This window comes from Sceloporus occidentalis, unplaced genomic scaffold, assembly GCF_023333645.1.
Source record: "Sceloporus occidentalis isolate IW3139 unplaced genomic scaffold, rSceOcc1.0.p SCAF_345, whole genome shotgun sequence".
In the NCBI taxonomy this organism is placed as follows: domain Eukaryota; kingdom Metazoa; phylum Chordata; class Lepidosauria; order Squamata; family Phrynosomatidae; genus Sceloporus; species Sceloporus occidentalis.
This window is the reverse complement of record NW_028317325.1, coordinates 314,730-386,818: the sequence shown is the minus strand read 5'-3', so window position 1 is coordinate 386,818 and position 72,089 is coordinate 314,730. Positions and strand designations below refer to the sequence as shown.

Sequence of the window (72,089 nt, the reverse complement as noted above, 5' to 3'; positions counted from 1 at the left end):
ACCCTTCTTCATTATGTCCAAAACAAACTCCAATGTCTTCTCAATGCTAGCATCCACAATATTCGTAAAACACGATCACAATTTCCATGCCTTTTTATAGATATCCCAATAATAGATAAAGATCTAGCAATTAAAACACTTATCTGGGTGAAGTCAATTCTCAAATACTCTTTGGAAAGTTCAACCCTTTCTTCTACGCTTGAGGTACCAGCTTCCCGAAGAGCTGAAAATCAAAGCATGACAAGGCGTTAGCTAGAACGTTCTTCTTCCCCGGGATATGCTTAGCTTCTAACCAAATATGATTGAACAAATGTAAAGTAAATCTCTTAATACATTAACCACGGGCACAGATTTAGCCTTCAATGTGTTAATAACCCAAACCAATCCCATATTATCGCAGTTTAATAATATTCTTTTATTGCACCATAAGTGTCCCCAAAATTCCAACGCTGCCACCACCACCACCTGCAACCATTTTTGGGGTCATTTAATTGCCACCCATTTACTCTGCCAAAATATATATATATATATATATATATATATTATATATCCACTGAAATGCAGAAACATAAAAAGAAGCTACTTCTAAAGTTGCGATGAAAACATTCACTGGGTCACAGGAGTAACTTCATGTATCCTTTACATATTAGGTTGAGATTAAAGTTAGGTAGGATACACTTTTAATGTAAATATCTTTTCAATGCATAATGCCACCTCCATACAGAAAATACATTGTGACTCCCAAACACCCAAGATGAAATGTACACTCACTAGTAACGTATCCAGAGCATCAATTAATGTCAAAGAAAAACTGAAAGACAAAAACAGAACGGTAGAGAGAAAGCTATTTTCACTGACCCCCTGAGCCCCTGTCCAGTATGTAACTCTCTCTATTACAGCCCTCAAAGCCTCCAATACCCATCTTCATATTCCCCACAATCAACTGAATTTATTCTGGGTGACTTTAACATTCCTTTATCATTCCTATTTAATCTTTCTCTATCGTCTGGTACTCTCCTACTCGATCCCTACGTTCTTCCTATGGGCTAAGGCTCTCCTCCTCACTCATCACCTCTTCCTTTTCCCCGTCTACAAGATTTCACTCGAGCTGCCCCCATATCTCTGGAATCTTCTCCCCCCGAACCTTCAGCTTTCACCCCCCCTCCCGACATTCAAGAAACATCTAAAAACCCACTTCTTCAGAGAAGCCGCACCATCTTAGCTTCTAGAACTTCCTTGTCATTGACACAACCACCATACTACCTCTCACCCCATCACTGATACCCCCACACCACCTCTCACCCTTCCTCTGTGCCTTATGTTTGTCACCCCATTCCCTCAAGATTGTAAGCTTGCAGGGTCCTCTCCACCAAATGTATCGGTTTGTCTCGTCAGACCCCTTGAATTTATGTATTGTATTAAGCGCTGCGTAAACTGTTGGCGCTATATAAATAAAAGATAATAATAATAATAAGATTATTAAGGCAGAGAACCAATTAACACTTTTCTGTTATAATATAGGGGTTTTAATTTTTTATTTTTATAATGAAATTAATAAAACACATAATATTCATAATTCTACCAAACTCAAACTATCTCTGCCAGCCTCATCCAAAAAAAGCATGCTGTATTTTTTATAATACAATACAAGGCAGTTAAAGGGGGCATATTAATCACTGAATGTCTAACTAGACTTGAGTACATGGACCAAAAATGATTTGGACACAATTTCAATTTTTCCTTTCCTGCACCTTTCGGTTTGGATTAGATTCAGGTTTTTTTTTTATTTTTATTATAATAATTATTATTATTATTATTATTATTATTAGTGCTCCATTCACTATCACACTCTCAATGTCCCCATACCTTTTTCGCCAGCCAGCATAGCCGAGCAGAAATCAGGAAGAAGATGACCAAGAAAGAAGATGGGGACACGGAAGAGATTAATGGGAAAATGTGTGCTGACGACCTATAGGATATGCCACGGCGTTTCGGCAGTGAAACAACTTATTTTCTCTTATTATACCCTATAGGGATTCATCTGTCATTCTCTAGCACACAGCTATATTTTCACTTAATCTGACTCTTAGAACCTGTGACTGTACTAAGTATGTGTGTACCAAAATCTACGTTTTATTCCTATGAACACTGACCCAGTGCTGTCATTCCATAGGGGGGGGAAAAAAAGATATAATTTCACTTAGTTTGACTCCAGAAAAAAACACAAAACATCTTATTACATTGGACATTTAACCATTTAACATTTAATCATTCATCTGTCACTCCCTAAAACACAGCAATTGTTTAAAATGCTATAAAGGTGTCACGTACAAGTAGTTTGGAGACACCGTGGTCAGGTAGGACTCTAGGACAGAACAGTTCAGACAAGCCGAGGTAGGGATTCCGGAGAACAGGATAGCCGATAAACGTAGCCGAGGTCAGGATTGAGGAGGTCAGGATAAACGATAACAAGCCGAGGTCAGGATACAGGATACAACGTAGTCAGGCGAGCCGAGGTCAAACACAGGAATCAGGAAGGTAAACGCTATCTGGGTGCTAGCACAAGGCATAGACGACCATCAGAAGGCAAGGTGTAACTGGTCTGAGGGGTTTAAATGGAGAACCGCGGAGGAAGTCTGAATCTCCCATCAGCCCCCTCATGACATCACTTCCGGTGTCCTGGAATCGCGGCCATCTTGATGGTGGCGTAATCTACCTTCATAAAGTCCCGCAGTAGGTGAGTTCGCCACTAGAGGGCGCGGGAGCACTGAAGCTGGACGCCGTGTACCAGGAGGTCTGCCTCTCCTGCGCGGCACTTAGGAGGACGGCAGCGGAAGTGATCGTGCGGTGGAGGGGGGTCTCCCTCTCCTTCGTGGTGGCTGCTGCGGAGGTGACCGTGCGTTGGAGGGGGGTCTCCCTCTCCTGCGCGGCACTTCGGAGGACGACAGCGGAAGTGATCGTGCGGTGGAGGGGGGTCTCCCTCTCCTTCCTGGCAGCTGCTGCGGCGGTGGCAGCTGCTGCGGCGGTGGGCGTGCGGTGGAGGGGGTCTCCCTCTCCTTCGTGGCAGCTGCTGCGGAGGTGGCCGTGCGGTGGAGGGTGGTCTCCCTCTCCTTTGCGGCAGCTGCTGCTGCAACGTGGGACCCGGGGACAGGTGGGTAACAAAAGGGTGATAATGGCTCACATGCAGGGTTCTCAACTACTAATGTGTTAACTGCTCCAATTTAATTGTACAGCGCATCTTAATTTCTTTCTCTGAACAGATAAAGGGTAATAATAATTCCATCTAATCTAACTACCGCATTTGCTCGATTATAAGACGACCCTGATTATAAGACGACCCCCCAAATCTGAATATTAATTTAGGAAAAAAAGAAAAAGCCTGAATATAAGACGAAACTAAAGGAAAAAAGTTTTACCAGAAAATGTTAATTCATGTAAACTATTTTTTTTAATAAAAGCTATGATTGAGAAAAATATATATTTTTTTTTATTTCCTTGTATTTTCCAACCTGTCCCCCAGTTACGCACATCTGCCCCCAGGCTTGCCACTCCAATATGGCACTGTGGCCCATGATATGCCTTTTAACCCTCTATATGCCACTGTGCCCCATGGTATGCCTTTTGACCCCCTATGTGCCCCCTGGCATTTAGGGGGTTAAAATGCATATTATGGGGCAGAGTGGCATATAGGGAGGTATAAGGCATTCCAGGAGGCAGAGTGGCATTAAGGGAGTTAAAAGGCATTGTATAGAGCACTCTGCCTCCAGAAATGCCTTATACCCCTATATGCCACTCTGGCATTTAGGGGGTTAAAAGGCATATTATGGGGCAGAGTGGCATATAAATATTGTTTCCAATATATAATACTTTATCCATGCTCACTCACCCTTACACATAGACATTCAAGCTCAAAATATATTTTCTGTAAGATATAACAAAATATTTTTCTGTATGATTACGTGTGATGTAAAGTGGAATAGCCTCTGGGGTATTACATAACTTTGAAGTCACTTAAATGCAAAAAAAAAAAGCATGTCAGTGGTGACATTAAGTCACATAAAAATGATGTATTTCCAATCTTTAATCAATGTGCATTGCTATAGAATGCTTGATTCTTGTTTTGGAATCCACACAAGATATGAAATCTGAGATCGGTCTAAGCTTTTCCTTCAAGCATGCGAGCACGGTTTAATTGTTTTATTATTCAACATAAAATTTCCAGGTACTTAAAATCTAAATTTGTAAAATATAGCAAGGAAAAGGTATTTTTGCCAAATAGTAAAAGGAATTTTATTGGTGTAACAGTGCTATCCGCGTCAGGTTGGGTCTCTACTCTCCCTTGTTGAATTTGTCCTCATCAGTGTTCAAAAGCAGAGGAAATCTCCTCCCTGCGCAGATTCCAGATCTGATTTAGAGCACGGTGGTTGCCCATCAGACGGGACTGGGGTCTACTCGTGATCTTTTTCGTAGATACCAGTGAATGAAAACCACCAGCGGTCCCATAACCATTACAATGGCCGCACTCATTATCACTGCCACTAATGTTGTTTGAGGGATCCGGATGAATGAGGCGTTCTGTAAGTCTACACTTGGGGAGTCAGATCTTACGCATGAGTTGTCTTTTCCATTATATTCGTATAAAGGGGAACAGGAAGTGCAATTATTGGCAGACGACCCTTTACACGTAAAGCAGGATGGGTGGCAAGCGGCACAAGAACGAACAAGGTGAAAGCTGCTGGGCTCTGACACCTCCGCTCTCTGCGTAGACTTAAAGTATTTGGCAGGGCAGTAAGATAGACAGAGCTTTCCAAAGGTATAATATGGTGCCAAACATTCTATGCACGACCCATTTCTATCCCGCCTCAGACACTTTCTCATGACAGACTTCTTGATTTTCCTGGACATCATGTGTTCATCTGTCCCGTACAAAATCAACGTGACGTGATGTAGAAATCCGTGGTTGCTGTAGCTTCCTCTGTTCCTAAATTCTAAGGTCCAAAGGCCCAATGGATTTTCATCCCAAGATTGTGTGGTCATGAAGGACCAATCTCTGTACCCATCAGTGCTGGTATCATGTGGTCTCTTGCCCATCAGCACAGAACGGGTGCCCATAGGACTGGTAAGATAGATTTCCAGGTCACCTCTGCGACTGTAGCTGAGGGACATTTTTGCTTGGACATGCTCAAGGGATGTTATGTGATTGGGGGACCCAGAACAGGCAGTGACATTGTAAGTCAAAATCAGATCTGAATGCACTTTTTTGGGGGTGCTCACAATTGTTATGAGGCACTTTCTTTGAGGCTGCGTTGTCTCCCATGTTTCGGCCAGCTCCACTACTCGTCCAGCATGCAAGAGTCCGTAGCCGAAAAAGTGGCTCACTTTTCGTCCCACTCCATTTATGACCCAATCGTCAGCCATTAGGTGGGCAGGACTGGACGCTCTTACCACGATATGTTGTATATCCCTCCATGTAAGAGCTGGGTTTGCCTCCAATGCCAAAGCAAGGATCCCGGCAGCAAGTGGAGTGGCGGCTGAAGTCCCGGTGTGTTTATCTGTACACGTGTGGCGTATATCAGTGGTGATAAAAGTCTCTTCCTTACCACCACCGCTGCTGTAAGTGCTTGTAAGTTTGCATGCACACGCCTCACTGTACCAAGGGACTGTTCCATGATTTGTGACACCCCCAACAGCAACAGTGTAGATACTGTTGGCGAAGCCGTCACTGTTGCAGTTGTCATTCCTGCCACCGTTTCCAGATCTCCAAACAAAGATAGATCCAAGGCCATGGCGGCCATTTAGTATTCCTTTGTAAAAAGCATCAGAAGCCAACACTCTTGGTCCATCCAGTACCTTTCCATCATCAGAGGGACCCCAGCTGGCGCTATAAATGTCAATATGCTGTGGGTTAAAACTCAACGACTGAGCTTCAACAATGTCTGTGACTATCCCATCCAGCATTCGCACACCTCCTATTCTAGCGTTGTATGCTACTCCAGCGCCGCAGATATCATTATTGGCAACCGCAGCCACCTCGCCTGCACAGCGGGTCCCGTGGTTGTTCTCATTAGATGAGTTATATCGGGGCTGAGGGTCAGGATCGTCGTCATTAAAATCATAACTCGCTTCCGGATCATAGTTTAATGCGAGATCGGGGTGGTCCTTTTCAAGCCCATCATCCACAACGGTCACCACCACGCCTCGTCCGGTATATCCACGGTTCCAAGCAGTCTGGACGCCTAAGTCAAGATTTTTACCCAGGTACCACTGCAAGCTGAAGAGGGGGTCTGTGGGAACCATACTAGGCTGGCTTTTCTCCCTTCTCCTCAGCGTCTGCTGCTCAAACCAGCTAACCTTGGGTTCTTTTTTCAGTTGAATATTTCTACCCCAGTGAGGGCTGAAGGATTTCCTTTGAATGCCACGATGAGATAGATGGTAGAAATCACTGCCAAGCACCACCTGCCCAAGGTTGATGAAACCGAATTTCTGTGCAATACGTTCTGCCTCTACAGAGCCATCAGGTATGTGCACAGCCCAGCTATTTGTGTAAATCTCCAAAGTAAAGATCACATGGATCAGAACAGTAACAACGAAAACCAGAGCTATGCTCCTCATCTTGTACTGTCAGCTTACAAAAGCATCTGTTGGCCTAACGGCCAGTGCTTTTATAACCTACACTATGTCACAGTAGAAGGGCGTGGCACATCTGTTACATCACAATAGCAGGGCGGGGCTCGGAACTCTCAGCGACAAGCCGGCTAGACAACGCTTACAGTTATGATGTCAATATATAATTCTGAAACAGTAGTGTGTGATTATATATATATATATATATACACGGTATATACACACACACATATATATATCACACACAGACTACCATTCTAAAATGTGGGGTCACTTGGAAAATAAATGTCTAGCTGTAACAATTGAAAAGGGGTTTTCTAATGATTGATTAGCCTTTTAAATTTAAACTTGGATTAAACACAACGTGCCGTTGGAACGCAGCTACAATCATTCAGTCATTTATAACATTAATGATGCCTGTGCTGTATTTCTGATGCATTTCATGTCATTTTAATAGACAACATTCGTTTTCTTACAAAAAGAGAGACAGATCTATGTGACCTCGTACTTTTGAATGGTAGAGTATATATATATATAATTATAATTATATATATATATATATATATATATATATTGCCAAGAGAACGCCAAGTATAAACAAAACCCTTGGGGGCTCTAATCAAGATAATCTAACAGAGTAATAAAGTGACATTTAAAGAAGCGACGTGATTAAGGGTTCAAAATGGTGTAAAAAAGGCACGAGAAGACAAGCAGTCGCAGGGTCGGCCCCTGTACTTACGCCACTGACCAAGATGGCTCCGGATATAAAAACATCAAATCCATGGCATGTAGCTGTATGTCCTGACTGAGTGGTGGCGGTTAACACAGTAAGGGAATATAGATATGAATGGGATCGGCATATTGTTATCCCGACTCCTGAGTGAAGATGCGAGTCTGCAGTCAAACTCTATTCCTATGTTTCTTTTTTTTTTTTGATTCCCATTGCTATGTTTCATGTACAAAGTGAAATATGTTTTAATGATCCCTTTTTTTCCCAGTGTGATACCCACAGTGTTAGCAAATGCATACACACGTATATAACCCTGGGGGGACCTGTGGGATCAATAAGGATGCCCTCCATGATGAGAGAGGCACAACCAGGGTTCATGGAATTTTATTAAGGAGAAAAACTACACAAAATCCTGATCCGTTTCATACATTTATTATACATCTATGCACAGACATGTAGTACATACATATATTCCATTTAATCTGTAATAATTGAAAACTGTTCAGATCTTTAGTCATAATATAAACAAAAGCCACATAATAGCTTGATTTATACTTTCTATGCCGACTATCCGTTTTAATGGGTTAACTACTTCCATGTCTGCTTATGGTGAACATTTCGCCCTCACAAACACGGCAGCTCCTTGAGATGAGGTACAGATGGCAGACCGCGGGAGGGCACTGGGTGTACAGAACGGCACTAGAAGCATGAAATAAATACGTAAAAAAAAAAACTCTGTATTTGTTGTTCGGTTTTGTATATAATCCGGTCCCTCGTTTGATTGCTGCTAAAACACTGACATGTTTAGTGCGGCTGGTAACAGGCGGTGACCCGCCAACACGTCCTCTTCATGCGGAAGCTTTATATATATACGAGACCAGAGCTCTCCTCATTCCACGGTAAGTTGGACGCTGTCACTTTGACCGTGCTGATCGTGTTTCCGTGCTGAAAAACATCAAGAATATTATCTTTTATTTATAATATAATATATATTTAGAATATATTCCTATAGTCCATACATTCAGAGTCTGACAAAACTAGAACTGACAGATTAAAAACGATCATTTACGTTAAATTAATAGAGACCGGTCCGTAAGCTTACAGTCTAGAGGATATTTCGATTCAATGGCCACCATCCTAGATTAAAACGCAAAAATTAACACATCTACCACTTTTACTCCGGTTGCCCACCGACTTGATGAAAGGTTACATATTATGTTTAAATAATTCTGTACATTTTAAAATAATGACTTTGAAATGTAACGCTCTCACACCCTTTGTAGCAGAAACATAAAACACGACGGCAGATCATTCCATCCGTCTACTCCGCACGTTCTTCAGACCTTAACCGGTCCTCGATCCTTAGATCCAGGAGCCACATGCCCGTCCCATGCATGTTTAAATCCTTACTATACTAGCCTCTACCATTTCCGATTGGGGCGCTGATCCATTTATCTACCAACCCTTCAGTAAAGCTAAGCTTCTGACCCTTATAACTTCCATATGCGGAAAGGTGCAGGGGCAATTTATACTAAAATCTCTTGTTGGACTTTAAAATTGCTTTAATTCTAGCTGTATCGCACAAAGGTTATTTTCTGCTAGTTTATATAGAATAATATCCAGATACACCGACGGTAACGTGCATTAGATATTACTTCGAATGTGGTGTTACGATACACAAAAAGAAATCCATTCTTAGTTTAACTCCCCCCATTAACTTTATGATCAGTCTCACCGATATAATACATCTCCAGTTGTTGGCGTAGGCGAATCTTCTTCACGTCATCATAGAAGTTTGTCTCGGATGACGTCTCCGCTGCAGGAGGAACCGTGAATATCCTCATTATCTTTCTTTTATTTCTGCACAAAAACAGTCACAGGTCAAAGTATTCTAGAGTGACAGTAATTCTACCCCATAACCCCCCCCCCATCGGGAAAGTGGCTCTAATTGGCCACCTATTTATAAAATAAGGGATTAATACATATTATTAGATATCACATTTTCTTTATTTTTTTTAACGCTCGAATGTCGGCAGAAACATAGTGAAAGATCTTCCACCAAGACAAACGTAACTCACTTTCTTGCATACATGAAGAGTCCAAAGCTGACAAGAATCACAATCAAATAGACGTTTGTGGCCTCGTTCCATGCCTCGTGGACGGAATAATCAATGGTTTCATCATCTGCCATCACACCGTATCCTCCCGCCATCTTCTGCAAAACGAAGAGAGCAAAAAGCATTGATAAAGGTAAAATAGGCTATTGGTAGAGATCAGGTTCTCGCAGACCCTTGTGTTGCGGGACCCGGCGGGCTGCGCACCGTACATCGACAAACTGGGATTTAAACCTCCTTACTTCGTAAAGAATCCGATCTCTGGAGGTTCCCAGCGGCGCACAGAACCGGCCTTTAATCTCCTTCCTGGTTAAACTGAACTTTCTGTTACCCCCTAGGGCTGGGTGAATTGACTAGCTGCACCCCTTCACTGCCAGCACCCCAAATAAACACGGTTATCCCGAACTGGATCCCTGCCGCGGGCACCGACCTACATCGTTAGCGGACTCGCTCGCCCACCTCTCCCGAAAATTAGGCTCCTCTCCTGCACCCATCACACAGGATCTCCCGTGCCCCTATAATGCCCGCACGGGAGACCCTCTCCGCCGGGGGTAACCTCACTTACCACCGAACTGAGCTCATTCCTTGAAGGTAAAGGATCGCGGGTGCTTTGTGACTTCAGCTCGATGCACTTCCGGGTTACGAAAGGGGGAAGAAAAAAAAAAACCTGCTCATCAGCCACGCCCATCGCTTTGATTGGCCGAGGAATACGGGGCTTTGTTTTGCTTCTCGGAGTAGAAAACACGCGTCAGAACAGTAACGCGGAGTGTTGGATTACCGGGGATCAGATGAACATCGTCCCGGCAATCCTAAAGGTGCGACACTGGGTGCACGGCCCGGGATACCTGCCGGCTGTCGCATGATGCCGTTTTCTAGCCGCTCACCGTAGATGCTGGCTGTGTGTATGTAGTGCGGCAATATTTAAATCACACTGTGTTCAAATCCTGCAATCTGCGTTTCTAAATACCATTATTATTACCCCAATTACTCTACAGTAACCCCTGCCACCTCTTTAAACAGATCAGTTGTAATGACGTCATGTTAAATGCAGAAAACTGTTCATCTCATGCTGCATTTTAGATCAAAAGTGTTAATGACATAATGTTGAACATCACCCTGAAATATAAATATATATATTACACTGTATATTATATAATAAATGCATACATCTAACTTTTGGAACTGCTCACATTTCTGCATAAATCCTCCATGGATCTGCAAGGAGACGCAGCTATCATACGCATTAAAAGCGTCTGCTTAAGAGAAATCTTTAATGGATCTTTAACTGCTCCTGTGCTATGATTTTGTTCCCGTCGTGTTTGTTATGGATCCTTTGATATTACATTTTCTTAGTTCTGAAAACATACACTTCCCCCATGCTTTGTAAGACTGCACCGCACATTAACCTCTCATCTAATATAGGGAGAGCGCGTCTGTGTTGGATCTTAATCCCCAACATCTCATTCCAAGAAGTCATCATCTTACTTCCTGGCCCTGATAACTCACCCCAGACTGGATACTTTTAACATCAGGCCCCCTACAACCACAGGTAACATAAAATAAGGCAAATAGACAATAAAAGCGAAGACAATACACACTCCTTCAGAACAAATCTGTTAATCAGTTTGTACCATTCAATATTTAATAAACAGCTGCATGGGGAAAAAAAAAAACATGAATAAAGTTATTTATAAAGAACAAAAGGACTGCTGAAAATGTGTTTTTAGTCTATTAGATTTACGCAGGATTCATTACTTGCAGCCGGTTACAAAAACAATACAGATACTTCCCGTCCTTCCCTATCACCCTTTTTACTTTTGTGTTTAACACTCATGCGGAAAAGTAAAGAAAAAAAAATATATACATGAACAGAGAACAATAAAAGACGACAAAGGCAGAAATGAGAATGTGTCCAAGATGCTTAGCATCTCTCTACGTTTGGAGCTACCGCCGACAGCTTTACAAATGAAAGCCTAAGAACGGGACTTTTCATCCATCAAGCAAATAAACCAATTTGTTCTTAGAAAATGAATACAAACGCTGATACAGACCGCTATCCAAAAAAGTGTTAAGGGAACCCGCAGACCGTCAGCATCACAGGCAGCGATTACAAATATAAATATATATTTAACTTTAGGCATTAAACCATGATGCATGTTTGACATACAAGAGTGTGGTTTTAAAGAACAGGGAGAAACTTAAAAGAAAAGTCAATGATCTGGTATAGGAACCCAACTCATGTCCTGGAATGGTAATGAATAAAGCTCTTCAGATACTTTCTCTGAAGGTTACGGGAAGATGGACGAGGTTAGTACCTGTCATACAAACGATTAAACAGAGACGTAAAGAGCTATTTCTGTTTACAGATATGGGGCAAAAATAGCCCGTCTCGCACACAAACTGTTTGGAAAGCCATTACTAATCAATCGCATTCAACAACAATACATTGTTTAGTTTTTCTCATTCTGTAGGCACAGCGTGGCCAGAATTCATTAGAAATTATTCATATGAAAAGCGTCTAGATCATTCTTAGATTGAAATCATGCCCTAGTAAGATACAGTGTATGTGTACCATTACCGCAATTACAACAAGCAAACTATTTGAACCGGAATATCTACTAACACCGCAGCAACAGAATACAATGAGAAGTAGAACATCACTGCGCTTAGCAAAAGGTCATGACTACATCTTGTTTAAATACTGTTCTATACGTATGCAAAAAAACAACAAGCCGCAAACATAACGAAGAACAGAGTTTGCAGCTATTCCCACAGTGGGCGCGTGGCTTGGAAGGATGCTTTTTTTTTTGGGGTGGCAGTATTTCAAGTCAGTTTGGAAAAGAAATATTTTTTTATGAAAGAAAAAAATTCCTGCCCAATCTTTAACTCCGTAGGCTAACACGTTCCTTGAAGCGCAGAAACCCCTCTGGTATAAAAAGGGTTAAAAAGCTGCAATCAAAATTAGCAACTAACATTATGAGGACAACCCAAAAGAACAAAAGCAAAACAGAAAGTACAAGCCTCAGTTCTACATTCATGTAAAATGCCATCCATTATTAAACATTATAATGATCCGCAGCCGTAGTGGGAGCAGGTGATGCTGTCCATCAGCCCAGCAGGTTTCGCTGCAGCTCATGCAATCTGCGTGCCATTCCCCCAACGCTCCGTAAGTGCCTGGAACCTCTGCTACAGCCTCGTAGAAACGCTTCCGCAACGCGCCGGGCGTTCTCATGTCGAGCAGCAAACCGCTATCTGCTCCACTTTGCCGAGGTCCGTGAGAAGCTGCTTGATCCGGTGCTTTAGCTGAGGAAGCCGTGCGAGTGGTTCTGGAGGTTCTAATTCTCCTGTGTAGTCTAAGAAGCTCTCTAAAACTGCAGTTAAAAAAAAAAAAACAGAAAAATATAACCGTTAGAAACGTATAAAGAAAAGAAAACAAACTTTTTTTTTGCAAGCTATAGGGCATTAAGTACAAGTAGTGTTTTGCTACTTCAAAACCATTTTTTTTTTCCAAATCTGGTCATTCTGCCCCCATGTCCTATGTCAGGGGAGTCCAACTTGCGGCCCTCCAGCTGCTGCAGGACTACATCTCCCATTCAGCTGAGGAGTATGGGAGATTTTTGCAAAGATATAGTGCTAATTTGAGCACTTGCTCGTAAAAATATTTTATCTATATATAGTTTTCAACTTATTTTTCCTTTATTTACATTTTGTTGGAACTGGATGGTTAGGGGAAACATCAGGGGGATGGTGACATCACTGCATAATTGCTTTTAAACGTTACCAAATTTCTATTTATGTTTTTAAAACATAATTACGATTAGAAAGCTGGGCTCCATTGTCATTGCCAGGCACATCATCGGTCGTTAAGGGATTAAACATTTAATAAAGTACAATATAAATATGAAACTTATTAAATATGGAAACAGTTTAACAGAAAACCGAAGGGACATTAAATGATTTCAGTTGGTCCTAAAATATTCAGTATTAATAAGGAAATCAGCCACTTTAACCTTGCATTGACATTAATATCGTAAAATAAAATAGCATTTTAGCCTCATGTATTTACCATCGAGCTCCTTCTCAATGAAATCCATCCTGTGAGTGACTTCGTCTTGCAGAGACTCCAGATGGGCCAGGAGGTTAAGCTGCCACTGTAGCTGTGAAGTGACTGCTGCGTTACCGTTGTCCAGCGGCTGCGGAGATTGTGGAGGCAGATTCCTTTTCGCAAGGCTCTCTCTGACCTTTAGAATTATATGTGTTATTAATGCTTACAATGGAAGTAGAAGCATCTAAGAACTCATGGATCGGCAGCAACAAATACACTATACGGACGAAAGTATTGGAAGATCTGACTATTTCAACAGGGACTTCAATGACATTGCATTCTAAGTACATTAACGTTAAAATGTAGTCGGCCCCCTCTTCTCATCCAACATCAGTGTCTGACCTCACAAATGCTCTACTAGATGAAAGAGAAAAAATTCCCATAGAAACTCCCCAAAATGTTGTGGAAAACCTTCCAAGAATAGTGGAAGCTGTTATGCCGGCAAAGGGGGGACCAAATACATATTAATGTCTATGTTTTTAGAATGCAATGTTATAAACGTCCCGGTTGGTGTAACAATCAGGCTTCCCACTACTTCTGTCCATACAGCGCAGAGTTAGAAAAGCCTTGCCATTTAAATTATATTTCCTTAACAAGTGGTAGAGACGAATACAGCGAGTAGATTTAAACATACATGGGAATGGGATATAGCTCCTGAATCTAAGACAAAGATTTACATCGAGTTAATGGGGCAGACTAGATGGGCCGCATAATTATCTGCCGTCAAATCCTATGTTTCTATATTTGAGCTTTTCAGTTCTAAAATATTATTAATGCAACAGCAGTCAACGACATCAACTATCGCAATACAGCAGCATTTAGTGGAATGGAACCCCACGACATTTATAATTGAGAGGCGTTTCTAAACAGCATTTGCAGTTTGTATCTACTGGCTTAGGCGGCTATAGGGTCAGGTCACTAAAGTTCACCCAGAAAAACGCACAATACACGACTGTTCCTTTGTGAAAAAAGTGCATAGTTTTATCGGTCTAGTGATTTAGAAATTGACTAACTCACCTTACAGTAATTATGCTTGGATTCGCTCTCAGCCTTTATCAGCTCTCTGTCCAACTCCCACCCAAGTCTGTCAGCTATTGAGTCTTCCCGGCTCTGCCGTATTCGGTCCACCCCAGCGTCCAATGCCGAATTCCTCGTTTCCACAACTAGTCTCTGCTCTACCGCAGGGTAATAGGTCCGAGGTTTTTGGTAACAGTGTTCGCTGGTGATATACGATTCCTCCACAGAAGGAATGGGTGATGGCTTATCCGCTGCCCCATTGTAAGTCCTGTAATTGGTGGAATCTTCCTTGCAAGAGTTTTCCTCAGGGCTGCGTTTGATGTAGCATTTGTCATTGAGTAGATGCGGTTTCCACGGCTGCCCCCAGTACTTGAGATCTGGATGTTCTTTACTTCTGTATAATATACACAACATTTACCACTGAGAACACAACTCTGAATACACACAGCCACCCACGGCAAAGCACGAGCTTTCTGTAAGCCGTAACAACCATAACTCTGATCACTCACTGCAATATGCTCATCTTCAGCTGCAGTCCGTGCAGAACCTCTATCACTCGCTGCACATCTCCGAGAAGCTGATGAGTGGCCACTATTTTCTTGGCGTTCTGATGAGAGTAGTTTTCTTCTAGAAAGGACAAGCCGTGCATGTGGCCCTCGTTCAACCAGTCCTTGTCGTACCAATACTTTAAACTCAGCCTCTGACCTGAATAAGGCAATAAAAGAAAAACCGCTTGTCAAAAAGTGTATTGTCGGCTGCAAGAAATTTTTATATAGAAGCCATTACAGTAAAATTTCAGCTAAAATACGAACCCGTGTATATGACATCATTCTGAATTGTTGTCTATAAAAGGGACGGATAGACTTTCCAGTACCCACAGTTTAAACAAGTTAAAGAACGGTCATGTGACCCATACTTTAGCCAATGGTAAGAGTGTAGCAATGAAAGAATGGAGGGCGATTCGATTTACTCCATAATGTAGGTTTTCATGATGCTTTTAGACGAAGCGCAGTCTGATCAGTGTCAGGATCTCGTGGAAAATGTTGACAGCGTGGATGCAGTGGATTAAAATAGTTGCAATAAAACCGTCAACGTAGTGCTCGTATGTCATGATTCAGACCGCCAAGGAGAGCGAATGATTACCATGAGGCTTTGTATTTCAGATAAATATTATGGGCTAAATGCTATGCGAATGTATCCAAGGTTAGCTAAACATTACTCAAAAGCAGCAGCAGTGTTGTACCTGGTGGATCTTGGCAAATATAACAGGTATATTTCTCTGGAACATTATCTTCTAGCAAACCCATGCAGACACCGTGCTGCCAGCAGAGACAGTCTTCGCACTGCACAAAAGAACAGCCCTACCATTAATCTTCCTAAATAAATGACAGTCGATTGATCATGCAGTAGTAGCCACTTCTGGTACCCATGTTCTTGGGTTACAATTAAATATCAAGGGCTTTTTTTGCCCATGGTACCATAACGAGGGTTAACATTAGTACAGAACCACTTTCAGTAGAACACAAGGCACCAAGTCTTAATTTCAGTACCTCATTTTTAAACCAAATCTCCGCAAAATATATATTTTTTTTTTAGCTATGCAGAGCAGAAATGGCTCACGAATTAATAAAAAAGCAAAGCATCCCTCTGAATAAAAAAAAAAAAAAAACAATATATATATATATATATATATATATATATATATATATATATATATATATATATATATATATATATATATATATATATATATATATATATATGTGTGTTCTGCCCACCAATCATACATAGACTGGAGTTACGGTTAAGTGTTCTCTGGTCTGTTCTCTAGCCATTTTTAAGCAGTAGCACTATATTCGTTTTCAGTTTCGAGGTATAAAATAGCGACCCATAGCATGCTTTTTAAATGCTGGCGAAGAAGAGCCATCAGTGTGTAGGACTGCGCTTTTATTTGCCAACAGCTCTGACGTAATATATATATATATTTTTTTATTATTATTATTTTTTTTACAGAACATGCCTTTCAAGTTTCATGACAAACCCTCAAAAGGTTAGCAAGACACCTACCTGGATCATGAAGTCGTTCTCCTCCTGCACTTCACACATACAGCGCACAATTTCACAATCACCTTCCTCTTCATCCATGTCTTCATCGGCGTTTGTAACGTCGATCTCTTCATTATCTTCGTCACTCCAAATCAAGCTTTCGGTACAAGAATCACTTAATGTATCTTCATCTGTAAAGTGTAACAATGGGGTAAAATGGATTAACACCAAAGCCATTAGTTAGTGCTGAACGCCAATGACGGGGAATCCCAGCCTCACAAAATAAGCGGAAATGTTATAATATACAAGAAAACAGAAGACCTAGGACCGAGTAAGAAACAGAAAAGGCAGCAGTAGGTAGACACCAATATTAGACACAGAGTAGGGGCAGATTTATAGCAGCTGGAAAACATTTTATAGTTCTTTGGACCGTCCACAATTACCATCATAAAATTTACGTTACTTGTTTATTTAAACTCAATAGAGCAGGACTGAAATTTTTTCCATTTTAAAACTAATTTATAGTATCAGTAAAGAGATTCCATCAGCAATAATCACGGGCGATACATATTGAGTCAAGTGTAGAACGGTTATGATTACCACTTAATCTGGCTGTGTCCTTACGACATCCATGATCACAGCTCCTCGGTGGTGGGTTCTTTAAAGGACAATGGCTTCTGAAGTCATTATTCAGCTTTGTAAGAGATGTTTTCTTGGGAGACAGCTCTTTAGATATATCAATGTTTTCTTCACTTCCAGAGAGTTCTGAGACACGAAAAGAAAAAAATCTGAATCAGCAAGTGTGTATAATACAGTCTGTAAACCATCTTTCTGGTGAACTTTGGGATGGACTCAAATAACATTTCCATAGCATAACCGATTACATACACATGGAACCACCAATAAATAAAAGCGCTTGTGATGATTTCCTTCAATGTTTTGTATTTGTTGACCCTGTACTGTCAGTTATTCAGGAGAAACATACTGAATAATCATAAATAACCATTAACATAAAACCATTAACATAAAACTTAATAGAGCAGCGTCCTTCAAACTTGGGGTCAGGACTCTTCTAGGTGTGTTTTAGGGGCACTGTTACTGAGCCACTCTGTTGGGCTTGCCACTTAGGCCAACTGTTACCCACCCTCCCCAGTAAGCAGGTAGAACTGCATGAATGTATTTGATATGACTTCAAACTAGAGAATCTCTTGAGTAACACAAAGGTGACATTAGAAGTGTTAAATGTTTTAAATATTTCCAATTATCAGCATTTAGTTTAAATGACCAGAACGGAAGAGAATGGAAGAGTAACCACTAAAATCATCAAAATAGGACCACGCCAACATTTAAATGGCTAATGGATTTTACTTTAACGCGGAGGTTGGAGGTTCATCAACTCAAAATTCTCACCAGACTTTGTTCTCTTTTTCTTTTTTTTCTTCTTCTTGGATTTTAGATTCAAGAAATCGTTACATTTTTCTTTGGTCTTCTCCTTGTCTTTAACTGTGTAAAACAACATGCAGATAATTATGTTTCCATTCTCCCAAACGGCTCTTTGACAGTAACATTGGACACTGTTAACCTTTTATATGTAACATAACCATGGAGAAAAATGCATTGTGCAGCAGACATAAGGCTATATATATCCTAGCGATCCATTGTTCAAACCTAGTTACGAAGGAGTAGAAGTCTGGTAAAGAAGCCAAAATATAATCAAAGTAAACTATGGAGCAGTTTGTTGTTATTTCAAAGTCGGCTTCATGGAACATTAAATAGTGAGGTCAGGCTTCCTGCAAAAGGTCCTTAAGGTCCAGAAGACATGAATGTGGGAGATTGAAGAGGCTTACCGCCATCTGAAAGTCTCTCTAGCTTGCGGTGAGTTTTCTGGATCAGATTCTCCTTGCTCTTCTCTCTCAGAGACAGGCGGTGGGAGTTGGTATTGTTTAAAGACGACGTTGAATGGCGTCTCTTTTCACTCTTCTCAGCCTTTCCATCGTGAGGTGGACTTCTTAGTGACAACTGAAGTGAGTGATCTGAATAGGGAATACGTAAATCAGTTACATCGAACCCATGCGCTGTATGCCTATTGCAATATAACGAAACCACAATACTTGGAAGCATTTTGTGATCAGGGGAGAATCATTTAAGCAAATACAAGGAGTTTCCAAAATACTCATCATACCAAAAGAGACATTTCCAGTGATGCACAATGTGAAACTCCGTAGCAAACAATGCAAAATCTGCAATTCCATGTCTTAACGCGCTAAAAATCTAATAAGCTTTCAGTATTCCTCAGGACCACTGTCCTGTCCGATTTATCACTATGGGTCAGATGAGGATTTTCTCAAAAGGAGCTAAAAAGCGATTAAATGAGTAATTTGATGTTCAGATGCCGCAATTCTGGGACTTGCACACAGACCGAGTTTTTACCTACCAAAAGCCAGAGACGGAATAATTGTGCATGGTAAGTTCTGTTCGGCAAAACAACACAATAATGAGAAGTAATAAACAAACGGACAAGAGACCAGTTTTTAAGTAAATGCCATGTAAACCATGAAACGGCAATTTTGGGTTCGCAAAGCAGGCATTCCAACCAGTGCCGTAAGAACCACGTTGGCAGGGGTCACAACTGCGACTGGGCCCGCCACTTTAGGGGGCACTGGCAGCGCATGTTGCTTGTGATGTCAGGGGCCCCCGGGGCATTGTTTCCTGTGGTTTCTCCTGATTCTAACTGTCAAGCAGGACACAGACCGTTCACAAAATTGTTAAACAGTCTTAAGGACACTAAGGAATTGCTGCAAGACACCACTTTCAATTAGTTAACCGGCCATGATGCAACTCTACGTTTTTGGGTTTTTTTTCTGTGCTGTGCATTTAAAAAGGTACCACTTTTGACTAAAAACTCAATTCCTCACAAGACGCGTCAAACTTTCAGAACAGTCGAAAAAGTAGAAAAACCAGAATTCCCAGAATTGTTTGTAGCAAATACCTTATTTTAGCTTCATAAAACCAAGCATAACACCAGATCGCACAACACCGCACTGTATTATAACAGACGTCACACATACGTAAAGCCACATACAATGTCGGAGGTGAAACCTGCCCAAGAGCAAGTGGATTTCATGTGGAAGGAAAATGAACATATATGTTGGTCTTCACAAAAGAACCACGCGTAATTCTCTGGCTCTCAGAGACCCTTTTACCGTAATAAAGATATTACACCCCTCGGACGCGTTGATTTCATTGAATATCCACCAAACAAAAGTGGTAGACAACACCAGGAGTTTATGATGCTAACATTTTTCTCAAATAGTTTAGGAACAAACTAGGTAAGAATCATGCTTTGTGTGACGTAGTCCCAATGTCCCCAGATCACACAGAATGTCAATAATTATTCTAACCAAACCAAGATGGATGCCACTCTTGAGATGTGCTTTCAAAGAGGTGACCGGTTCACTCTAAGGTCCAAAGCCACCACCCGTGCAACATTAATACACCACACCGCGCTACAACTAAAAAGCCGTACCTACTAGGGGAGTGACTGGTGATTTATATATACTCTACATCATTACAACAGACGTAAAATCTAATCCGATAAGGAGCCACAGGACAGAAGGCAAAGGTTCTTACGTAGGGAACCAGATGTGGTCCGTCTCCTCTTTGTGATTTCTTGGTTGGCTTTTTCGTGAGCTAAAGAGCCTCTTGTTTGCATATGTCTGGTCACAGGGCACTGATCCTGCTCTGCCTTCTCAACGCCATGAAAATACTTCATGTGGTAATGTAGCAATTTCGCTTTGCGAAACGATTTGGAGCAATCCAAAAACTTGCACTTAAACCTGTTGGGGTCCAGTTCCAGGGTCACAGCTTTGGGAGCTGGATTATCGGTTTTCTTCAAAGTATTTGTTACTGTAAGAACAGAACACAAAATAAAGAAAATGAAAATAAAACGTCCTTATGGAACAAAACAAAAAGGAAACAAAGTGATTGCAAAACAAAAACAAAAAGCGCTGCATAGTAACTCCATCCACTAGCAAAGGCACCGTTAGCAATATCCAGGCTGCTCTGCCAGTTTGTTACCAAAAGAAACATAACGACTAACCTCAAAGGGGCAAAAAAAAAAAAAAAGAACTTTTTAATAGTTAATGCTATGTGTCTCCCTTCCAACTATTTGGCAGGGGTGGAATAACAGGTAGGGCCCATGAGAAAAAAAGGTGTACAGGTACCCTTTCTCTTACCAATGCAAGCTATGTTAAAAAACAAAGAGCCATCTACAGAAATGTTGGATCGGAGGCAATGGAGCACTGGGTGGTGGGGGTCCAACATGTGGAACACGGCCTTGGTGGGCTGTTACCAGGGGACACAGTACAGGCCTATTTGCTGTATGACAGCCCTGGGAAGAGACCTCAACCACACAACAGGAGGTGTATGTGTGCATGCGCATCACAACGGGACTTCTTGCACAAACTGTGAAGATCCCCATTAGGATAGATTTACTTTTAAGTCATGACAGAGGACACGGATCAGGAAAACTAATATGGGGAATAAAATGGACAATAGAGGAGGACACTGTCAGGAGCGAGAAAGGAAACAAAATGGTCTAGGGATACAAGAGCAAAAGATTCATAGGAAGGGTCTAAAAAGAGAAAGGCATGAAAAGAACAGGTGTATGAATGAGAAAAGGTAAAGCGGTGTGGGAGAAGTGCAGATATCAGAAGTGGGACTTCAAAATATCCTAATGGAAACAGCTACCCTCTCCTTAACAGTTAATCCACCTGATTTCAAGACACTCAGAATAAGTTTCACCGAAATCTGTTCAAAGATTCAGCAATGAGTATAACACTCAGCAAGCTGATCTGTAAACACAATTAGGGACATTTTTGCCCAGACCAGTAGTCTTCTGACAGGGTAGGAAGCAGTTAAAAATTGATTATATAAAGGGACGTGAAGAAAACCTAAAGTCACGTGTTATGTGTTAAAGTGAATAAATAATAAAGGTGAGAAAACAAGTATGTTATTTCCCAAACAAGACCGCAGCTACCCACATAAAAAACACTCTTCCTCAAAGTGTAGAAATACAGGCAAACAAAAAGAAGTATGGGGCGCAGAAACATATAAGGGAGAAAACAACTGAAGTAAAATATAATAGTATCTTTAATAATAAATGTAAATATAAATAAAAAAGTGCAATGTATAGGCAAAGGGTCAATATAACCAGCAAAATACACTTACATTTGGTCCATGCACCCAAAGTGCATACATCTTTTACATACACACATTATGCACTTTGGGTGCATGGACCAAATGTAAGTGTATTTTGCTGGTTATATTGACCCTTTGCCTATACATTGCACTTTATTTTTTATTTATATTTACATTTAATATTAAAGATACTATTATATTTTACTTTAGTTGTTTTCACCCTTATATGTTTCTGCGCCCCACTCTTTTTGTTTGCAAAAATTGATTATACACAGACACAATATTATAATATTTGTCCAAATGTAGTTGAATAATTTTACATATGAAACAAGTGGTCCTCATTGTAGTCAAATATATATAAAAATAAAAAAAAAATAAAAAAAGACACCATATGTGAAATTTCTTACAATGAGAATGATTTCAATAATTTATGCAAAAACACATACAGCGTTACAAGAATACTGCAAGGAAGACATAAGAAATATAATATTCAAAATGTAAATCACAAGGAAGGCATATACATTTTCAGCATTCCTTAATGTTTGCAGTTTCACATCCAATGAGCGGAACAAACGCACTATAAATATACTAAGCAACAAAGAAAGCAATCCAAGCCTACAAAGTTAGTTTGGCACAGAGCAGACTTCATGATAAGTAAACAATGGTTAAGAGACATCCTGGAACACGGATACGGTAACGGTAACTAGACAGACATAAGCACATTACACAAGGAACATGGAAAAACAGCATGCGCGGCGGCACTGAAACTAAATTCAGATGACAAACCAAGTCAACGTGATGACATCTACATAGTAACGATAACAGCGGCAACGTCTGGGGGGGATTTATATGGTTAGATAGTAAAAGGCTCTGTAGTGGAGTAATATGTTGTCTGTTATTCTGTGTATAGGAGCCAAGTACCATGTCCCTAGTGCTAAAATTGCAGATAAAACTTTGCTGTTTGGGTATACACTTTATATACACACACACACACACACACATTTCTTACATACACACACATCAAGGTAAGATGATTTCCAACAGGGTAATTAGCCAGGCTGACAAACTTGTAGATTTAAAGGGACACTGCAACATTCACATGCATTTAAAAGCTTCACAAAGCAGACAGCTGGTTGTTAAAGAATGTTCATAGAATATGAACGAGGTAAGGTAGACAAAGATTGCCCCCCCCCCTTAAACGTAATCACGTACTCTAGAGATACAACAAATTCTGAGGCGTGATTTCAACCATGTCGATGATCCAGTGAACCTGCTTGGACTCGATTGCACTTAGAGAACGGTGCAGTCGCCGTACCGACGCCATACCCAGCTTTCAACGCAGCCCTAGAGCTTTTACGACTTGCAAACTAAATAGCCTGCTGAAAGAATCCTTTAGAGGAAGCTGCAGAAAACCGTTCCCGCATATTCCTGTTTTCACATCACTTTTGGCTGCTTTAATCAGCCAATCAGTGACAGGAAAGTCCCATTAATTTCCATAGGAACCATAAACCACACTATGCTTTTGTGGCACACGAGAAGCGAGCATTCTCTGAAAATATATGAAGTGAAAAGTGAATCACAACTTTTAACTTTAGTGGAAGTTCGCACCAGGTTATGCCTGCAGAGATGCAGACTAACATAAAACGAGAGAAGATAGAAACACATTATATATATATATATATATATATATATATATATATATATATATATATATATATATATATATATATACACGCAAAATGTCTTCATAAATCAGGTGCCATGTTTCAACTTAAAGCATAATTAGAAAAAAAACCAAAACATTTTAAAATGTTGATGCTGTGCACTTGTACCGTAGGTTTTTGTAAATCGTAATTGATTTTAACCTCTGTTTTAGTAGAAAAGAATGGAACCCCTGTCAAACTTATCACCATGGCAACATGGGGTTTTTCAAGCCCTGCGTTAAATGATCCTCAATCTGTTGGGCACTGAGCAGTTTGTGAACGGCAACTAAATTACTACACAACTCGACCCATGGCGTCAAATTAATGCAACATAATATGCATTTGGATCAGCATTAGCATTAAGCAAGAGGTCTGGAGTACTGCTAAAGGAGACAAAGCAAGTCACAGAAAGCCAAGTGCACATCATGTTAATCGGGCCGTGAAATTGCAATATCGTGCTTCCCTTTACATTAAAAGGTGCCAAGCATGTAGTAAAATAAAGCTGCTTACAGGGTTCTCTGCTGTATTTAGCAGAGTGGTCAGTTCGAGGATTCCGCTTCAGAGGAGCTAGAGAAAAAACCCAGACAAAATAAATTAGAACCAATGATTGCTAGTAGCCATTTAATTGTACTGACCCAAAAAATGGAATCGTTCGCAGGGTTCCAACAACCATTTCCACAGAGTCGACAAAAAGTGTACCCCCCCCCATAGTCTGCACTGAGAAGCGTTGTGTATAAATATCGCAGCTTGCCACCAGCAATTATCTGTCCATTATGTTATTTCCCTATGTTGGCATATAACTAATAATAATGATAATAAAAAGTTTAAAGTCATCTATGATGTAGCTTCTACTTTGTAGTCCCCTTAGAGACATGGTAACCAGAATTTGGAAGCCCAGAGTAACAATGGAATCAACTATCGGCCTTAGACAGATTGGCCAGAATGGGAAGAGAGCCAAACGAATTCTCAGAACGTTAAGCCGCTTTAGATAAGGGACAGAGTTGCCCGAGGAGATTCCAATCCTTTCTCCTCTAGCATAAGTGTTCAGCATCTGGCTAATCTTACACGACGTGGTGCCGACAATCATGGTGAAAGGTGGGGAAGTTTGTTTTGGGGTCCAAGACTGTTATAAGGAAACAGTAGACACAAAAAACACACACTAAGAGGATTTCCTTCAAAACATTAAGACTGATGGTTTATGTAAAATAAATCTAAAATGTCCCCCACCATCCACCGTGATGTTTAGGACTCCACTGTAGTGCACTATAACACAGAGAGTTAGTCCCCGGTTACAAAAAAGTTACATTAAAGTAGCGTATATTTCCTCGTCTAGTTCAATGGAAACTATTCGTCGCGTGAAGTCCCCCCCCCACCCCTACAGTGACCAATGAAGCTTACAACCATGTTCCTTTAATCTTGTGAACAGTATTACTGATATATGAACCTTTCAAAGTACAAGGAGTCTAGAGAGAGATTTCAGGTAATTGTATATTTTAAAGGGAAATCTGAGGTTACTTCTCTACCTGCAGACTAGACTATTTAGTACAGGCAATAAGCCACCGATGTATCATAACCACAAACTGTGTGCACGTAAAAGACCAAAAGAAGAGAATATATTACGTCAATCCCACATTAGATTGCCACAAGCCCGTTACCCTCGCCTTATGGGATCCAAGAACTTTAATCCAACCATAAAAGACACGGAACATCAAACCAAGTCGCCAGGTCACGAAGGAGGCAAACTATTCCATACATTGGTATAGACAAAACAAATCCCCATCATAGGGTTGGATTGAAATGTTCACCTCTTGCCTCTATTGTCAGAGTTTACAAGTTAAGAATGCCATTTGTGGGTTTCAGCCCCAAAATATATATATATGAAAGCAGCAGGAGTTACAGATTAATAGCGAGAGATGTTAACCTGTTACAGGAGCAGCAGTCTGAGTCTCATTCTGCGCCAATGACTCCTCCTGCTTAGGTTTGTCCTCCGTGACGGAGGTGGGAATGTCAGCTGTGGCCTCGTGTGCGATGTCCTCTTGTTTAAAAGGTTCCTTTGTTTCAAGATGCTCTGCGTCAATTGCTGGCATGGTCTCTGTCTTGACTGTACAGTCAATTAGAAAAAAAAATAGCTATTAACAGTCAATGCACAAACACAACCTCCTCTTACTGCTATTCTACTACAGGCTACATGCAAAAAGGACGTTTAGCACAGGATTTCTGTATATCAAATAAAAAAACGGCTCAAATAAAATATTCAATTACCAGAATTCAAAAATAGTATCATAAATGTAAAGATTCTGAAACTGTAAACATACAGGGTACATAAAAGAAGCCATACCTTCCTCCAACTCTTCACACGCTGGCTCCGCTTTTGGTAAGGATTCTTCCTTTTCAGCAGGTGGCGCAGCCGTTTCATCAACACCGAGCATTTCAGGTTTCTCATTCACCAGGAGCTGGGATGACTTCTCATCGTCGTCATCCTTACAAACGTCCTCCGCCTCAGGCCTCAGCTCCTCACCCAACGCACCATTTTCAGTTTTTTCTGTTGCATCGGCAGAAATACTTTTTGCTTCAAATAAACAGTTAAATATGTTAAACATCTTAAGGCAAACATGTTTCCTAGGTTACATCAAAAAATCTCTACTACTGTGACCTGTTAATCCAATGCTGCCCTCTACCTTTGCCAATTATATTTAAGGGTAGTTTTCCACTGACCAGTAAAGGTTTTGCTGTTTTAGGATGAGTGGAAAATACTACTATACCATATAGTGGGTTTGCAGGGAGTTATATAAATATTTTTTTTGCTTTTTGCAAAAAACAAATGCCCATTTATTTAGAATTAGAGCTGAGTATCACATTTGGCATCAGCCAATCTGTATTAATGACAAAGGAACATGTTCTTTGGTAAACACCAGAATTTTCATAAACTAACTTGTGCTTTTGTCAAGACGAGCTCTTTTAATTTGAACTTCTGACCCTACGGAGATCTTCCGTCTTCTCAGTTCCAACGTGACCGGCTGAAGCGTTTGAGATCCAGGTTCTGAAGAAAGACGAAAATAAGGGTAAACTGACAAGTAGTAAACTACATACACGATGCTCAGCTAAACAGCTCAAGACGATGCTCTAGGCCGTGTTGTCGTACTTATCTAAGAATATCTGGGAATTCTTACAAAAGACTCATGGCCTTTAAACCAAGTAGTATTAACTACAATTCCAGTAATTCCTAACACCTAAGAACACAATCGACCTTAAAATGACCAGACGACAAAGGCAAATCCCAAAGACGGCGAAGTTGTTCAGCTGCACCGGCCAGTAATTAGCAGAGATTCACCAACCTGATGATGGCAAAGAGGAGGACCGATCACGTTTTCTTCTCCTCTCTCCGTTTTCAAGAGGAACTCTGGAGATGTCATTCTGTGCGCTCCTGTCATCCGGCTGCGTTTCCCCAGAGGTCTCCCTTTCATTTTCAGATATATTTTCCTTGTCCTCCTTCTCATTCTTCGCAATGTTTTTTTCAGTAGGTTTGCTCTTCTCGCTTACTAACAGCTTCTTTTCCTTCTCAGACTGGGCCGACTGATTCTGATCAGCGGCTAGTGGCTTCTCTTTGTCTATCGTAGTATTCTCTGTGGACTTCTTCTGTTCTCTAAACTTTCCTCTGTGCTTGTCAGAAGGTGAAGAGTTTTCAGTCCCTCTTTCTCTTGGCTTTGAACGAGACAAATTTGACTGAAGAAACCAAAAAAATAAATAAAACCCAGATGTAAACATGCACAAAAGCTAAAACCCCCAATTTAAAAGCAGACATTTATCTGCGGCGCATGTAAAATCTTTCATATATACACTTCAAATATTTTTACCTGATCCTTAGAGAAAGCCTTCACGTGAATGTTTTTGACTGTCTGAACTACTCCATCAAAAAATTTCACAGTGTATGTACCTAGGAAGGATAACAATAGTTACGAGGACCTATACGAAAGCCTCTTTTCAACCCCTTCAATACACGGCATTCAAGGACCAGCGTTTGCTTACGTCTAACTTTGTCTACTTTTTCTACTGGAACCAAATATCCTACAAAACTATGCAAATAGTAGGCACCGATATACTTCTCAAGTATGGGCATGGGGCATGACTAAGGCTACCTGCTGGGCTAAAACCGTTCCTTAATATTGTGGTGAGTAAAGCCACTCCATATACTAAAGGGTGCTCGATTACCGCATTACTTTGTAGATTAACCCTTTCCGTACTGGTGACGTACCTGGTGCTTCCAGACCGGGACTTACCAGGTACCAGCGTTCCGTAGGAGCCACTCCCCCAAGTCGCTTTGAAGCGAATCACGAGCACGGAATTAAAATATTCAAGGGAAGACGCAGTACTTGGGCGCCGGTCCTGAAGGGGTTATGTTAACACCACAAGAAGCCCCAAACGATCGGTGCAATGAAATTAGTGCTTAAAGCTTGACACTAAGGCACTTTTAAGGCCTGGCACAGAGTAAGGGCTACAGGACCCCTATGTAAGTTACTGCACTTTATAAGAAAATAGGAACGTGGCCTCTTACCATCTTTATTGACAGCGGTTATTTTTGCTGGATAGAATCGGCAGTCAGACCAACAAGCTAAAACCTGTTCATTCACACGAAAAACCTATCAAAAAAAATACAACGCTTATTTAATATTTACATGAGACACAAATTATTTCATTTTACTGCTTTTGGCACTGGAATGATCGCCTAACCTCAGCAGGTTTAGCACCAAAAAGGATACTTTTGAACAAAAAAAGATACTTTGCTAGATCTTTGTTAGGCTTTGTGTGTTTCTGCCTTCAGACCCAATATCGAAGACGCAGTATTAATCGGTATGTGGGGCTAATCCATCAATACCCCCCACCCGACTAATTTGGTCAAACATGTTGGCTCATGATATTGCAGGACCGCTGTTCGATTGAGTTGTTTGTTCTCTTCGAAATGAAAGAGCAGCAGTATTAATTTGGAAGGTGTGTGAGAAGATGAGAATGTCACGTCACCAAATCCACAGAAACATGATGTATGGAGAAAGGGGAGAGTTGGTGCGGAGGATGTATTAGTGGCAGGTAAGCTCTGGGTACAGAGCTGGAGTTTAGGTGAAAGTGAGTTCCAGAGATATGGGGCAGCCCCATAACGTATGGTTGGGGGAAAGATCAGTTAATGCAACCGATATCCTCCTTTATTGGAGTGTAACACTGATATTGTACTGTGTATATATATATTATATATGTAGTTCAGTCAGACGGGTGTGTGTGCACACACATATATATACACCAGTTGGCTTGAGTGTGAACCCAAATGTCCTCAATCATAGAAAGCTATGTACCAGAGAAGAATAAAACATTTGTTTTATAAACGTGCCAGGACAGCCGAGATTTGAACAAAGGGTACTTACGACCTGCGGCTCCTCTTCCACCAAGCCTTCTCGTCTCAGCTGAATCTTCTCTAGCGGGCGGAGATAGGGACTATCCCAGCAAAACCATTCATCGTAACGGTGGTTCCACCTTTTGAAGTGGATAAGTACTTTGCCTTCCTCATAGTCTATTTCTTCAATATGAGCAGCATACCTACACAAGAGCGACGGGAAAATGTCACAATGAGAGATGCGACGCACAGCTGCTGTACCTTTACAATATGCTATAGCGGCTGCATTGTGATTTGTTACGTTTATATTGCAAAGTTCAGAGGAAGATCTGTAACATACAACACATGACCACACCATTACAGATTATATATAAAATTGTAGATTGTAAACTCCTTTGAGCAGGGCCCTCTTCACCTGTTTCTGTAAATCAGATTGTTATGCTATATACTACTTGTTATGTCCTGTCTACCCATTGTACAGCGCTACGGAATACGATGGTGCTATATAAAACAAATATATATATATTATTTGAGATCAGTATATATCTTAGGCATGGACACCCACTCTTGCAACATGAGTGGGGATGTAATAGGAGCAATGATTACACAGGCTTTCCAAAGCAACAGATCCACATAGGAGTCTAGAAGAATCCCAGATATCTACATACCATTTCTTTAATCGATCACGAGCCTCCAGCTGCGCACCAACTTCAAAGGTAATTCCTCGCCTATTTGGTGGGTTTTTTGTCATTTTATACAATCAGCTTTTGAACAAGCCATTCAAAGACCTGGGAAAAATGGGAAGCAAAAGTTAGCTTTATTCCTAATTACTGTTGACATGAGGGGTTAAATATTTAATATATATCTAAACACACTATATACTTATACACACATATATACACACACGCACACACACTTCTAGGAGTAGTCCCATAAAGGTGGCTGTTGCCATGTTGAAATTTTCACTTTGATTTATTTTATCTGATTTGTCAAGGAATTTGAAAACCAAACTAAATCAAACAAAACAGCACAATTTAAAGATTAGTCAAATGGAATTTATTCCCCCCCCCCCCAGAAACGCCATATCAAAAAAATACAGCTAGCTTGTAACATGCGTGAGGTTTTTTTAGTAGCTCACTGAAGGGTCAAATCATCAATCTCCCCACAGTCCCAATCACCGCATCCGGAAGGTCCCTGTAACCTGCATGACACAAGATCTTCACTCCTCTAATGCAGTTCATATATATATATATATATATATATATATATATATATATATATATATATATATATATATACATAGTGGACGGCCACGCCACTTTATATAGTACACTAACTTTGGCGGGCATTCGATTAGTGCCTTCATATGAAGAAAAAAAAGAAAACAGGTGAAATACGCTGCTGGCAGCAAGCAGATCCCTCAAGTATTCGGGGGGCCACACTTTTTCATTACTAGTATCAGATTAAAAATACACTTTCATAAAGCTTTGTTTTCTAAACATTTCCAGGTTTTGCATAACACGGTATTATGTTGTGTATACCGTCTAGCTCTGTTATCGTAGCCTAATCTACTAAACAGAGCGACTCCTTAAAATCCTGCCTGCGGGAGACACAATGGCTCATTCTTAATCACTCAGACGAAGACGGTGAGGGACTTCATTGACAAAGAATCAGCTCAGTGTTGTGATTGTGCAGGGTAAAGTCTCCCAAAATATCACAACCGACACGGATGACAGCCTGCATGTCTGCGTATAAAGAAAGTTTATGGGAACAAAAGGAAATAAGTAAATTACTGTATACAGCACTGTATATAATGCTCACTTTGAACACTTCAGTGACCCAGCTGTCATAACAAGAGCGGCCTTCCGTTATACACAAGCCACGCAGCTAAACGTACGTAATACCTTGCGCAACCAGCCACTTTCTAATTCAAGAACGCACAAACATCTAGCGCTGGACGATACACGGAATTCAGCAGCGGCAAGGAATACGTTCATACGGATCAACATAAAACCGTCCAAAACGAGCTTCCTGGCCTTTGTCCAACGCAAACAGCTAGGAGATCGAGCTCTTTTATCGGTACTCTCTCGGATAAGACCCCTTACCGGGTCCCTTCGCCCGGACTGAGAGCCTAGGCAGGGGTTAACCTGAATACACAAACTGGGCAGTAAAGCAACTGCTACCTCTGTATAAATCAATACTAGAAGTATATGGACCAAGAGCACAAAAGTATGGACTGAACAGATCACAAGTCCCTAAGCCGTCAACCTTATGGATAACCCACGAAAGTGCCCACAATGCCCACGGCACTTAAACAGCGCATGGAGGTGGAATGGAAATTGATCAGTTAATGCTGTACACAAATCTCAGCTTCCCGGAGGCGAAAACAAACTAAACACCTCAAAAACAACTGCACTTAATGCAAATAACTAAAAACAGGCAGTTTCATTGACTGAAGTTGTGCCCATTGCAAGGGACTTTAATCTGCCATAAACCATCAGAAATATGGAACGACTGCCTACTAAGGTGCTCTGCAGAACCATCGATTCCAAACATTACGTACATCACTGGATTTAAACAATGATGCAAAACCTCTTTCAAGTGATGTCATATTTAAGTGTGAGCCAATTACTAATAAAATGTGTGTGTGCAATACACACATTTATATATATATATATATACACACGTACATACACACACACCGGTCTATACCGTATTGGCCCGAATATAGGCCACACTTACCCTCCACTTTAGGTCTTTAAAGTGGGCGTGCAGCTTATATTCAGGGTTTAGCGCAGCTCGTATCGGCAGCCCCCTGGGACATGCAGTGCGGCGGGTGTTTTTTTCTCTTTTTCATTTATCCCTGCTGTGGGTAAGCAGCAGGGTTAGAATCCAGGTCCCCTGCAGCGCTACAGGGGACAAGGATCCTCCTCTCCAGCAGCCGTGGACGCCTGCTAGATGCGCTTAGACAACCTCCGCTGGCGGAACCTCCGACGGGGCTTCAATGGTGGAGCATCGGCGTGACATAACCTTCCGGTGATCCACCATAGAAGCCCCGGAGGAAGTGTTGGCAGCGGAGGTTACCTGCACGCATCGTGCAGATGTCCACCGGCCGGCCCGCTAGACACCAGGGAGTCTGGGGGTGCATTGGTAAATCGGGGGTGGGTGGCACTTCTAGGAAGCAGAGTGTCATTTCAGGGGGGGGGCAGAGTGTCATTTCAGAGGGGCAGGGTGAAACTTCTAGGGGGCATAAAGCATTTCTGGGTGTGATAAAGCATATCAGGGGTTATAGAGCATATTAGGGGCAGAGTGGCATATCGGGGGATATAAAGCATATCTGAGGGGTCCGGTATATATCATACCCGGTATATTAAATGGTATCATTTTAACTATACTTTTCTCCTGTTATCTCATACATATGAATCATAGCATTAGAGCCACTGTATATCTTTATACCAGATATCCTTGTACAAGCAGAGGACTAAAACAAAAAGGCAGACTTATGGTTGTTTTCACCTTTATTTTACACTATTAAGAATGTAATATTTATTAACCCCTTAAGGACAATGGGCGGTCCCTAAACCGCAAATACAAGATACATGTACGGGCTTTGTCATTAAGGGGTTAATTTTTTCTCTCTCTTTCGCATTGTCGGGGGGGAAAACAGAAGCAACATAACTGAACCATTTGCAAGCTTACATAGTTACATACATAGTTGAACTAATATGTAAATCAGAGGTGCGGACAGAAGAATAGAAAGCCAATATCAGCCGGCACAGACGATAACTAAATGAAGAAATATTTCACAGCTGTGACTTAACGTCAGCACGTAACTGAAACAGTCGGGGTATGAAATTAAGTCTTAAGTAAAGGCTAGATGCACATTGTGACATTTCTTTTTCTGTACCGAACAGATTTGAGTAAAGACAACATGGAAGGAGCCCTCCGACAAACAGTAGGTTCAGAGACACTTTCACATTGTCTCAATGCATTTACGCGGGGCAGAGATATGCCTTTATTTTTGCTATATAATCTGTTAATAAAGCACACCTTCTTTCTTTCTGTTACACCTGCCTTCAACGGTTTGCATGTCTCATCTGCCTACTTTGTAGATCTTATATAATGGGGTATATAGATAGATAGATATATTGGTATGGTGCTTAAGGAAATAAAAAAAAAAAAAAAAAAAAAAAACAGCCATGGATTTCCTGTTGATAACCTAGGAATGTATCCCAGCCTGGGGATGGAAAACAAGTAACGGGGAGGAATAAGATCATTTAATAAAGGGACATACTGAGGATCAATTATAGGACACATGCACCTGCTGAGAGCCACCATTGGGCAAAACTATTCGAAGCCATAGCCTGACGGCAAAGGACGGCTTCCTGTGTGCGTTGCCAGACAATAGCTTCATGGCTGTGCAAAAGCTTCTGCAGGAGGGAAAGCTCAGCCCTCCCCGCGGGTACAGTATAAGGATCCAGCGCTAGCACACTGCATACGAGCGCTGCATTAATCCCAGGGGACTTTTCACAGGGTACCACGTGACTTTATACCGAAGGGTCGATCACTTTACGACAATACAATCATTATCACTGGTGAAAAGTAATTCGATTAAAAAAAAAATCTACACACAAAGTATTATGGGAGATTAGACAGAGGCATGTGACTATTGACACATGGAGACAAATGTAATGGATGCGGCTGATGTCGCAGGCCCCCCCATGGCAGATCAAAAAGTGGTAAAGATAATGTTATCGTGACATCAATATTAATGCCTACACAGATCGTAAGAAACCGCAGGAAGCTAGTGTCCACCAACAGGCTGCGTCATATAAATAAAGCTTTTGTAAATACGCCCGGCGGAGGTTGAAACTATGAAGAAAAAAGAATCACGTTTTCGTTTTTTGACCTGCTCGGTATATAACGAAAATTAAACGAATGGGATAAAAACAATCCGGAAAAAAACGTGTCTACGGATACAGCTTTAAAGGGACCTGATGTGAACGCGTAACCACGCCCCTAGCTAACGATTGGCCCGTGAATCAGTCAGTCACTACACAGAGATTGCCGATTGGCATAGCCGTGTCTCCATCATTACCAGCCAGGGAAAGAGACCGGCCGCTTTGGGCCCCACACCCCAACAACGTTATGGTCTCCTCAGCAATTCATGACCATGCAGTGAGCTAACGGAGGGCAGAAAAAGTGTGGGCGCTGGTAAATTACGTCACTACCACCGCGGCCTTCCCACCCCACGCAGCTATACTACCGGCAAACGCCAGCTGCGCATCCAACTCCGCCAACCATCCTCTGCTCTAATCGCGCACGCCGCCCGCGGATACGCGTGTCAGAAGAACAGGGAGCTCGTATCGTAGGGATGCATTAACGAATTACCTCAGTTCATTGGACCAGTGACGTCTTCTCATTCCTTTCCGGTTTTGGTGTTTGTTGGTTTTTGGTTTTTTTTTTAATTCCGCGTCTTGCTTCCCTCTCGGAACCCGGTCTCCTCAGGACCTCCGCGGTTTCCTTCTATTAGTTTGCCTTCCACCTCCTCCTCATTAACACTGCACGGCATGGCAGGGGCGCGTGGACATGGAGCGAGGATGGATTGAGAACGCGCGCGCCCCCTGTCAGCCAAGCATGTGGAGCGGAGAGGGGGGGGCGGCGTGTGCTCCGGGGTACACCATAAGGATGTTGCGCGCGATAGGGGCGGGGCGTAGTCTTCCTTAGTTGGAGGCGGGAAACATCAGCTGACGCTCGTTTGGCGCCGATTTTTTTTTCTTCCTTTTCCTTTCCATCCCCTTCGTGTCAATACACCAGGGCGGGTCGGTCCCAGCGAGCGGCGCGCCAGGCATCCTGCTGCTGACTCATTGTGCAGAGTGCGGTCGGGGTAGCTGCGGCTCTGTATTGTATCTCGGGAATTAGTGAAATGAAGGCTTCTGAGTGGAATTGTCTTTCAAATTAAAACGTCACTAAGTGTCATCCTCAGCAGCCATTGTTATTAAAGGATAATAAATGGGGGGGCTTTTGCACATCCTCTTAGAATACCTCAGACGTGTCCCTCTTTAGCAGTGAGAATCCCTCATTTTTCCTTTGCTGGGTATTACTGTATCCAAGGGTTATGTTACAGCATTTGCTGATTTTGTAACTATGAAAATAACAGCAAAAGAGGGACGATCAACGCGTTTCTCAGCGAAAGACCAGCTTAAAGGGGCAATTATTCCCATTTATATTTGTTAGTCTATCAAACTGGGTTTTCATCATGGATCCCTGATTGCCTGTGTGTGCGGTATTCGTTATGTACGTTCCATGCTTCCAGGACGTTATCCTTTGGAGCAGAGGAGTCCAACACGGGGCCCGTGGGGCACATGCAGCACACCATAATTTGAGGGGCGACCCGCATGAGATCTGCAACGGTAGCCACACACAAACATACGTTTCTGATGAAGAGGCCCGCCGCAGAAAACGCTTGCCCTGCTTTAGAGCCTGGATTCACAAGTAAACAATACTAGACAGCGCTCAGCGCAGGGAGGCTGGGGCCCTAGGCACAGTCATGCCATGACAAGGAGGTCTACCCAGAGTATACCACCATGAGCCAAATTATCCAGAACTATGTTCATCCCGGTGTACAGCGCTGCAGAATACGATGGCGTTATATAAAACAATAAATAATAACATGCAAGGCCACAGACCATCATAAAGCATAAGATGTGGCTGATGCCAATGAACAATGCAATGGAACTCTATGGCTTTTAGGAATGGTCCAGAAGGCTACCGGTTGGACAGTCATTATTTTTGTTGCCCGACCGGCGACTACAGATTTCGTATGCGTCGTGTAGGTTTTGTTGCATGGCACGGTTGATATCGTGGCCCCTGCAGGATCCCAAGCGCCCCTCTGTAGGAGGGAAAGTCCTTTATGACCGGAGTCCTTGCCCTTTTTTATCCCCAGGAGTTAAAAGTCTTAGCTTAGATAAACAACTAAAAAAGTTGCGCCTTGCGCCGCACCTCTTACCACACCCCGCAAAATAAGAATGCCATTTGATATATTGGGAAGTATGCCATGCCAAGTTTTAGGCTCATAAGAGGACTTTTAACCCTTTAAGGACCAGGGCAGTCTTCATATTTTTGCTACGTCTACTTTCAACCGTTATAATTGTTTTTTTGGTGACAAGAAGGACTTTTTAAAATCCATTTTAATATATATAAAACATTATTTGTAAGAATATACTTTATTTTTTTAAAGAAAAACACCCTATATTTCTGCAACGTTTTTATTTGTTTTAGGTTTTCAATTCCCCCCCCCCACCAACTAACCGCTGCCACGCTAACTACGCAAAATACATTAAAAGTAAACTCAAAATTAACCCCTTAGGGTCAGGGAAAATAAAAACTTCCCAGGGAAAGCTCAAGATCGCTGTGAGAAGGAGCCAGGCAGAGACGAGAGACAAAGGGAGTGCTAACAAGCACTCCCCTTGTCACATGACTGTTTCTATGCATGTGATTGGCTGTGTAAGCCAATACAGTTTTCCCCAAATTCATGGATGGATAGATACCATTCCATTTTTCTATATTGAATTTTAGATTTTTGTAATAACGCTCCATCAAATTACAAGCCGCCCATTTTCACTTTTGTTCATGCTATGGCGGTTTTTACTTTATTGATTTTGATTCCTATGGTTTCTGGATAAGAAGAATGACGCGTGGTTCTTTCAAATATGGCCTCCCAACCAGTCCTCGCTGTCTCCCAGCTCCCACGAGGACGGCTGTTTATGCTTGATCACTGTAAACCCTTTATGTTAGTGAGATCTGTTTCAGACATACGACGTCATGCGCGCACATATGTACATTTTTTAATAAGCAGTCACACTTATAAATATTTTTGGTAGTTACTGGAGTGCTTTTTTAGTTGTTTATTTGAGGTGATTTGAAATAATTATGTTCTCAAGTGAGTAATTTATTCCTTATGAGATACAAGTGAGGGCATGACCAAGAAAATACTCAAGCCAGGTGATTTTCAGTAAAGAGCTCATACAGTTTTGTTAAACTCATGAAAAAATAGCTTTTATATAAAATTGTTTCACAGAAGATAACATACATTGTTGCACTTTTATGCCTGTGCCATGATGGGTATACACAACACTAAGACAATAGACGTATAGGCGGTGATTCTATTGTAATGCTGACCTGACATTTTTGGGCCATTTCCACAAGTCTACCGTTGTGCACACTAACCCGTTTATGCAAGCGATTGGCCATCGCGTTTTCGTCCGATCTTTAATGGTACAAAGTATCTCAATCTATGCTTCTGAACAGCATGTGAGAGCCCACATTAGGTTGTTGGATGACAATAAATGACAGGATTCTAAGCAGTCACTCACTCTCAAACTAGACACTCAAGCAAATCTGACTCCGCAATATAGGGGGTTTTTTTGAAGTAAAAATGGAACAAACCAGTGAAGTCCTGACATCACCCCATGAAAGGGAGACAAACAGAGGCACTGGAGTAAATGGCAAAGAAATAAGAATTGTGAGCGCATGGACGTATTTTATAGCACATTGCATAGTAATCTATTTCCATGAGATGCAGAAGTGGTTTGCTGGCAAGGAACATGTCAGCCCGGCTCACAGGCCCCTAAATCGGAGCCATGTGTTTGATATTGGTAGAACGTCTGAGGATTGGCTAATCTCATGAGCACAATCTTTAACAGATACAACGTTCTCTACAATGCTTGCTTACCAGAGTTGACAAGATGGGGCCAATCCAGATCCCTGACTTGGCTCCTTGAGCTGCGCATGAGCCAAGCTGGACTTGCCACCACATAAGAAAAATCCATTTAAATGAGCTGGATCAGCGCCGACCGGCACAGTTGTGGAGCCAGACATTGAGCCCAGAGTGATACCCGCTCACTCGGTTTAAATCTTTACTAGAAGACAACATTCAAAACCTTGTTTGAAGGTGAAAAAAGCATTTGTGTGCACTGAAACTAACCGTTTGGCAGCGTCTAACAGCTACTCCTGGCGATTGTGATAACTACATCTACAGAACCATAGTTTGGAAGAGAACAATATTGTATTACAACACAGCAGCCTTAATTAACTGCATGAAAAATCCTGGGAGAAAAACATAGATTTTCCACATCCTAATGTCTTTGGCAGTTCCAGATGATGTCCTGATGATGATACATCACAGAACATTGGGAAAATATTAGATGAAACATAATCCTCTGCATCTGATATTACACATATTTCACATCTGAAACATTGTGACTGTTGAATTTTAATCACTGAATTATAAAGCTCCCATATCGATAATAATCTTCCTTTGCAATCATTTAGTTTGGGTCGGGATGATTGATTCTAGAGGATACATTGTGGGCATCACTTTACCTACCCTTGTGTTACCTATAATTCTACCCTAGTCCCCACCTGGTGACTCTTGGTCTTTGTCTGTTCGTGGTCCATGTGACTAAAGTTCCCTTCGCCCTATAGTAGCACCTGTGGATTGACAACCGCAGATGAACCTGACAATCTCCCACTTACAACACTGGAGTCTGGACCCCCCAGATCAGAGGCTTGTGGTCCCTGGCATCTGTCTAGATGTACAATGTTGCATGTGGCTACTTGTATTCAGTAGGTGGCCACAGGCGACATTATTACATTAAATGTCTGAGCAGCCTTGAAAATGTGTCGGAGGGGTTACTGGCCCCTTGGCCGTGGGCCTGGTAGCCTTTCTTTGCCTGCCAAATCCATATAGGACCTTTGTACACGTGAGACAGCGTCGCCCCTCGTACACATGCCACATAGTCACATAGTCTTCTTTTCACGCCGCAGTGAATAAAGCATCTAATGCGTCGGGTTCTGATCTCTTTGAGAGCCAACGCACATAAAAATAACTAATCCATTTTCCTGGAAAGTAACCTGGACATGCTATTAAAATGTCATGAAAAACACTATGCAGTCGTAATATTTCTGAGCTGGAGTGTGTGATTTCCAGGTGGTTTTTACATTTTGGAACTTTTTTTGGCTCAGATTTGGTGTTTGCGTTGCTTCATATCATTTTAACAGAGGGTTTTGTTTTTTGTACAATAAAATTGGACTTATCACAGTCTTTATTAAATCTGTGATTTGTAGTAGACGGGGTCGGCATGTCTCTTTAGGCTTTTGAGCTTCCTCCTTGATTATTAACTTTAACGTGGGACTGAAATATGTCCCCACTGAGGGGCCGTAGTCCTCCCGAATGAGAAGCGGTTGTACAGGGGCCTGGAGCAACGCGATCTGCTGCTGAGCTTAAAAACATATTAATGTGACAGGGTCACCTCGTTCTATACTAAGAGGACACGCATTGTTTTTTAATTACATTTGTATTGTGCAGTGATGGACCAACGAGATACATATCATATAAACCATACTAAGCAGCTACTTAAAGATCCATTTTATATGACCATGTCTAAAAGTTCTTTTTTCATTATTATTATTGGGGTGTCAGGGACATTAAACTGTCCTGTTAAATACGGGAAAGAAGTATCTGAAATAAAAGGAGACAAGAAAGTATTGAATGGGGTGACTTATAATCCTGATCTTCCTTCTCTTCGCACGTACTTGAATGGAATTTAGCAAAAATTCAACATTTGTACATTTATTTGACCCTTTGTGAACAGTCGTCGTAACAAGTGTCATTTGCCATGTGGCCAGCAGAGGGAGCTCTTGTTTTCTGAAACCCTCAGGTCTCGCTACAGATCAAGCAGAGAGGTCTCTTCGCGCTCCACAAACATGCAAAAGTTCTCATTTGCATTCAAATTTAGAAGCTGTCTGATAAACATGCGTATGCAAAACGCAAGAAAATCAAATAGGAAGAATAAAGCTCAGTATCAAAGAAATAGATCACACCAGAAACATGTTAAGGTGACCACTTAGACCATTTTGTGTGCTTCATATCCAGACGAAGTCCAGACAAAGTTGCGGTCCTAACAGGAGATCAGGGTGCACTGTTTACGCCAGTGAACCAGTTGGAGAGATCAGAGATTGTACAGAAAGCCTTAATAACATGTCTTATCCCCACTGCATGACCTTAAGGATATGGCAGGATATGACATTGTATCCTGGCACTCAGCAGAGAGGATGACGGCCTCTTAGGTGAGTGCTAGGGGTGGCTGGGGTGCTAAGGTGGCCTTCAGCCTGAATACACTAGTGTATATACAACCAATTGTACAGCGCTATGGAATATGATGGCTTTATATAAAACAATTTATAATGTATTCATACCAAACTCGTACTCAAACATTCTGAAGTCTTGCAAAAAAGGAATATCGGAGGAGAAAAAAGGACAGAGCTGCTTGAGTCCGCTTTTTAGATGTACACTTTAACCAAGATGGTCTGTGCTGTCGCCACCGAGTAACTTTTCGAGCTTGTAAAATGACATCATATCCTGGCTTCTGTCAATGAAGGTGCCCAGCTTTGGCCACCTGATATGTTGAGAGCTATGCAGTGCTAGTGACTATAAACCACTACTTCCACCCAAAATAAATGTCTCCTTTTGATGTTTTGGAGGTGCTGATGGAGAACATGTAAAAGATAAAGCAAAAGGTTTAACATGTATATAGTAATACTAAACGTGCAAATCCATTAAAAGTGATCTGTACGCGGAGTCAGACACAAATGTACATTCCATTAATTATTTGCCTCTATTTTTACATAGTTTTTCATTCCAAGCTTTGCAGCTGAACTCAAAAATAAAACAAGCAGCTTGGAATGATTTTGGAAACAATAACGGCATTCTTAGGCATAATTAAAAATCTGAATAGGTCACATTAAAAGTACTAATTTGGGCAAAAATGTTAATATTTTAGAGCCTTGATTATGACAAACCTAAGAAGTATGTTTATTCGTGAAGCATACACAAAAACACGGTTCTTTTTAAAGGAATAGCATCGCATAACATAACATATGCTGTATTCAGTACATAGGGAACGCCTGTTGGTGTGCCTGTCCCTTTAAACCTTATTAAAATTGGTTTCAAATCCAGAAAAGTTAACAGAAACAATTGTATTTTCCATTGTATTTCCTAAATAATATGAGCAACGCTGATAGTCTCGTTATCATGGCGCCTGTCAGCGGGTGGGAAATATTGGGCAGCAAGTGACCATTTCATCCTCAAAGTTGATGCAGGTCAGGGAGGATCAGTCAGGCTTAGGACAGCAGCTACAATAAAAGTCATTGTGTGCACAACTTCTGATAAATACACCAGCATCCTCTTTTGGAACAATAATGGCACGAGTCCCCCCAAAAAATGAACATTTTTCCTGGCATGGGAATGATAAGAATGAAGGTGACGCGGTATCCATATGCAGCAAAGTGTTTAGTTTTTTTTTTTTATTTGAACAAAATACAAAAGCAGAAGCACCAGCAATGTAATGGTCAAACAACGGAATTAAAGGTCCAGTGTAATTTACATGTAGAACAGGATCAAAAAAAAAATGCTAAAGCCCTCTAGAGAAACGCACAAATCATCTTTAAAATCCCAAAATATATTGTACAGTAACTTTACCAAATGGCACAAAAGTTGTAAACAGGCAACAATGAAAGGCTGTTCGGAATTAAGGGCAATCTGTCTGCATTATGTGAAAACGTGGCATTATTTCTTAATTATTTACACCATCGCTGCCGAGACAGAGACAAAGGCAGCTGAATTGCCACTTGGCTGCTCTAAACATTAACCAAAGGTGGCAGTCGAGACACGGCAAAAAAAAAAAAAAAAGGGGGAAAAAATAAAAAATCAATATACTTAATATTCTATATACAGTAATTTATACATCTTGGTATAAAAAGATAGTCGTGGGTTCTTACTGCGCACAAAAGCCATTTAAAATAAAAGTCATCAATCTTCCCTCGAAGGTCTTTCACAACTAAAGCAATCCTATCCATCCACAGCAAACAAAGGTCATATTTACTTTAGCATTTTCTTTATTCATCTCTTAACCCATGCAGAAGATAATAATCATTCACGCAGTTCAGTGAGACATTTAAGAATATACACGCGTCATTAGCAGGTGCTTTCCCGCGGCACTACGGTAAAAACATTTAACGATCCCAGTTATAACAACAAGAAAGAATAACTTAATAAGCAGGTACTGGGATTCGGGCAAACAGAAGATCATGGGAAATGTGCCAGGAGTCGGTCAGAAGAACGTTTCCGCCCCCAATCGGCCGCGCGCCAAACCGGGGTATGACTGAACCCCAAAATACAAATGTTGGGCTTGGAAATGATCCACTTTGACGTGAAGTGGGTAGGCGTGTGATCCGTGTTAAAATCAAATTACCAAGACCCCTTTTGATTAACAGCCGCCAGCTACTTATGAATATACAGAATCCAAGAGTTTGTATTTCTATGGATACATTTTCCATACTACTACTTGGCTTACGTTTCCACATACCCCTACCCGATCAGGTAGATAACGGCTATTCACAAAGGTAACGTGGAAGTGAGTTGGGTTCAGTATAGCAGCGGTGTTACTTTGTGTAACTCGGACTAGTGGTTCATCCCCATACAGTGAAGAAGTCATTCTGCGCTTTGTCATGAAACGTGATGAGCACCTCGGCAGAAGACTTAGCAATCTTCCCCATGACTTTATGTACATGGGAATGGAGAGGTAGCCATTGGCTAGCTACCCAGCTGACATATAACTGGCATGATGCTTGGCAAACCTACGGCTGACCATTCACCACTGGGCTGCGGAGGTGGAGAGCTACTTTTTGGCTCCCTTTTTAACGAGGGTGACCATCATGTCAACCTAATGTACATGCAACGTTCATTTCAACTGGCATTTAACTAATTAGGTTCTAGAGGGCCAAGTAAAACTTTAATTTTCTTCCTGCGTAACAACTAGCATAGAACACAAAGAGAATACACAAAAAACTATTTCCCGTGGTAGCAAAGTGGAAAAAATACAGCTCTGTACGTAAGGCACGCTGAGCCCTTTATCACAAAATTGTGTATGTGCCCAAATATTTACATATACCACATGCATGTGTATATATACATGTATATCTCTCTTTACTTATATACACACACGCAAATTCAAACACGCGTAGCCACACAGGTATATACATACAGCCACACACTTACTGGATCAATGCCATAAATATATATGAATATATTAAATACAATTTATCTTAATGAAAGTGCTGCGGACAGAGCACTTAATTACTTTTTTTTTTTTGTGAGATTTTGGTGAGATTCAGAATATTAGTAATCAGGGATATTATAAAACAAACTCAATATCCTATTGGCCTATGACCTTAACACAACCACATTTTTAACATGGATTTTTAAATATGCTTTCAAGAGGGGTCAAGCATTAAAAAAAAATAAATAGACGACCACACACTTACAAAAATTCAATTAGTGTTTTGTCATTTTTTGTTAATTGTAGCTGGATGCAGGGCCTTATTACACGGGTAATCAGGAGCAGACAGCCTTCACTGTATATATACACACATATATATATATATATATATACACATATATGTAGCAATTAAAAAAAGATATTCACATTTGCTGACTGCCACGTGCTCCTAAGTGACATTGAATCATAAAAGGTTAAAATGAGAATCTTTACAGTAAACTGCTTGCCAAGACACAGAAATATGTTTCAGTTATTAGGTAAGAAAGTATTCTTTCTCAGGTGGATAGATGTATTGTTTGTGGGAAATCACATTAGCCTCACGATACTATCAAAAAGTAACAATTCTAGTTAAATAAAATTAAAATATACTCCGGAGCAATTCCTCCGGGCGAATAAAAAATATTTTAAAAAGGTAATTGTGTTTCTCCAAATCCAGCCACAGGTTTATCTGCCGCAGAAGCTGGAGATTCATAGCATTGCTTTGTTTGCAAAGTAAAACTCCTGATACTGGATTCTTGATGGACAGAATAAGAAATATTTTTTCACATTGTGGAAAACTAGACTTGAATCTGGAGCCTGCTGTAATTCACACGGGTTTCTGAAACATATAACAGAACCTTATCTAAAACATAAGATATTAAATTAAAGAACCATGGCTATACACTTGTGAGAAATATGGATTATGTACATGAAACAAGAATCAGATCCAAGACATCAACGGTCTCCAGCTTCAAAGTAAACCCCTAACAAAGCTGGTGTCCAAGTGGACGATTAGCATCCGCAGAAAGGACATTTCCTTGCGGGTGTTCTCAAATATGATCCTGGGGTCATCTGACTGGCACCGCAAACAATTGGGAGCCATTACCATGGCCAGATTGTTGACATCCATCTTTGTTGTGCCCACATTGGATGGCTGGGAGAAAATCTAGGGAAAACGAGAAATAAATTAAATACATTTATAGAATCAGCTGTAGGTATAAATGCAGAAATGGTTGGATCCAGTGGTGGAGCTCAAGAGACACGCTGGACATCCATCATATCACGCGCCCCATTAACATTGGGTGTCTGGGGTTCCATCCCGATAACCCAGAACGTGAGACCGTTTTATGCCCCTATTGCTCCGCACAGCTATGAATGAATGTGGCAGGTAACGTGCCAGCATTCAGTGTCACGAAGTATCCAGCAGAGGAGAATTGGCCTTGCTCCCTCTCACCGGATCACCAGGAAAACGTATCGCTGGTGATAACTCGGCCAATGGGCCCGGTCACAAACTGCCCCCTATATGACCTCTATTTACAATTTTACCCCACCAGCTAGGGGATCATTGTTGCCCAACGACTGTCTAACAGAAAGCAGGAACCAGCATGAAACGGTTGTCCTACCTGAAGGAAATGGATGAGATAACACAGGACCAGTTTGTTGAGCTCTGGGAGCTGCTGGACCACAGCGACCGCTGCATCGGGGTTTTCGTAGTTACTGATGCACTGCTTGTAAAACTGCTGCGGGATCAGGGGTTCCTCAAGCTCTCGATACCACAACTTCAGGAGAGATGCTAGGAGGAGAAAGAGATGGCTCCGTTACATTGCATTAGAGCGCCCTCGCTACAGTATGGGAAACTATTTTCTCGAAGTGATTTCGTTTCGTTTCATTTAACAAATTGATTCAATACACTCTTTCCCCACCTTTTAAGATGCGTCACTCGGTTTCTCGGCCCGAGCCCTGAATGCTTATCTAACACCCTGGGTGGCTGAACTACCTGCTTGCTCTTGGCAGCTCCTCACCCGTCTATTATTAGAGGTGTTTAGAAACCGCCAAGGTGACAATCATTCCGGACCATCCTGTTTCACAACCGGCGCAGGTGGCTGGCATTTTTTTCCTGGAACATTTTATCGGGCTTATTACGGCAGATCAGCGAATAAACGCTTCTATTATTAGGGAAGTCATTATTTGGAATGGTAACAAAATCCAATGAGTTTGTTAGAGATAAGTCTGACAATATCAATAGGTTACCGTTTCCATTATGTACATACAGAAACGCACTGTTTGCAGACGGAGGCACTTTAATCAGACACCAAGCCTTGGTTAATGTAATTATTTGCTTTCCACGTTGACTTGTAAAGACCCATAAATCCAAGTGTGCTTCATTAAAAGCGGCCTCTACTTTCAGTAACCTGTTTGGTAACAAACGGCCATCACCCTATTAGATTCCCCCAATCCCACAGCACTGCACTCAGTTACCTGCACTCAGTGGGTAACAATGTGTGCCTGTCCCTTGCAAAGAAAGTGTCTTGTAAAATGTAAATGCGAGTCCAGACATGGACCTCCTTGCTCCAACATACCAACATGCCCCACGTATGAGGCCAATGGAGGCTGAAATATACGCCTAGGGTCGTCTGTTTCCCTGTGCAGGGGAATTGACTTCACACTTCAGTTCTGGACGGTCCTTGGGGCAGGATCAGACTAATATGACGATGGATATTTACCCCTGTGATGGCACAAGAGAGCTAAAACTTGAGATGCTCCCAAGCGAGAGGACTGGCTTTGAAGAGGTTGTATGTTTTTGGTTGAGCGTCTCATATTTGTTCAGCTGAAAGTTCAGCTGTCTTACATCTAAAACTCTGCCTGTTGTGTGGTTACATTCCTCAAAGCTTAAGCGATTTAATAACGTTACACCCAGTGCAAACTTCAACCATTTCACAGCTCAGTAACCGGGCACAAAGCTGAGAGCAGGAACTTCAGCCGGCCGCACTATAACCATTATAAAAAATATGTTTGAATAAAGAGAATGATTGCCATGGTTTTTGTGCTTGTTGGTTCCCCTTGGGTTTAAGTACCCAGGGTGCGCTACGTCTCTGGGGCTTTCTTCTGCATGCGCTTGATGACATAAGAGTCAGCTCAGAGCCCTATGCAGCGGCTTCATTTCTTACATATAATGCAGGCCGTGATCACCAACATGGGCCGGCTCCTCCAGTTAGAAGGGGCTCAGCTGGCCCAAGTGTAGTTCAATGGGTGAAGAGACCAAAAACATCTCACAGTTTTAAGTATACATTATACAGGGTTAGACAAGAAGCTCGCTGGGGTTGGACCATCGTAATGTAGAGTGAAGGCAAGGAGTTGAAACGTGTGTGTATCAGTAGTTTGGGGGGCTGCTTCATTATGCACGGTCACAGTAAAATCTCAGTGATGCAGATAGACAGAGAGAGACACAGAGACAGAGAGAGACACAGAGACAGAGAGACAGAGAGAGACACAGAGACAGAGAGAGACACAGAGACAGAGAGAGACACAGAGACAGAGAGAGACACAGAGACAGAGATAATGATAGATTTTAGACAGCCGCACGTATATACCTGGAATAGTTGGGTCGGAGAGGTTCTCTGGTATTCTCCACTGTTCCACTTGCACTTTAAGGGCATTCACTTCGTCGATATCTCCAGGGACCCTGTAAAATAGAAGATAAATGTTACAGACCAACACTATATACTAAACACCACAGGGTCCGTTATTTTGAAACAGCCCAGTCATTCATTGCACTTTTTTTCTAACTCCTGCGGCAACAGCGGCATTACGGTGCTGAAGTCAAGTGCAAAAATGCTGCAAAGTCTAAGAATTCCGTGATGGGGATTCTGTATGAAAGAAAGTCACTTATTTAATACTAACAAATAACACTACTCAGGTCTAGCTCTATAAACATAAATCAGCAGAGATGTAAATAAATAATGTCAAATCTACTTAGGATACTTAACGAGCCGGTTGCTGCTGAATAACCACTCATACGGCACTCGCTTTTGGTGAACGAGGACCACGGAACTTGTTGGTTCAACAAAAGCCGTCTGGGCATAACCCCTTCCACGTGCATTGTGCTGCCAGGTTGCCCCTGCAGGTGGTAAGCGCTGGCGCTACGAAATCTGCCGGCTCTATAAATAAGTGGAAGCTGGTGAATTAATCACCTGAATATCCCTTCCGTCTTCTCGCCTCCCAAGGCCAGCACTTGATGGGAGAGCTGGGTCTGTACCCAGGGCAGTCTTCGGTCAGGATACACGTCCCGTTGGCGCTCCATGATCTCCTCCAGAGAACTCCCAAACAGCGATGGAGTCACAATGGCCTGCCGGGCTTGATCTATCTCCTCGACTGTTGGCTTCCTGAGGCCCTGTAACAGAGAATTGAATTGCAATGACCGTAAGCCCTCTTCTCCTTCTTTAATAGTAGGCCGTAACACGTGTTAATTCTATTTAAATATACATTTGTGTCAATTCCGTATTCTCTTATATCAAGGGCGTCCAACCTGCGGCCCTCCAGCTGCTGCAGGACTACATCTCCCATCCTCCTCTGCCAGCCCCTTAGCTGAAAGAGCATTATGGGAGATGTAGTCCTGCAGCAGCTGGAGGGCCGCAGGTTGGATGCCCTTGTCCTATATATCGTAGGAGCCCCATGGAGTTTGTTCCACATAACAAGAATAATAGTCCCATAAAACAAATTCTCCATACATGTACACCGGTGTCTGCGGAAGTCCCGGGTAATCTCTGTGAACGCGGAGTACGGGCATCTTTGAAAATAGAATGGCGACTTTTAAAACTAAAAAACACCACAGAGCGCGGGTGGGTTAGAATATTTAGAGCGCGGGTGGGTTCGAACATTTAGAGCGCGGGTGGGTTAGAATATTTAGAGCGCGGGTAGGTTCGAATATTTAGAGCGCAGGTGGGTTCGAATATTTAGAGCGCGGGTGGGTTAGAATATTTAGAGCGCGGGTGGGTTCGAATATTTAGAGCGCGGGTGGGTTCGAATATTTAGAGCGCGGGTGGGTTAGAATATTTAGAGCGCGGGTGGGTTAGAGTATTTAGAGCGTGCGTACGTTCCTCCTTTGCGATGGTGGATCTGTCAGATGTTTGGCCACTAGCACTCCCCTGCTGAGAGTTAATGGCGAGTCCTTACATGGGGAGGTTAAAATCCACAACCAAAAAGTAAATAAATCAAATGAACGAAAACCCGCAGCTTGTGCGGGGACCGGAGAAACCGTACGAGCTTCGCAAAGAAAGGCAAAGAACGTTTCCCTGAAACCTTAACTGCCTTCATGAATTAATGAATGAAATGTTGGGGGCATCGTTCAGAGCTCTCTGTTTAACCCACCGGCAGCCGACGCGGTCACTTATTACACACACATAGAGCGTATACGTGGTTTTTGGTTTATTTACCTTCTTTCCTCCGGTAATTGCAACTTTTTGCAGCTTGCGATAACAGTACTTGGCATAGGTGCTGATGGCTAAACCTAAAAAAAATAAAGCGGCATTAGATACGGGCTTCAGCGGTGTCCAAGGCTCAATAGACAATAAGATCCAACGCGGGGTCATGAACCATCCGCCAATTCTAATTGCAAACAAGACTTTATTGTATGCGTTAAGGTTTAAAATCCATTCAAATCCATGCAGTACGGCAACGACCCATGAGTGCCTGCCTGTGTGTCACGTGACAATTAAGCATTCCCAGCAATAATGAGGAAACATGTAACATGATTAAAGAATGGTTTGGGGGTACGGTGGGTGGCATGTAAGTATAATATGCTCCTAGCGGACAGATAAACAAGGTTTTCCTGCAGTAATACGTCATAAAATATACTAATTTCACCAACACAATATAGAAGACAATTTCACTGCCTGTGTTTTTTTTTCTCAAGATCGGTTCAGTGATGAGAATTATTTTGCTTAATATCCTCCAGACCGTGCTGTGCCGGGACACGCAGGGGGTAAGAAACCACAAGCCTGACATCACTGCTCTGTAGTTTTATTTTAAGGAAAAATAAACACAAATATGCCCCAAAGGGTGAAATAACACAGATGCGCGTAAAGCACGCTACGGCATCCCGCCGGGAACAATACCCCCGAAACGAAGTCACGAGACCCACAAACCATCTTTTATATACAACAGAATAAAATCGCACATATCGAAGGGCTATATATTATGCCCACGGCGGAGAGCGCCTCTCTACGGATAACGACAGAAAGAGAAGCAGAGAGTTTTAATCGGATAAATTACAGCGGCTCAACAGAAACGTTAAATGGGAGCCTGACCCGTCTTATAATAAATCCTGGTTATCTTTCTAGGAGGGATGCGGTCGTTGCGGTTGTGTTTACCTTCTTCTTCATCCCCATTCTGCTTCCTCTTTTTGCGGGATTTGGAATTCTTCTTGTTCTTCATTTCTTGAAACTCCTGGATCCGCTGGGTAACTGAAAAAACGAACAACAAGCGTTTAGCCCGGAGGCCGTTCATCCGTGGAAGCCCCTCGCTTTCTCGCTAATAAACCCTTCGACAAAGAACCCTTGTGTCCAAAGTACAAAGATGCAGGCCGTCTTGTGTTGTTGGTCAGGAAAAAATGGTAAAACAACTTTGCTTTACCGGAAACGTCACCAAAATAATCACTCGACAACAATGGCCGCCTCCAGGCCTGCAGATAAACGAAGTTTATTGGCACAAAAAAATAAATAAAAACGACCTTTTCTTCAATGCTCGAGGTTTGATGTATACGGCGCCGTGGGATTTCACCTTTAAAGGGTTCCCCTCACCTTCTCTGCTTTTAGCATTACATTTATTAAAGAAAATAAGATCTTTTCTTGAAATAAAAAAAATAAATAAAAATGATAATTCTATATAGTAACATAGCGGTGCTAAGCAATGAATGGCCGGATAGTGTGATGGAATCCCCAATATTTATGCCCTAGATGGGGGTTTTGAATGGTATTTGTTGGGTATGCGCTGAATTATTGCGCAGTTTTCTTTATTCATTTAGTTTACTGGTCTACAAAACGTAATATTTGGGGAAAGTGACTGAAATCTCTCTTTTGAATGGAGATCATAAACTTGGAACCGCGTTCCCGCTGAACAGAAGTAAAATAAACAAGTTTGCTTATTTTGCCAGCTGGGTTTGGGCTGTAAGCGGCCCCTTTAATAACGGAATTCATGCGCAGCATTGTCCCTTATCTGTCCCGTCTGTTTCCCCGCCGTGTGTTATCTCGTGAATGGCTGGATCCGCTCCTCCCTTCCACGCTCGCTGCTGCACGTTGGCCCCGACACAAAACTCAAGGCTGTTACCGGCGGCTCTTTTGTATCAGGAAAAATAAACATTAAACTAACTGTTTCAATACATTATGGGTGGGGGTGGGGGGGTATTTGGACATAACACATAGGTAATTAAAGTGCTTCAGCCTGCCCGGCACGGAGGGGTCTGCTTGTATTGTGTGTAAGGCTGGCAGTATGGGATCTGGGGTTTCAGGTGGCACCATGACCTCCCTGCACTAATAAACTGAAGTTTTCAGGTTAGGATTGAGAAGGTGGTAGATTAATGGAACAGCCTCCCAGCGAATAATACAGTGAGAACATTTAAACATATATGGGATCGGCATTTGGCTCCTGGATCTAAGACGAGAGCAACGACTGATTAAGGTCTGAGTCTTCACATCAGGAAAAATGGGCGATTTAGACGGGGGCCAAATGGGTCTGATCTGCCGTCATATTCTAAGTTTCTTTAATTAAATCCAGTCTAAGAAGCACTTGGAGTTTGGGGAACGCCATCCATGAATCCCAAGTAACTCCTTTGGCACCCAATCCTCCTCCTCCTCCTCTCTTTCGCTCTTTTCTAGGAGCTCAGAAAGTTTACCGTGAAATTAAATGACATAAACAGAAAATGTTACGCAGACCTAAATAGGTCACAGCGTCATATAAAATGTATCAGCTGTATCACATCAAGTCGTTCTAGACTCAGCTGAACCTAGAACCTCTTTGACACGTACAAAGGCGTACCTAGCACTCAACGAACATGCGGAAGATTACAAAACAAGAACAATATTCCAGTGTCCCCCACCAACAAAGCACATTCTGCGGGAGTCCCAGACATGCGTGCAGTTACTGTGACTGTTCCAGCAAATTCAGGGCTGTTGGCCCCTGTAGGAAACTACAGACACTGAAGTACACTGCACCGTAATTTATTCAGTAAATATATATAGAAAATGACAGACGCGCAGGCGTATAATTACCGTGTTTATAGATGGCAGGAGACACGCTCTGACCCTGATCAGGCACCCCCTGATTACAGAGCGTGAGCAGATTATACCGCCTGCCGTCTGCACATAAAATATATCTCAGAATACCCCGCTGCCGTGCGGGAAATATTTGGGTTTATGGGCAATTACGCCAAATTTATATATATTTGGTATAACTATATAGCAAGACTTGTTTAAAACTATGTAAGTTTATGAACAATTTTTGAAGTTTGTCAATTAAAATTTTAATCTAACATATTTATCACCTTTTTTTTATTTTTATTATTATTATTAAATATATGCATGAAAAACATGTCTTATTTGTTTATCTACCACCCTCTCCGGGAAGTGGTACTTTGCATACTACATCCGAGCCTGTAGATGTGTGACGTCTCGTCCCTTTCTCCGTCTCTCCTATGCTCCGTTGCTCCCCTTCGTGTATTTGAATGATTCCGGCATATCCCCGCTCCTGATTTGCCTGAGCTGGACGCGTTGCTACGCTTTCTGATATTTTCTTCTTCAGATGGCATACCGAGTACTCCAGGAAAGGGCCGACCCGTGGAACGACCCCCTCCGTCTTACCTGATAACGCATCTTCTAACATACAGGAAACAATTTATATGAAAGCGTCATTCATTTTAGCGCATGTCTTGCATCCCGGACAGACCCTCATCCTGTAAGAGCATTCTGCGCCCGTGGGGGATGCACCCTGACGTTTGATCGCATCAGTGCAGCCGCATGGGGCTTTCGAGGTATGGGCAGAGGAGGTGGGCAAATAGGCAACTCAACTGTATCTCAGTGCTGCTGGCACCATCATGGGTGAACGAGGTGCACTCAGGAGAGGGGACACTATAAACTTGCAGAGAGAGACTCAAGATGTAACAATAAGGGGGATATAAAACAAGGCCTAAGATAAAGGCCCGATAACCACAAAGAAACATTCTGGGAATTATAGAACAAAGGAGTACGCACTGTGAGGTCCTAACAACATAAATAACTACACAATGCATGGGTATAGTCCTCTACAAATGGAAAACTTACTGTTAAGATCACTGACTTCATCCAGGTGTTTGTAGATATATCCTTCCAAATACGACTGAAATTTAGGCGATGGAGAGAAGAAGCCCAAGCTTATGGCTATGAGTTCCCATCCCAAGGATAGACTCCGGTAGGACATGTTATTGGTGGTCTGTCTCACCAGCTGCATATAGAGTTCATCCCTCAACCCTTGCAAGCTCCAACATTTGGTCACCAGGACCAGCGCCACCTGGTTCCTGTCAGTCCTTGCCTGGCGATCACCCATGTAGATCTGCACCATCTTAAACATCTCACAGGCTTCCTTCTTGATGACACGGTTGCTTGTTATCAGCATGGGCTTCTTGATCGACCCTCCGTTCCACGAGAGCATGTTCGAGATGGAAATCCTCCTACGGAAAATGCCTTGAGTGTGCATATTAAGGTTCTTTGAAGCCCAGTCCACCATGCTAGTCTGAGATAGGGGCTTCCTTAAAGTAGTATATGGAAATTGGTATCCAGGTCCAAATCCCGTCTGGGTCCGGCTCTCGCACGTTGGGTTAGCTTCCAAAGTTCCACTCTGCAAGAAGAGAGCACCGGGTCAGTATATCAATACAAAGTATCAATACAAAGTATCACTAAGATTTTAACAAATTGAAACTTTTGTCCTCAAAGATCACGTAGCCATTATCCGATAGCGTATCACTGAGCCCTGTGACATTTTATCATGCTTTATTGAAGCAATAAATGGTAGTCAAACTAACACACTTCATCCAGAGAACAATACAACGCTCATTATTCTTAACTTTAGAAACAGTTGTAAATATCCCCAAAAAAATCCTTTCTAATCTTCAGAGGATAACACGACGCGTCTGAGCAAGGAAGAAAGGAAGAAAAGGCGGAGTGCTGGTGCGTTCCTAGAAATAGAGACGGAGTCTGCGGCAAGCTGTTCAGATACAGGTGGGAGAATATGATCAATTAAGTATAGAACATGTAAAACAATAGAAAATGTAAAACACAATCACACAAGCACACACCATGGTACAATCAGGGCCGGCCAAAGGCAAAATGCCGCCTGGGACGAATTTTAAAATGCCCCCCCCCCCTTATCTACCCTTCCTCTCCCTCCGTCCCTGCCGCCCCCCCCGTACTTACCTTTCAGCAGTCCTGCGGCGAGTCTCCCTGTCGGAAATCTTCCGGCACTCAGCATTACAAGCCGGCACCGAGACCGAACAGGAAGACTCGCCGCAGAGGAGAGAGAGAGGGGCGCCGAGTGGGTACTGACAGCTTGGTAAGCGAAAACCACTCAGCGCCCCTTTCTCTCTCTCTTTTGCTTTAAAAAAAAAAAAAAAAAAAAAGGGGGCTTGGGGCGGCAAAGTGCCGCCTGGAGCGGTTGCCCCACTCGGCTCCATTGTCGGGCCGGCCCTGGGTACAATAAATAAAAATGGTGTGATGAGAGGTCTGACCACCATGTATTTTGTTGCACATTATTTCCCTTCTGGGTGCACAAAAAACAATGATCTACACACGGTCTATTCTATGTATAGATTAAAGGATTATGTAAGTGTTTTTTTGTGTGCATTAATATACCAACATAAGCGTAACACAACTATGCATGTCACCGCCTGCCCTGGAGGAACAATAATGGGGGCAATGATAAGGGACCTGCATTATCGGCCACACACATACTATTTAAAAAATACAGATTCAGCCAATAGAATGTTACCTGCCTCTTTTGGTTGAGAATGAACTGGAAATTTAGGAGCACATTTTAGTTTCTTACATACTATATAAAAGTATACTTCATACACGCACTTAAAGGCATGGTCTGATTAGCGGGCATTTAAGTCTTCCAATAGATCCAATACGCATATAGTTACAGGGAGGACACTCATCTTTATGCCATCACATTTGGAACGAAGCTTATAGAGTGCTTGGCGAATAATAACGGTCCGTGGTTTTCGCTTTCCGCACCAAAATAAATCAGTTTGTGGCTTGAAGGTACGGTGCAGCGGTTAAAGGTAGAATCTGCTGGTCCAAATCTAAAATTCCTTTGGCTGTCCAGAAATACACCTAACAATTAAGTTTCTATATTTAAAAACAGCACACTCCAGAAAACAAGAATGGAAAGCACAATGTGTCACCTGCACCCAAAATTAGCCTCTTTTAACCCAATTATCTGGCATCCACCTAATGATGTTTAATATATGAAACACTAGTGGAACTGTAAAGAACACAAAAATCTTTCAAAATTGCCTGGTTAGTGTCAAGATATGACCCTGTGAATTTCAGATTTTGGACCAAACTGGACCATCAAATCAAAGAAAAACATTAATCAGATCTAAGGACTTCCTCCTGGGTCAGCTCCTCCTAGCATCCATTACAAGTATACTTACTTACAAACCACCCCACCACCACCTCCCCAACACTCTGAGGGCAAGCAGAATTAAGCAACAAGAGCTTAAATCTAGATTTGTGCCTCAATAGTACACGGCGACAAACTCCAAATAGGGAAGACACTTTTTAAACAAGTCATACCTAACACATGACTAGACATCTGTAGTAAACAAAGTGTCTGCATGTCTTGGCTTGAAACAACTTGTAACCTTAAAAAACCCAAACCTACACAAATATACGACAAAAGAGCTGCGAGTTCCTTACCTGAGATGCCGTCTTTGTTGACTCTGATGAAAGTAAACTGATCTGACTGGTGACCTTTTTCTCCAGGAAATCTATCTTCTCGTACGTTCGTTTCTGCCGTACCACTTCTTGTGCTGGTGCCTCTACGCCGATGTTCTCACGGCGCTCAGGAACAGGTCTGTACAAAGATCTACTGCTGGCTGTGACATCGTCCCTTGACCCTGTCCCACCACATTTTTTTAAGGAGTCCATCCGAAACCTCACTTTATTGTTGTCGGCAGCAACAGTGCTTTCTAGCATCTCAGTGTCCAGACTGGCCTTGCTTCCCCTGCAGACAGGGGACCTGGTGACCACTGTTCTCATCTCGGCAATTAGTTTCTCATTCAGCGCATTAAGCTCACTGCTGCTGCCCACCGAGCCTGGTCTTATCTGACCAGCACCTTGCCGCCTACCCCTTTTTTTCCTCAAGCTTGGGGAAGGTCCCGTAGAGTAGCCGGAATCCTGCTGACTCACAACTGTGGGGTAGTCTTGAGGAAGGCTGTTCTGGCGATTATGGTGGGCCTCCATGTTCTTAAGAACATTAGCTTCCAAAACCCTCCAAGAATGTTTGAAACTCTCCTTCAGGGCCAGTTGACCAGGCTGATGTCTGGATGGAGCGTCAAGGGACCCAGTTGGAGATGTAGTCTGTTTCGAGGACTGGTCAACATTCACCATGTGCTTTATGTACTCCCTACCCGCTGGACTGTATTCTGTGGCAGATGGGTTCCTCTTGTGTTTATGCTGGTGAACACTTGGATAGGGAAGGAGTTTTGGGGGCACAGGTTGACTGTGGAGGCTACCGGTTGGGGACAAAGGTGGAGAAACCGAACGTGCAGTCATGCTTTCAAAGTCCATCTCTGCAGGTGGTTCATCATAAATAGGAGAATCCATTGAAGGTTCGTCATATATGGGAGGCGGAGAGCCATATCTGGGAGATGGGGGCTGAAGTGTGCCTGTGGGCGTTCTCTGTGGGGTCTGGCTATTGGCCCCGTTGGATAAAACTAGACAAAAGCCACCATTATCGGTCTTTTTAATCTGCATGGACTGCTTGGGATCCCCACCAGATTTCTCAGCGAAAGGCTGTGCGTGTCCAGCGGTTTTAGTAGAAGAGTTTTTCGGGATGCTATTTTGCTGAGGTGCACAGGTTGGGGATGCAGGAGCCTGCCTGAGACTGTTCACCTTCACCAGCATGGCTGCCTTTGTCCCAGGCACGGGCTGCCATCTGCAAGAGAAAACCATAAAACGAGAGTTTTAACAGGCAAAGTAAGGACAATGGCACTTGTGACATGCAAGGGGCAGGAGAGGTTCATGATTCCAGTTCGGCAGGGGCCCTATTATGCCCTCTATTATGGGTAATTTTTAAGATTTTGAGTGTGCAAAATTGCTACTTTATATTTATATGTTAAAATATTAAAGCCACCCATAGTCTTGTTCTTCCCACGCGTATCTCTTTGGAAACCAGATCCCTCTGCCATGCCCTTAATCCCCCAAATACCACTTTTGGTGACATTTTTGTTGTAGCTCAGCTATTCATGAAACATAAGTAGACTTCTTTGAATGTAAGTTTGCAGACCCCCCCCCCCGCTAGCTATACATTGTGATAACAATTAGATTTTTTTTCTTCTAATATCACATTAAAACAATACTATTAGATTAGTTTTAATGAACAAAAAAAAAAGAAAAGGTGTTGAAAATATTCAAAAACATCCAGAAACGGATAAATGATAAACAATGCCTTAAACTCTGTTATAATATACGGTAGTTGTTGGTGTTGACAAGAAAACGACTACATCGCTTTCTATTTTGGGAGCAGGCCTTTAGCAGTCCTTCACACTTAGACCTTTACGCATCCGCTGTCAGATTAGAACAATGGGATTGTTGTGCCATTTCAGACTCAATGTTCGCACAATCGCCTGCCAGGGACTCGGTTGGGTTGGGTCCTGCCGCGCTCCGGACAACAGGAAATAGGAACTCGATAAACGTTTCGGGGATTAAGGGTGACAATCCAGCTTTTGTTGGGAGATTTTGTGTTGGTGCGAGATAGAGAAAGTTGAGAATAGTGAAATTATAGGATGAGGGATTAAAAAAAATAAAAAAAATAAAAAAAAAAGGATAAAACACAGTATAAAGAAGAAGTGGGGCGGGGGGGTAGATTGGTAATTGGAAAATAAATAAATAGAACCCACTGTAGGGCCTTGTTAACTTCATAATTACAATGGTTGGAGATTAAGGTTAATCCACAGATGTAAAGGGGTGTACAGCGCCATACTTCTGCTGTGAATGAAGAAAAACATACTTTTCCCTGTAATGCATTTTGAACAAGGCGTCTTTCAGCATGAGACGTATACTTCTGTTACGCAGGAGACCGATGCATCTGGGGGTTATTTAAATACCCCGAAGAATACCAGTCACACATGTTTATTAGTTAAGGCCAGGACTGGCTTGGGTTTAGTCCCGAGTTTAAAACTGCCAATCAATGTTAAATTAAGTAACCAATGGCTCCTTGGATCACATTCTGTGTTAAAGAGGAAAAGCTCTCGTGGCTTTTAGTATAATTACATATTTTTACTTAAACTCCCTATTCCGTTTGCTTTTTTTGTTTGTTTGTTTGTCAATCAGGTAATTGGCTTAAAGCTTCACTGCAGAGAAGGTGAGATTGGTGGCAGCCCGTGGCAATGCCAGTTTTATGTGATCATTTTACTCTCCTAACGTTCTCTCCTTTCTCCTCACCTACTCTTACAAACGCTGCCTGAACCCAACGGCTGCCCTAGGCCGAACCCTAGGTAGCCCCGCCAGCCGCCCGCTCAGCGCCAGAATATGATGTCATATCCCAGCACTCCACCTTTGATCGATGCGCTGTGCCCCAAGCGGCCGATTGGCTCCCTGCTGTGTGGCAGAGGGGCTGCGTTGTATATATTGCTTATTTTAATATGTAATCACCATGACATAGGGTTAGTTCTCGGAACCGTAAGATATTTGGGAAAAGATTTGGGAAAAGTGGCAGATCTTCTATAAAGCTTTTCGGTGATCTTGCCGAGAGTCTGAAGATACAGGGTTCAAAATAAGTTCAGCGGAGTCCTCGGCAGAGTACGTTGTAACTCATAACGGCTCAAAGTAACTCGGCATACAGTGAATTCATTGAGTTGCTGCGGAGTTGGCCCGAGTATTAACTATTAAACAAAGCCCTAAATGGCTGTGTTGTGCAGAGGCTGTTGCACCCGCGCATGAGAACGCCGTGAAACAGATCTCTGTGAATGTGGGCTGAATATTACTCATCAGACACTGCTAAGAACACTTGTTGGATTTTATTCCTCCAGTGGAGGTGGCATTTATAATGAATCCCGCATCAGCCTCACCTAATCAACGTTTCTGATACCTTCTCTGAGCTTGGACAAGAAAATACATGAAAAATTCCCATGAAAAACAACAAAAATAAGAAAGCAAATATGAACAATATAGTTATAGTAAAGGATCGTTAATAAATGCGTTCGAGGCAGGGGAGCGGGTTACAAATAACGCAACAGTCAAATATTCTGTACATTTTAGTTGTTTGATAAAATAACCATGAATGCTATTAAACACCCAAATTGCTCAGTCTTAAAGAATTTTATATTCCAAATATTTCTCTCTTGGTAATAAAACACCTCCTGACTGTCCTGATGCTCACGACTTCCACCAGCATGCTAATAAAAGTTACATCAATGTAATATACAGTATATAAAGACCCGTGTGAAGCTGTACATAAAGGGACATTTTTTAAAACAAACTCATAAAATTGTTTCCGTTAGGCTGGCTTTACATATAAAAGGAAATCTATATTAATTAATTCTAGTCAGCCAGCTAGGACCAACAAGCATCTTTGATTAGAACTCTCCAGTTAATATATCTAATGACTTAGTCTATCAAGTAAAGAGTGGGCTAGCGGTAGAACGTTGTTTTATCTCACCTCGAGTCATGCAGGATCATGTTGCCCAGGACCTGTTGATGGCGAGTACAAACTAGACTGCAGGTGCATTAAGCTGAAAATCTACTAACTGTTCCTAAGGACTCCTTAGTCAACTATCCAAGTCCGGCTTTCCCGGAGGAAAATCATGTAGACCTTTCAGGATCCGTCCGCTATTTATGACCCGACTCAGACTCAGACACCGTTCTTAGCTTTTTCTCTCTGCACATAACCTACCCCCCGGCTCTCTTATGTGGTGACTACCTTCTCCCACAGTAGCTCGACCTCCAAAGACTTTCCTTGCCCCGTCCTCCTCAGAATAGCTCTTCCTGTCATTGTCAAGCAGTAATTACAAGTTTTATTATGTTTGGCTTCCAGGAAACGGAGCTTTAGCCGAGAACACTCTGGTTCTGTTTCTAAATAAAAACAACTTTTTTTTTTTTTTTTTTTAGAGGAATGTGGGCAAAGCATCGCTATGACATCATAACACGGACAGCCCCTTCCACCTATATGTTCCACCTGTCACCAACACCATGATGAAAGCCGAGTTATACCTTCCCGATGCTCCTTTTTCTGTTCTTCAAAACTTTCTGCTTGTCTACATATTTTCAAGGTTTTTTTTGGTTAAACAATAAAAAAAAACATTATAAAAATGGAATATTTTTGAAATCATTGTGAACAGGAGGATTTAACACCGTAACTAGTATAGTATGTTTCCACCTATAAAAAGAGTTCATCTACTGATAGATTTAAAACTGCATTATTATCATTCCAAGAAGGTCAGAAGCGAGTTATCGATGCGGCGGCGAAGTTTCGAAATTCATCCAGGGAGTAAAACCGATCCTGCCGGCAGAAGACATTCGGATATAAGAAGCGATCTTTCCGCCGGCGCTTGCTGGTGTTAATAATAGTTTCTAGTACGGTGGAATTATAGCCCTCGGAGCATTCAACGGAACAAGAAGGGGGCAGTTATTTAATATTTAATCTTTATAAAATAACGGTCCTGTCCACAACCTTTTCGAAAGCATGTTCCTCCAGTGTTCCTTTTTTTCTAGTTTTTTTTTATAAATTTATATGTCACTCAAGCTCTTTTGCTTTTTTTTTTTGCGTCGGCACTAGTGTTCATGCCAGCGGGCATATAACTACCTGCGATGCCCTTTACGCTGGTAAACCAGACAGTGAAAGCGATCTACGTCGGTAAACTCATTATCTGTGCAGGTTGCCGCGCATGTGCATCCACAAGCACAACAACAAGTGTGAATTGAGTAATCAGGAAGTGAACGCCGGTAAAGTTTATGAACATCCGCGAAGAATAATTTCCTCCCAGGATTTATGGCGGGATCTGTGGGATCTGCTCCAGCTTACACCCGACACACTCCTCGCAAGCATCGTATACAATGCACAGAAGCAGTGCGCTTGTCTGACATACGTCTCAAGTCTCAACATCCATCATCATCCCTCGTTGCCCTCCACACAGCCTTCTCCCCCCAGCACAAACCATCCCCGTCCTACTCCTCACTCACACATGTTAAACATGGCATCGAAACTAAACAAACAGCAGCTGTCGGCTCTGATTCATATTTCTGCTCTTACTAAATTACTAATCGCACCTGCCGCTTGATACAAACCAGGAGCTATTTCTGTACCGATGGCTCGAGTCCAACACCTGTCCATAAAGGACGCCCCCCCCCCATGCTTAAAAGGTACACTGCCATGGAAAAATCTGGGTAGTAAATGTTAAGCATACAATACAATACATCACTTATAAAGAAGGTTTTCTTAGTTTTAACTGAATTGTAGTAATTTGCACGCACAGGTCACATTCGGGTGACCTGTATCTCCTTCACCCAACTACTGATACTTTATTACTATGATTATTTATTTTGCTTATGATAGCTTTTACACAGAGGTTCTCATCTCATAAGCGAAATATTTGTCTAATTAAAAAGCATAATATATTTCAACCGAATACACTTTTTAAATGTTTTTATACATATTATTATAACTTTTAGGGCTGTAGCACACAGTCATATATTCATACCCAGCTCCTGGAAAAAGAGGGGCATAAGGGAGGTCTGCGAAGGACTATGCCTCCTATAGGGGAACCCTGAACATACGCCTTAGCGAGTAGTCTCCATATAGACCAGAAAGCAAGCACACGGCAACGACTGTTGGGAAGAAGATTGGTAATCTGGGTTCAAAGAACATAAAAGGCTCATTTAGTGACATTATAAAGTTCCTGTGCAAGGGAATATCTTTGAGACAGCGGTTAGTGATGGTATCGGGAAGGCATCTCGATTAGTTTCCTCTCCAATCCCGAATCAGACAATGCTGCAGCTGTCCTCTCTGCAAGGGCCGTGCGAGTCCGCTCATGAAAGACCGCATTGTTCGGCTGGTGAGATAGCACACACGGATATCTGCTGACTGAACGGATTCCAGCAACAGCTGCTCGGGTCAGCAAACGCTACAGCGCCAACTACCCTGCCAGCCTGAGTGTGTAAGCGAGGCAGGGTACATGGAGACGTGTGTCGCTATCTGCGTGCATGCGAGCAGAGCTCAACGCAAACATTATACGTATTCACGTGTCATTCCTATATGTCCCCAAAACCGTCCATTATACAACACTACACGCTGGCACTTTAAACACTAAGTACTGTAAACTCAAGTAGGACATGCCCTTGGGCACAATACATATTAATAAAGTCACGGGTAACTTAATATTAGAGAATTTACTTGAAATGTCTTACTTTAAAAGGAAGGACAATTAAAGTATTCTGAAATAAATACACTCTGCTGGTGTGTCTGTTTAACCCTGCGAGTACCAGATGGTACTAGAGATTTGTTCACTCCCAGTCTAGTTCATACTGGATCAGGAATCCAGGATGGGTGTAAGCGGTAACATCTGTTAGCTATAAAAAAGGTGTCCCGAGCAATTTGCCAGTTTGCTGTGAACAATCTTTTAAAGGCCTGTTTGGCAAGCCTCGCAGGACAAGCTGCAGTGAGCCCCAGCATGCGCTCCTGAAACCCGGACACAGACGCCAGGGTCAGGCCGCGGCTGCAGATTTCCGAAAGCGGATTCCTTGTTACGGCGAGCTGGCGGCATTGTTTGTAATAGCACTTAATTGGCGGGTTCGTCATAACCTGGGTATTTATTTTTGCATGGACGTGAACACCTTCTAAATTGTGTCAGGTGACTGCTAGGTGATCTGCTAATGAAAAGTCAACTTAAAGTAGCAGAAACCGTGTGTACACATTGAGCAGAGACGCACACCTGCACAAACCCCGGGCCCCAGAGAGTATACTCGGTAAACTGTGAGCTCCAACCACGTAACTCGGTAGCCGCTCCTTCCCTCTTTAGATACACTCTGAGTCACATGAAAGACGTTAATTCCCTGCTATCCCAGCAGCCTTTAAAGTCCCGACATCTTGTTTTCATCAGTTTCCACTAATTAAATCCCCGCAGCGTCTATGTGAAACACTCTGTACGGCTGTTACCCCCACTTAATGAGCGGGGAAATTAGCCTTACAGAGTGCCATGCTGGTGGCAGAAAGCGGGACCACTCAAAATAACCCACAAAGCGTGCGCACACAACCCACTTACTGCAACATTGGACTCATGTAGATTTTTTGCAGGTTAATCCAGAATGGGACACAGGAGAAAGGTGTTGCCCAGACCCCAAGGATGGCCTTTGTTAGGATGGAAAACAAGCATACATCAAATTGCAACATAGGGCATATTATGGATTAGATATTTAGTTTCAGCAGCACTCATAGTTATGACCGACTCACCTCCCTGAACTCGTTCGGCTGTCCATGTTGTCTCCCTTCCTTTTAGTTCCGTCCTTTCCAAACTCAGCATCCTGAAGCACCAGAACATCGTTAGCTGTGTTTCCTCCATCACTGCTGATGCTGCCGGAATGAGAGATCCGCTCCTGGCTGGCCCGCCCGGTGAGATTGGGCTGAGAGGCGCGCTTTACGGCTTGAAGCTTGGCCAGAGGTACAATGTCACATTGCTGGGGTCGATGCCACACTGTCTGATGGTTCAGAGCATTGTAATAGTAAAAGCGTCCACTTTGCTGGTCATAGAGCTCCCACCACTGGTTTTCACCAGATTGGCGGATGTGGACATCTGGTGGGGGCTCCCAACCACATTCTCCAGTTGTTAGGTTTACATACATCCGCTCTTGGGAGCGTGGCTCGATAATTTCCACCCAGTCTGAGCTGCAAAACAATAAATGATGATGATACAAAGAGTAATTAATGACTTACGAAGTAACTGGCGTCTCCAAAGCTTTTCGAATAACAAAACTACTTATAGCTAGTTAGGACAACCGAATGGTGGTATATAAATAAAAAGAGTTTTAATATGTATACATTGCTGTTTATAAGATATAAGCATTATAAGGGTTTACAAAATATGCTGGATTGTAAACTGCTACATTTGGGTGTTTTATCTACATAACACATGTTGCCTTCACACAATGTGTCTATATTACGAGAGAGAGAGAGAGAGGAAGAAAATGTTTCCTACTCTCGCTTGCAACTAGTAGCAGAGAGCGACCTTCGTTAACCAAAACCTTCTAAATGTGATAAGAACTTTCAAAATATTAACCTCGTCGTGTCACACCACTAAAACGCATGAAATCGTATGGAGTGGAGATCCTGGCTTTAAACGGTCTCCATTACTTGGCTACTTGTACTTGGGCAGGAACTAGGCTTGCAGGACTGCCCATTTAAGACGTACACCTACAACCCTGGATGTGGCCCATCTAGTCTGCCATATTGTTTCTGCCAAGTTGGCTGCGAGCTCTGAGAACTTCATGGGCTTTTCCAAATGTGTCATTTAGCTGGCAGGGTAGATGGTTAAGAGGGCACTGCGTTCATCTGACAGGTTGGATAATGCTTGGAGGGCTTACTCAACATTTAATGAAAAGACTGCATAGAATTGTCGTCACACTACCATTATTCCATTAGTACAGGATGCCAATGCTGGCCAGGTCAGGGTTGGCCCAACAAGAGATCTCAACTATGCATCATACAGGGCCGGCCAAGCTCTTCTTCCAGTAGAAGCTTGCTGGGGTTGATCCTTAATACTGGTAATATATGGACAGCTCTCCTGACAACTCGCCTTTTAGGGTTATTTAGCCTTTTTTTCTCTGTTATTTAATGTTCTCTGCCCTGTCTGCTATTCTTTATGGGATACAGAGCTCTATTTTCAGAGCTCTTGTAATCTCTGTCCTTGTTGTAATGCAAGGAACTCTCGGTACCAGTGAACAAGGTTTATTGTTGGCCAGGTACTTTAGAGCAGTTTGTACATTTTAATGTGTGCACATCTTATTTTAAATACATTAGGATTTATTTTAGAAGTATATCATTTTTTCATACCATACCCAACACAGATAATGTGCTATATTTCATGTTAGTAAGGTTCCATAACAGAGCTACAATGGAACCCTTTCACATTATTTTATCAGCTTTCCCTTTCAAGTTTAATTTTTTGTGGACAAGTTGGTTCTACAAAAGCGACGTTCAGGCATAAGTCTGAGTTTATTTACTTATTTCACCCCCTCCATTCATTCCTCTCCGCTGCACCTTGAACCTGCCGAGTCCTACCGAGCCGATGAAAGCGACACACATTCTGTTTCGGTAAAGCCGACTTGGTCGTATAGCGAGGACTTGGTTTACTCAAGTAGTTAAAATTTAACTGGGTTTTCTCTAATGGGAAATGGGTAAACATAAATGGAATTTCTGTTTTCCAGTTTACAGGAACATTTAAAAAAAATCCAAAAACTTGCCATTTTAAACAGTAATGAGTACAAAAGCTGCCATAAATACACGCGTGTACACAGCGTAGTGTCCTGTACAGCTTTGCTAATGAAGAATGCATGTAAAGTACTCTGTGGCTCCCTAAAACGCTTGCTCGCAGGTAAGCAGGAGAGGCGTCTGGCTGAATTTATCTCTTACAGATAAGGACATGCAGAGTGGGGATTCTCATGAACCCCACCATGAATTCGCAAGGGGAAACTGTTTAAATTTTAAGCATTAAAAGTGCATTAAATGGCTGGAGAGCAACAACATCCACCCAGCTGCTCTTGGCTATTTGTTACTATAACTCCCCTCAACATCATGGGAATTGTAGTCCAATAGAGTCTCTGGCCCTTTCAGATAAGAGTACATTTTCACCCTTAGGATTTAGAAACACAGAATTTGACCGCTGATAATCATCCATTTTTCTTGATGTAAAGCCTCAGTCCTTGGTCCTTTCTTAGATACAGGATAGCCGTATGCCTACCCGGTACATGTTTAAGTTTACTCGCTGTTTCGGCTTCTAATTGGCAAATTTCCCCTGAAGTTTATTTCAGAAACTCGTTCCTGTCATCTGGCAGACAGACACACGGGTAGCTTCAGGGCCTTTGTACTTTTCAGAAGCTTGCTGGGTGGTACTTGGCCATTTGTACAGAGGATATACAGGTTCTATGAGGTCGGTTAATGTTCAGAACCACCTTCATAAATAAGAACACGTATTAGGAAGAATGTAATGCTTAGTACTAGATCGCTCCACCGCGGCCGGTAAATGGTTTGCATCTTCCCATACATCCAGCCGTGACATGTTTGGGTAGTCACTCCCTGAGATTTAGTTTTGTATAGTGCCAGGTTGGATGCGCTCGTGCTGTGATCTAATGCCAACAGCACGCATGGGTTTCTTTCTCACACGTAATTTCTAAAAAAAACATATAACAGAAACCTTTTTGAAAATGAATGGCAGTCTGTCAATGTACATAAACAGCAGCCAAACGCTTTTTATTTGGGGTCAATTTTGTTTTGGCGAGGTTTATTTTTACGAATGATAGAGCTACCATCTAGAACAAACCCATCGAGTTCTATTTATTGGGATCTTGATCTTTATACAACTACAGGGGTCATGTTCTACACCTCAGTCTTCACTACTCTTTACACGTGTTCAGATTGCTCATTATTTGACCCACGTTGGAGAGAGACACACTAACTGATCCACCTGCACCCGTTTGACTGGACACTGCAGAATTTCACAGCAGATAAAAACCATTTGGCCCATCTAGTCTGCCATATTGTTTCTGCCATAAAGACGTAGTCACTGGGACTAAGCATTAGCCACATATCTAGGATATTCCCGCCATCCTATTGAAGTACCGCTTTTATTCGAAGGACATCTTTTGCCGATGGACTCTCTCTCATATTTAACTAGGCATTTACACTGTTCCATAGGTCCCCTGCTCATTCTTTTTGTAAAAAAAAAAAATAAGATAAAGAACGTTATGCGCCTATAATAGATCCATTTTTCATAGGCTTAGGAAAAGCTATAATTCTTCATTAAAATGTTTGCAATCACTGCCATATGTTGTTAGAACTGTATTGGTGAGTTTAATTACATTTGGAATTAGATGTTGACTTAGTGTTTTGAATGAAGTATTCAGTGTCTCAGCCATCTGGAATCAATGGTTTTCCATTATAAAAAAAAGTTATTGGGGTTTTTGTGTATTTTGTGTTTCCTGACATTCTGCTATTTCAGAAAGCGGTAAAGGCTTATGGTGGTATAATCTACATTTTCTATAGTATCAAGTTTTTTCTTAGTTGTGTTATTTTTTATATATATTTTTAGTCCACTTGTCTTTCGTCCCATATAGGTGACAGATGTACAGGTGCACGGCGCACCCAGGACCATAAAGTTGTTTAGACAAAGCCTCGGCTTCTTCTAGAAGAGCACAACCGGCACTAACTCCTTTAAAGAATTATAAATTGTCCCCCCGTGACCCCATGCACACGGCAGTAAATTGGGTGAAGGCTGCAGTTTGCTTTTTCCCCATTCACTTCTTGGCACTGCGGTCAATGTAACTCCTTACACAAAAAAACTCTAGCGGGAGGAACATCTCGGCCAAAAATCCGTCTAGTAATAAGAACTCGGCTGGAGTCCTAAAGCTCAAGCAGCCGCCGGCCGCTGTCTAAGAAAAGGCAGATGCCAAGGAAATAAAATTTCCATCCATGGTCCCTACTCAGACCAGAGAATCGGTTGCCAGTACCCTGTACTTAATAGACTTTTCTGTTTCAAGCCACTGTGCAGAAAACTTCCCTGGGTTTTTATACTATCGTGCAAAAGGAAAACAATGGAAATCTTGATTATTTTTACTTCTAACTTGCCAACAGATCCACGGGAAGATAAGATGTTTAAAATAAAATTTAAAGCAGATGGAATTTGATTAAGTGGGAAATATCTTCGGAACCAAATGTGCCGTCTTGATCAGAAAGCCACAACGAAGGGGGAAACGAGGGGGGGGGGGTATCCTAAATTCATTTTAATCCCGAAATGTGGATCTTCTTTATAAGGAACGTGTTCAAATATCTTAACAGAGAGATTGTTAACCCTTTCACTGGTATTGTTTTGCAACTTGTTACTTTGACCCCCGCATTACGATGGTTTCTGCCCCGAAATAAATGCTTCACTTAACAAAAGGCACGAGACACGACCTAAAAAAAAAAAATCTCAAACAATGATGCGTCTGTTCTCGCTTACTGCTCTGCGCTGAATTTCCCATCCACCACTTTGCTACAGGCGACGTATCTATATATTTCTGCTCATACACAGACTGTTTAAAGCGGCACTGGAGTTTTATGAGGTCTCATGCATGCGATTGAGAAAAAAAAACCTCCTTGTTAGGACCAGATCAATGGTGATGAGCGATCCCATCCGAGAAGAGCAGCGTGAGTAAGGAGCAGGCACACAAGAGTATGTTTAAGCAACACTGGGCTACATTTACTAGGAATTCTAAATATAGAACCAATGGAATTTTCCCGCTGATGGTCCCACCGAACTGTGATAGATTTTTATAAAAAGTTACCAAAAAAGACACTAATAGTTCGATTATTTTATTTACTTGTTTTACAAATATATGAGGTTTAGAAGGACAAGTAGACTTCACCTATCTCCAGTAATCCATAGCACAAGCTCCCTCTGTTCATGAACAATGAATAATGAGAAAGCGTTATATTGCTTCTGTGAATCATCAATATGGTTAGAGTATATTTTACATCATTAATTGCATTAAACATCACCAGCGCCTGATAAGTATTTGACGTTATGTATGACTATAAACTCACATATTTGGAACAATATTGGAAAGAGCTACATTTTTTAATGGTAAGTTTTCCGTGTTTTGGCATTCCTAGTGTGCGGACTGTGACATAGGCTGGCGCTTTTTTAAGTAATGATGTTCTTCCAGACTTTCATGTGTTGTTCAGCTGTTTAGTATTAACCCCGAGTCTTTTTATAATTGTCAATTGGGGATTAAAAAGAAATAACATAACAAGCAATCTGAAATAAATTAAATGTAAAAAAAAAAAAAAAAAAAAGGTCTGGGAGTCACTCCAAAACACATAAATACAGTATTAATGTGTTACCAAGAATGCGCCCAGACTAAGGCACTTATACACTTTTTTTAGACCAGCACATGGCACGATTAGGGTAAAAACAAAAAAATAAGTCAATAATAGGTTATATATAAAAAAATATATTTCAACCACAAACCCTACCAAGCCCTGTCCACCTTCCATAGTGGATTCCAGAGATAACATGAAGGCTCCCCCACATTATCCCTCAAATTGACGGGTATTCAGGACAACGTGCCAAGACGTACCAAAATGAGGGGTTTTATGCCCTCTTTCTCTAGACAGATCCACGAGTTGTGAAGAGTTCCTCCATGGTGTTTCCTGGAAAAATCTGGGGGTCGGTAAAACTATATCATTTAACCGAGGAACACTTGAGCTAAACGCAGCAGATAAGCGTGTAAGTTCAAAGCTTGAAGACACATCACTTAGAGAAGTAACCCTTCAGATAAACCCAGTTGGAACCCAGTAGCTAGAATTCCCAACAGAACAGCACCCAAGGCTGCCATGTTTAAAGAAATCCACTGGGTTTAACAGAAGACACAAGTCTCTCCAGACAATTCATAACGAATGCTCTGGTCTCCGTAATGATAATAAAGCGCACTAATAATTAACACTGTATTCCTAATGGCATTTTTCTCTTTTCATGGGGAAGATCTGGTGCCAAATTCTTTCAAAAACATAGGACGCCAGTTAGACTGGGACCTGCTGTGTGCTGATCAGAGTCGTCGTTTCCAAGTGTTGCTCATTTGGCTGAACAAACAGGGCTGAGCGTAGTAAACTTTGACATCGATTTACAGATTAATGTAAAAAAACACCAAAAAAAGTCATATAAGGGAAGCAGATCAGCGGAGGGTTAATCATTGAATGGATTGGGGTTTATCAGTAAATTAGGTCGGCTAATCGGTATCGTATTAATGACAGGAAGGATATGCGGATGAATTCAGTTATCCATTCTGCCCATTATTCTCTAAATGAAAGCTATTATCATGTGACCTCCAGCGACAATGAGATATTACTTGGCAGAGGACGCTTCCCAAGGCCAAACACAAACGCTCAGCCGATCAAAACACAATGAGTGTAAACGCATTAAGCGACACACCTCGTGCCCAGTCTTCAACGCCTCATCTTTGAGTCTAATGGACTGAAAAGCACTCATCTAACACAACAAATTCTAGTTTTGACAATGGCAATCCCTCTTCTTAAAGGAAACGCTAGCCTTTTGTGCCAGGACCCCCACTCCCTGCCGGCACCTAAAAGATCACGACACCGGTTAATTCCTCTTTACGTCTATCCCTGCCTCGTCACGTCCCCAGACTCAGCTCTTCCCCAGAGTTGTTTCTGAGCGTCTTAGAAAACCTTCAAACCTTAATCTGAGATTCAGGGGACAAATACACGTTTAAACTCCTTAACTGTATCAACCGCTACCACATCTGCAGGAGGGCTGTTCCATTTACCTACCACACTCTCAGTAAAATAAAACTTCCTTCCTTATGGCCTCTTGTTCTAACATTTCTCCTCCTCTGAAGTAAACTTTCCTCTTGTACTTTAATTAAAACATTTAATGTCATTTTCTATATCTAGAGCCCTGTGCTCTGTTATTAGAAGATCTATTCTTTGTAACAATCAGAAAAAGACACAAATTAAATTAGTCAGCAATATGTTTGTAAACATATATATATTTGTTTTGACGCGATATAACCCACCAAATGAGTAAAAAGATGGCGAATACATAAAAACCCATCCCCAGGGAACAATGGGGTAAGAAGGAAGAAGGCCCAGGGGATGATTGATGAATTGAGAAAGGAAAAGGCACATCTGCCCCAGACTCATTGTGAAGGTGTGACATCTCCCCCTTCTTCACGCATGCCAATTGACCACAAAACCATCATTCACTGGCCTAAAGCTCCCAGACGGGCTAATACACATCGGCTGCCCCTCCCCCGGCCGGCAACTTCAATGGGGCAGTAAGAGCGCCCTGTCACCCCGTTACCCGTCGCATAACATGTTTAGTCCAAAACATGCAGGAAAGCATATTGCTGATGAATTGGATTTTCTCCAGGAATAGTAGGGGGGGAAAAAAAGGCACATTTTGTAATAAAGAGGATTGTAATCGACTTTTGACGTCAATTTTATAAATCCAAAAAAACAACAATTTTCCCATAGAAATCCCCAACTAAATAGCGAGAGAAAGCTCTGCAGTCACCGCAAAAATACCCCTGCGTAACTACCCCAGAAAGGAAAACGCACGTGCCCCCCGCCATCCCCAGTGGCAAATTCCATTTCTGTAGTATTCTTGTGTACAGGTTACACAACGCGATCGGGGGGAGAATCTCAACGCATGCGACGTAGCTTGAAAAACACGTTTCGGTTAAACGGTCATCGATCTGCTATTAGACGACAACAGCCAGGGAAAGGTTTTGCCATTAAAGTGACCACTGCGGCCGTTTTTTTCCAGCGCACATGTATGTTTCATGTGTTGCCGATCAGCACGGGGGAGAGAGCTGCCCCAGCAGTATGTGGGGTGAATAAACTCACAAGAGGGGCAAGGAAAGGATGGCAAGGGGGCAGAGGGGCAATTAATCCCTGGCTGCTTTGAGTTCAATGTTTTAGGTGTTTTCATTGGATTTCCTATGCATTCTGGAAATACATTTGGACGGGGCAGGATAGTATACATACATAGTACACATTTCCTGGCAAATTGGTTCTGGGGCAGATTTATTACCAGGTTACTGCACTGGATTTGCCCCCAGGCTGAACGCGGCCAGCCCTCCCTCCGCAGGAGGGAATCAATTACTCGCCGTACGTAATGGTAGAGTTTAGCGACACGTGACGTGTACATATGTCCAAGAGAAGTAGGTAATTGGTTTCCTGATCCGCCACCCATAAAATGCCCACTCTGATAGTTCAGGGGTCAGCGCTGATCCTTGTGGCACCGACATAGAGCTTCATCACAAGTGTCCCCGACAAAGTCTGGCCAGTTTTTAGTTACATGTATCACTTATCGGCAGACATAACACCGACAGACACCTAGTTCATTGGCATTAGATAAATCATTCAAAAATAGAAGCCCACAGCGCGCCGCAGGCCCTATACCAGAAAGAGTTAATATCCCTACTCTGTTACGTATAATTTTACTTCCATTCAGCCTTTTCTCCTAATTTCTTTTGAACGCTAAATAAATAGGGGAATACACACACAGCTGGGGTGCCGAAAAACTCCCTACCAATTCCATTTCAAATCGTATCGTGCGATTATCTATTGTAAAAGAAGAAAAAAAAAAACAAACACATATTTTAGACAAGAGCCCACAGGACCAGAGAGGTATACGGTGCGGACAAGACTCAACATGTCGGCTTCAAATGATGTGTCTGAATCACACGCGTTGAGGAATTCTGTATCAAACGCGCTGCTTACCCCCCCCCCCGCGCCTTTTCTGGTTTCGCTCAGAGTTAGAATTGCCCGGCCGGCTTCACGCTTCTATTTGAATTACCCAAAAAAAAAAAAACCAAAATACTCGACCGTGTGAGCAGCCTAATAATTAGCGTGTCACTTATACCTGATCTGATGGCTTAAACAGCTGAGTAAAGACAGGTTTGAAACAATACACGCACTGTTCATACTTTAACCTGCGCTCTCTGCGTGTCGTGGAAGCCGGATCATGTTTGCATCACATACTGCATTGCCGG

At 42.1% G+C, this 72,089-nt stretch overlaps 2 protein-coding genes and 2 pseudogenes across 2 annotated transcripts; all 4 read right to left on the bottom strand.

Moving 5' to 3' along the window:
• Positions 1-2,718: 2,718 nt before the first annotated feature.
• Positions 2,719-7,952, bottom strand: LOC149274169 (proprotein convertase subtilisin/kexin type 4 pseudogene; annotated as a pseudogene).
• A 291-nt stretch (positions 7,953-8,243) lies between these two features.
• On the bottom strand, positions 8,244-9,566 carry SMIM19 (small integral membrane protein 19). Its single transcript, XM_089505768.1, has 3 exons — positions 9,433-9,566; positions 9,090-9,214; positions 8,244-8,299 (listed from the first exon to the last, which is right to left on the bottom strand). Exons 1-3 carry the CDS (start codon positions 9,564-9,566, stop codon positions 8,244-8,246), a joined length of 315 nt encoding a protein of 104 aa, XP_089361894.1.
• Positions 9,567-12,696: 3,130 nt separating this feature from the next.
• LOC149274167 (PHD finger protein 20-like) lies at positions 12,697-29,669 on the bottom strand. The gene is made up of 17 exons (XM_089505762.1): positions 29,587-29,669; positions 28,950-29,121; positions 28,091-28,175; positions 27,393-27,472; positions 26,874-27,261; positions 26,471-26,578; positions 25,877-26,107; positions 25,460-25,639; positions 20,267-20,542; positions 18,047-18,139; positions 17,237-17,401; positions 16,658-16,827; positions 15,810-15,933; positions 15,100-15,295; positions 14,591-14,984; positions 13,535-13,709; positions 12,697-12,839 (listed from the first exon to the last, which is right to left on the bottom strand). Exons 1-17 carry the CDS (start codon positions 29,667-29,669, stop codon positions 12,697-12,699), a joined length of 3,063 nt encoding a protein of 1,020 aa, XP_089361888.1.
• A 14,378-nt stretch (positions 29,670-44,047) lies between these two features.
• LOC149274166 (rho GTPase-activating protein 39-like) lies at positions 44,048-71,415 on the bottom strand (annotated as a pseudogene).
• Positions 71,416-72,089: the final 674 nt, after the last annotated feature.

Coding starts and splice junctions, on each gene's coding strand:
- SMIM19 (XM_089505768.1), bottom strand. CDS start 9,566: ATGGCGGGAGGATACGGTGTGATGGCAGATGATGAAACCATTGATTAT. Junction 9,215..9,432: donor CTCTTCATGTATGCAAGAAA/GTGAGTTACGTT, acceptor GTTTTTGTGCAG/AAATAAAAGAAAGATAATGA. Junction 8,300..9,089: donor ACTGGAGATGTATTATATCG/GTGAGACTGATC, acceptor GATGTTTTTCAG/CACGGAAACACGATCAGCAC.
- LOC149274167 (XM_089505762.1), bottom strand. CDS start 29,669: ATGACAAAAAACCCACCAAATAGGCGAGGAATTACCTTTGAAGTTGGT. Junction 27,262..27,392: donor AGGCTTTCTCTAAGGATCAG/GTAAAAATATTT, acceptor TGGTTTCTTCAG/TCAAATTTGTCTCGTTCAAA. Junction 26,108..26,470: donor TCGTCTTGACAAAAGCACAA/GTTAGTTTATGA, acceptor GTTTATTTGAAG/CAAAAAGTATTTCTGCCGAT.